Here is a 72,089-nt window from a genome sequence, read left to right on the forward strand (position 1 = left end):
GGTTGATCATGAAGGTAAGGTAGTGGTTGAACCTGTTGCAGTCTTGGATGAGTGCAGATCTCTCAATCACTCATCCAGTAGACCAACTCTTCCAGGGAGGATGCTACTTGGGAGGATACTTCTACTATTACTGCTCATTTTCCTGATTTTGATCCTTGAGGACAAGGATGTTTTCAAGGGAGGAGTATTGTCATGGACCTCAGTTAGATAGTATTATTCTTATTACCCTAGAACTAGTTTTTGTAACTAGGGTAGCCCGTATCCTATGTTATGTCTTCCTTGTAAATCTCTAGGCGCGTGAGTGGTTATTTTTGAGCGGACAGTAAGTCGCCATCTGGATAGTTCTGAGTGGTGAGAGGGAGTGTGTCTGATTAGGTATTAATTGTGTAAGAGAGCCTCTCCTCTCTCCAAGAATTATTTAATAAAACTTATCTTTTAGGCTGCTTTTGCAGATTTCTTCTTCTTCTCCATTTCTCTGAGCTGCTAATTGTACTGGGTTCAGTACAAGGTGCAGTTACAAAAGCAGGGCTAGCACGAGATGAGGAGCAAGCAGAAGCACTTGCAACTTTAGAGGCAATTAAAATGGCCAGGAGTGCTGCAGTTCAAAGCCTACATATAGAAGGAGATTGTCAGAATGTTGTGGATGCAATAAATGGGAAAGTTAGGTCTGACAGATGGACAAACAACAGTATTATAAGTGATTGTAGAGTCCTTTTATCGAGTTTTCAGTCTTGGAAATGCACTTTTGTGCATAGAGAGTATAATGAAGTTGCTAACTGTTTAGCAAAGAGAGCTAGGTCATCTAGTTTAAGTGAGTCTTGGTCTTTGATTTTCCCATTATGGTTAAAGTCTCTCATTAGAGAGGAACTTAATATGTTGATTTAATTAATCCATTAATAAAAATCTCTTTTTTATTAAAAAAAAAAGTTTTTCAATACACTATTTTGCACTTGTTTTTTGATAAGGGACACACATTAATTTCTTGGTAATTTGCTATATACGGAACGGATATGAGCCGGAATAACATTAAAGTCTATAACATTAACACCTAACCAAACTGACCTAGCATATGGACAATCAATGATTAAGTGCTCAGTGGTTTCTAGTGAGGCGTTACATAAACTACAACGTAGCTCGAAGTCATGCTTTATCTACCTAGTTGGTCCCTAGTAGAAACGACGTCTCTAAGGCATTTCCAGATGAAAAGTTTTCTTGTTCGCGGAAGTTTAGTTTTCAATAAAGGTGAAAATTCCATACACTATTTTGCACCTGTTTCTTGATAAGGGGCACACATTAATTTCGTGTCTTGGTAAATTACTGTATACGGAACGGATAGGAGCCCGAGTTGAGTCAACTACTTGTCTAAAACGGTCCTCTTATCACAATCTTTTCACGCCAGTCCGTGACCATATACAGTAAAATCAAACCCGTGAATATCGTATGCCCAAATCATGTCACCACACCACGTGTCTGATTGAATTGGGAGAGTGAAAATGAACTAGAACAGCATCAATCTCAAATGTCAGCAACATTTTGCTCATTCGGAGGAGCACATGTGATGAACATATGAAGTGTTGTTGAGATTATAGTGGTGGAAATTGTTGATCACCTTAAAAAGAGAACAAGACTTATAAATCAATCACTATAACCTGAAGACCACCACTAATGAACTCTTCTTCACGTTCAAAGTTTAAAGCTTGAATGAATTACAACTCCACATCTCACAATTACAACCTTAAAAATTACCACCCATACATTGTTGGCCATCTGAGGTCTAAGCTCGAAATTGCCCGATCCAATAATGCAAAACCCACTGTGCATACTCCGGAATCGACATGATAAGGTGGTTAAGTGGCCCAAACATAATATTGAGAAATCTTTCAAGTATATAATTGTGATTGTGATGCAGTTCCTTTTGTTTGGTCATGGCCAGGACATAACATGAACTATTTGTCTGTCTAGGTTAGGGCAGCAACAAAAGTTTGGAATCCTTCCACCCGTGACTGCTTTAATATATTGTGCATTGCTGCTATTTGTATTCATGTCTCTCTATCTCTACCATGCATTCATCACTACCAACCTCTCTCTCATTCTATATATGTCAACAAAATGAGGAACTAAAATACATGAATGAGTCACGAGAACCAAAATCCTTTCAAATCAAACCACATCCACAAGTCCCCTCCCTATTTTCATTTTTCATCACCCTCTATGATATCCTCCTCCTCCTCCTTCACACCACGCCTAAACAACATAATGCAGCATCTTTAACTTAAGACTCATAAAACCAGAACAACACTATTTATGTTGCAAGTATATCCGTCGAACCGACGTTCGAGTACTTGTTTGTATGTATGTATCGACATACGTATATTAAACTATAAAAAATGTGCATGATTAATTATACAAGATGTTGCAATCACAATACCAACAAAATACTTCCATACACATCGATATCACTTAAGCTTATTAAATATCTAATAATTACTCAAAGATCTTAAAGGTGGTATCAGGCTATGACCCTAGTTTAGTTACTGACCCTGTGCCACCGGTAAAAATGGTGAGAGTAAGTTTTGACAATCCTTCTTGGGATCATTCACACAGTTTCTTGGTAGTAACATGTAAAGTTTCATTAAAGTGAATCACAAGTTGTTCAGTTCACTTTCGAACAAAAAAGAGTAAATGCACGAGAGAAATCATGAGGAACATCTCTCTGAAGTTTGAACCACAAATCCAAACAAACAAACATCAAATGCAATAAAGGAACACTGAAACATTTGAAGCTGCAGCGAGAGAGACTTCCAAAACTTGATGACAAGGTTCTTCTAGTAATTCTTTTGTGGACAATGATTTGTAGATCAACCAAAATGTGACAAGTGTTTACTCTTTGTATCAGAAAGAAACTTTTTCAATAACTATAAATATACTTCACTTTCAATTGGTTATACTTAACTTAAAACAATAGAATTACAAAGTTAACCCCTTCCTGTCTCTATACTTACTGCCTTTTCTTTGTTTTCCTTTGCTCTCCTCTGTTGGTTATCATTTTCAACAGCATTGAGAAGCTGCATTTGGAGTTTTTCTTCTGCTTAAAAGACTAGTAATAAGTGTTTTGAGTGTGGGTTTAGTGCCAAATATCATTACATTTTCTTCAACATTGCCAATTTCTTGAGCTTATAAGTTCTTCTTCTCGATGGAAATACATAACAGGTTGTTGTTCTTCATTTGGATTATCATACTTTTTATATCAATCAGCTGTTTGGGTTATAATGTGGAAGGAAGATATCATTATCATAAGAAGCACAAAAATGTTCAAGACGTGGACATTGAAATTGGTGTGTTTCCGTCCCCTGCTGACGCTCCTACTAGTCCTGAAGAGCCTAGCCCCGACGACCCTGGTGATAACTCGAGCAATTCCTCTTCGGATCCTTGTATTTTCAATGTAATGTCTTATGGAGCTGTAGGAGACGGAACAACAAACGACCGGGACGCATTCGTGGCGGCATGGAAAGATGCTTGTGATGTTGAATCCGGTGTTGTTTTGGTTCCTAGTGGTTACGTCTTTTCAATCACATCCACAATATTTTCAGGCCCTTGCAAACCTGGATTTGTCTTCCAAGTAAGCTCAAACCATGTCTCCAAGCTCCGGAAAGCAAATCATGTTTGTTTAGTTTTCATGTTACTTAAAATGTTTAACTTTGTTTGGGTTGGTTAGGTGGATGGAGTTCTTATGCCACCAGATGGACCTGATTGCTGGCCGAAATCCGACAGTGCGAGGCAATGGCTTGTGTTCTATAGAGTAGATGGAATGACTTTTACAGGAAGTGGAACCGTTGAAGGGAATGGACAACAATGGTGGGAGCTTCCCTGCAAACCACACAGGGTAATTTCAAGAACCCTCAGTCATTTTTTCTGTAACCTTTTCTTGAACTTCCGATTTTTTAATGTTACTTATATTTCTTACATTAAATTGAATTACAGGGTCCTAACGGAACGACACTGCCCGGTCCTTGCGACAGCCCAGCTGTAAGTGACAACCTAATAGAAGATTCGATCATCATAAAGAGTTCTTGTGTTTAATGTTGAATGATGCTAATTTTGCTCTTTTTTTGTTCTTCTCAGTTGATCAGGTTTTTCATGAGCTCTAATGTGATGGTCGGTGACCTAACAATTCAAAACAGTCCTCAGTTCCACATGATATTCCAAGGTTGCAATGGCGTACGAATTGAGAGACTGTCCATACTTTCACCCGCCCTTAGTCCTAATACAGATGGAATCCACGTTTCTGATTCAAATTCTGTCGGCATATACAATTCCCTCATTGCAAACGGTAAAAATTAAATTGATACAATTCCTTGTATTCATTTTCTCAATCTTAGCCTTGCAAAATGACTTCAATTTTGATTTTTGAACAGGTGATGATTGCATTTCCATCGGACCGGGTAGTACAGACATCGATATACAGAACGTCACTTGTGGACCTAGTCATGGAATCAGGTATCTACAAGCCATCAATCTTCGTTAAGCTTGTTATATGCAGCTTTTCTGAAACTAATCAGCTGAAGTTTTCATTTTTCTTGCAGCATTGGAAGTCTAGGGGTACACAATTCGCAAGCCTGCGTTTCGAACATAACAGTAAGAGATTCAGTAATAAGAAACTCGGACAACGGAGTAAGAATCAAGACATGGCAAGGCGGAATGGGTTCAGTAACCAATATAAACTTTGAAAACATTGAAATGGAGAATGTAAGAAACTGCATTATCATAGACCAATACTACTGTTTCACCAAAGGTTGTCACAATCAGACTTCGGCCGTATTCGTAAACGGCGTTTCATACAGAAACATAAAGGGAACGTACGATGTTAGAAGCCCACCTATACATTTTGCGTGCAGCGACTCTGTCGCGTGTACGAATATAACACTTTCTGAAGTCGAACTCTTTCCTTCATTGGGTGAAATGGTGGATGAACCATTTTGCTGGAATGCTTATGGAAATTTAGAAACTCTCACGATTCCTCCTATTGGGTGTTTGCAAGAAGGAGAACCACAATCGATCTCCGAAAGTATGACTACCGGATGTTCATAAGAATTTACCAGTTCCCTCAAATAAAGATACGGGTATTATGTGTACGGAGGAGCACCTGTCGTGATACATCATTGTTCATTTCAAGCTCCCTAGATTGTTTGTTTGTTTGTTATGTGGTTAGGCATCATCCCTTTTTGGGTTCTATTTTTAATTTCCCTCTTAGTGTGATGTATTTTGGAAAAGATTGGCCTAATGTTGCATCGTCAAAATAATAATAATAATACCTTCATTTGTGAAGCTTGTAACTTTGTTGTGGATTTTATTTGTACCATTTGTGAAATCTTTTATGTTATTGTGGATTTTTCTCTGCATTCTCATACTTGTACCTTGTAACACATTGTGAAACAACCTTATTACAGGGGCAGCATGGTTTATTAGAAGGAGACATTCTAATATGATAAAAAGGGTCATTACATGATCATTCAAGGTGTCCCTTATCAAAAAAGAACTCGAAATGACAATTAACCCCCCATAATTGATAATCTAATTTAGTGTTAATGATTAACTTCACTTATATTAACTCAAAATCAAAATCAGATTTTTAGATTTATAAAACAAAAAAAGTTTAGAGGAGAAGAAAAAGAAAAACTTATGTGATATTTGTGAAATCCTAGATTTTGATTCATTCAACCAAAATGAGTGATTCTAGTTGCAAATTTGAGGTGGGTGAATCTCTATATGATAGAGAAAACAAGTACTACATACCTCTTGATGGAGATCCTGATATGGAGTATTTGTTAGATGGTGTAGATGTTTTAACCCAAAGTGAAGGTCAATCTAAACCAATTGAAGAAATTAACCAACAAAGTGAAGAACCCACCACTGAAAATGACCAGGTATACTTCTAAACTAGTTCCCATTAACTTTTTTTGCTCAAAATTCTCTAAAGTACGTAAAAATCAAATTTTTTAAAATTTCAGAAGAACATACGGTTGGAATTGAGTTCGGGACCAACCTATGTTACCGTGCGTAATGTATCAATTACCAACTGTAACTGGTTCAATTTTGGGGAAAACCCAGAAATAATACCAATTACGATTGGCATAATTTGTTCCATTACGAACCGTAGAATGCTTACGGTTGATGGTGTCGTGCAGTAGTTACCAACCGTAACTCATTGTGTGCATGAGAGTATTTACTGCACTTTCTACGGTTCATAAGATGTAAACCGATATCAACCGTAATTTTGCTACGGTGTGTTATTGACTTTTCGTGTCCAGCCATAAGTTACACTGTGTGTTTTAGTTTTCTTTTGATGAACTTACGGTTTGTTAGGAGATGACAGTTACCAACCGTAGCTCTCCTACGGTTACTATAGGATTAAAGTTACAAATCTTAACTCTCTTCCGGTTTGTATATACTCCTTCGTTACCAACCGTACCTTTGTATATGTTTTCGTTTTGTTGCCTTGTTTAGACTAATGTTGGTATATTTTGTTCCAGGTCGTTGATGTACCTCCCATAATGGATGAACAACCTTTAGCAAATGAAATTTTCACCCAAGATTCTAGCTTTCACTATTTATCTGAGGAGACATGGAAGGAGAAATATGATGCAAAGAAGTGGGTTAGAGAACGAGGCAAGTTTATTAAGTGTATCATAATTTGTAATGGTACCACTAGTGATATTGCCTTTCAAATGGTTTGCGAGTGTAGTGGACAACATAGAAGTCACGCAAAAAAAGGTACCATGCATGAAGCAAAGACAAAGAGGAAGATGACTACTTTCTCTAAGAAGACCCGATGCCCATTTAAGCTTCAATTTAAAAAGAACGCGGCAAAAAAGTGGTTTTTGGAGAAAGTTGTATGCGGTTGTCATAACCACCCTATACCGGATAGTTTGCTAACACACTCTTATGCTGGACGCCTTACTGAAGAAGAACAGAAGATCGTAGAGTCATCGACAGAAATTCATATGAAGCCCTTGATATCCTTGCTCACTTAAGGAAAGAAACCCACAAAATGCTTCTACTTTGCCTAACATCTACAACGCAAGAAAAAAATTGAAGAATTAGAAATGGGGACAAAGGAACGAAATGCAACAATTAAGGCATTTGGGGGAGGCGCACAATTACTCGATTTTTCACGGTGAAGATGAGAAAAGACGAATAAAACATCTTTTATTGGCTCATCCCGATTGTAAAGTTGGCACGGTGCTCTCATCAAGTGCTTCTAATGGATTGCACATACAAAACCAACAAGTTTGAGATGCCGTTGTTTAACATTGTCGGGCAAACTTCTACAAATGCCCCTTTTAGTGTTGGTTTTTTCTTCTTGAAAAATGAGCTCGAAAAGAGCTATGTGTGGGCATTAAACCAAGTGAAGCTATTCTACGTAGAGGGATACACTCCAAAGGTGATTATTACCGACAAGGAATAATCTTTGTTGAATGCAATAAATAGGGTTTTCCCGGAAGCTCATAACTTTCTTTGCACGTTCCACTTGTGGAATAATATTGAAACTAAGTACATGCACATTGTCCGTCCAACCAAAAAAAGTGAAATGGATAGAATAAAGAAACTACCGTTACATGAGCAAGAGGAAGCCAAGGAGAAATATAAGAAGGATGACAAGTTGGTGGAACTAAAATGGGATAGTTTCAAAATGGAGTGGAGAGCCTTGATACATTCTATCCGGATAGAGCTCGTATGTTAGTGCCTCATTGGAAAAGAAGTTATCCAAGTGTTGTGAAGTATTTGGTGGATAATTGGTTGGATCCGCACAAAAAGAAGTTTGTAGCGGCATTCACTAACCAATATATGCACTTTGACAACTAAGCTACAAGCACGACGGAGTCATCTCACAACCGGTTGAAGAAGAAACTTCATAGTTGTAATGGTGGGTTAGTTACGTTATTAGAAGCCATGAATGATTATTTTCTCCGTGATCACGGTAGAGTTACAAAGTCTTTTGAAAAAAGCAAAAATAAACTACACACCAAATGGTTAGACAATTCGTGGCTAAGGGGAATTACATTTCAAGTTTCGCACCACGCAATTGATAAGATAATGTATGAAGTACAACATTTTAAATTGGGGGATTATGAAGAAGAGTGTGTTTGTCCAAACATGACAAGTTTTGGACTCCCATGTCGGCATGTTATAGCCACATACCAAGACAAACTGATCCCGATTCAAGATGTTGATCCCTTTTGGCAACAATTTTCATTCCGTGAAACAATAATTGATCGAGATTTTGGAGGAACGTTTGGTGATACCGAGATTGGAAGAGCTCTAGCCGAGAAATATGCTACACTAAGCCGGGGCCAAATAAAAATATGGTTGAGTAACTTGGGAGATTTTGTATGTCCACAATTTAGGTTTGATATCAAGGAAACACCAAAGGGAAAGAGTAAGGGTAGGCCTCCTACCAAAAAAAAGGGTTACGTACGAAATAAAACCGCACCAAAGCATCTATTTCCTCCCTCCTTTGAATAAGCTTCTCTTATTTGTTCCTCTTTTGTCTACCAATGAACATAAACTTCTTTCATGTAGGTCCATGATCATTTTCTCCACATTCAGTAGGAGGTCCCAGGCTCGGAAAGTGGTCATACACCCATGCCTAGAAAAATATAAAACAATTTAACCAATTGAGACATGACTACAGAAGATAAATATAACAAGCAATCATAAAATAAAAAATGATAAAATATAACCGAACTTACCATTAGAAGCGCAACATTCCCAGCAATTTCAGTAGCTCCAACCCTCGAGGCCTTTCTTAGACTTTCAATTAGTATGCAAGCGTGGCGGTGCCCCACGAATACTCTCTGGTCTTCTTCAAATCCTTCAACAACTGTAGGTAATGAACATTCACCCTATTTCCCGAGTTATCAGCCATGAATACGGTTCCAATGGAATACAACAAATACGCTGTGGCGGTACGCCTAGGTCTTGTATCATCTATCACCTCACCTGCCTCTTTCTTTTTGAGGGTGTCTCCAAACTTCGCCTTCAAATTATTCAACAACAGCTTTTTTACCTTGAAAACCTTGTTTGGTTTCGAGGAGTCATAACCACTAGCCAACATAAACTCCATCTCGGTCTCGTCTTTACCCCATCCAAGTGTTTCTTCAACAAGGCTGTAAAGATCAGCCCAAGACATGTTGTTATCGAAATCTTCATACACAGATTTTCCTTCAACTTCCAAGTTAAGAATTTGCTTCACATCGTCCGGTATTATTGTTATCTCTCCAAATGGGAGATGAAACGTATCGGTTTCTGGACAATATCGTTCCCTAAAGGCAGAGACTATAACACTATCATACTCCTATTGGGTATGCTGAACTCCAGGCCCTAATCCTGAAATTGATACTAGAGTACAACATCACCACATTCTTCACCTATTGGCCAATAACTAGCCCTTTGACGCTTGAGAAATTTGTTCGCCCTTGCATGATCCTTAAAAAAAATACAAACATATTTTGTTAAACTAAGATTAATGAAATATACATAAATAAAAACAAAAAAAAATCGAAACAAATTATAACAATGTGTTAAGAGAAACATACCCTAGTCTGACAGACTTTTGCGCCTTAGGAATTGGTATAACCAAATAAGATTGAGAACTTATCGGGTGCCTCGCCCCAGGGACATTTATTCTTCTTCTATGGCAACAACAACTCTTTTCCTGTAGGAATATGCAACCCTTTTGGTGTGGGTTCTTTTCTCTGCTTCTTTTCTTTAACTGTTTAGATGGAGGTGGAGTTGTAGCTACAACAATTTTTTTCCCCTTGTTTTGTACTCCCTCTTCCTCTTCCTCCTCTTCATCATTTCCTTCATCTTCCTCCTTTTCATGATTTCCTTCTTCTTCCTCCTCTTCCTCGTCATTGGATTCATCAGGAAATTACTTCCTCTTCCTCATCATCAACTTCTTCACGGTTCTTTTCAACTACCACCTCTTCAATTTCTTTATGAGGTTCAACTCCTTCTAAATTAACCCCAGAGTTACCTACAGATGGTTCTCTCAACCTAATCTCAAATAGATTCGTCTTCTTCTTGGGGGCACCTCTATGATGTACCCCTAAATGCTTGTCACCGCGAGGGGTGGGTGTATGATCAATCAGAGTTAAGTTATTCCCTCTCTTATTCTTCACCCTATCAGGATTCCTACACAACCAATACATTTGTATGATTTCTTAAAGGTTGAACAAACAAGATACAAAGAAATAAACCCAAAATATACCAAAACAACTTACGGTTTGTAATGTGATTCTCAACACAAACCGTAGACAAGTTACGGTACATAACTTTTCCCTAATTACAAACCGTAGCCAATTACGGTTGCTAACTTAAGTTTCGTCTTCAACCGTATGATAACTTGAAAATTGGTTCAGGGACACAAGATAATTTTCGGTTGGAGACGAAATGAACATTACAAGCCGTAGAAAACATACGGTTCATAATTGAGAAACTCTTATGAACCGTACAATAAATTGGTTTTGAGCCACAACGTATTCTACGGTTGGTAATTAGCTAACACTTACATACCGTAAGTGACATACGGTTCGTAAGAAACACTCAAATACGCACCGACTGGAAATTTTTTAACATGCAGGAAGGAATACGGTTCGTAATAGGGTGTACCATACCAACTGTAACTGAACAAAAAACTCAAACCCAAGAACATATGTTTGGTATTTTTGATGATTTCAATTGTTACGAACCGTAGAAGTATCAAATAGTTCAGATACGGTTGGTAATTGAAACAATATCAACCGTAGAAACACCATTTCCAGAATTCAAATTCTTATTTTTAACCTAAAACCCTAATTTTTGATGGAGCATACACTTAAATTGAACAAAATAAAGAAATACTAACTGGGTTTTTTATTACATACCTCATATAAGTCATTAATCCTTATTTCTCCACTTGAGGGGTTTGGAATTTGGGTTCTTCACCGGTTGAGGGATTTTGTTGATTGGAGGCGGTTGAATCTTCGTCAACTTTCTTCATCTTCTTCATCTCTATCATACACTTTGATCAACGATTAGTACTGTTGGGAATCGCCGATTAATCGAAAAAAATTCATTGAAGTTTTAATGGTGGAAGCTTCTCTTACGGTTACAATGGAGGAGTAGAGAAGATGAAAGAAAAAAAACTGATTTTGATTTTTCTCTAACCAGTTATAATTAGGTTTAAATATGGATGGAGGATAATTTTGTCTTTTCAATTTAAAAAGGAGGGACAAATTAGTCCATTTAAAGAAAAAGGGGTAATCTAGTCAATTTACATCCCCTTTTGGACATCCCCTAACCAACTAGAGGGACATTACTATCACACTTCCGCCCCTCTGATAAACCATGTCGCCCCTATAATAAGCTTGTTGTGAAAAGAAGTACTACTAAATTTGGATATTTTCTTTGCCACTGGATTATGAGTCTATGAGCATGACCGGTCATAGATTAAAGAGGGGTTAGCAAATTCCGCCTTATTGAAGGGTCACTTTTTCTTGGTACTACCCCCTACCGGGTCACTTTTGCCTGGTACTACCCCTTGGTACTAATCATCTAGGAATACTCATGCTTCAAAATAAAAAAAATAAAAAAATACTCGAGAGATCACGAGTTCAACAAGGAAGAGCAGGCTCTTTCACAATAGCTACCCCTGAAGAAGCGGAAGCCTTAGGAATGCTGCAAGGAGCAAATTGGGAACTGGAAAATGGATGGTCCAATTTCAGTGTAGAAGGAGATTGCAAGAACCTGTTTGACTACTTGAATGGGAAATCTACACAAATGGAATGGCAGAACCAAGCAATTATGGGTGAAGTAAAGAGTATTTTCAACAATTGCAACAACTTTTTGGGTTTTTTTTATATTCCTAGACTAGCAAATCAAGTAGCCGATACTCTTTCTAAGGAAGCAAAAACTTTCGATAACTTTGTAAATTGGGTTAAAATCCCACCTTCTTGTATTTTGCAAAACTTAGAAGTAGATAATTCTAATGTTAAGGATAAGCAACACTATTCAACATTAGAAAACTCTACTGGTAAAGATGTAAGGGTTCCTAACTCCCTAAGTTAGTTTCTTTAATTGCACTTAACTTTCAAAAAAAAAAAAAAAGATCACGAGTTCAACATGCCACTCTCAACATGCAACAAAAAAACCTCCGGCAAATTTGATACCTAGTAGAGAAAGATTGAGGAAAGAGACAGGAGAATATTATTAATCATAATAGAGCGGGATACAACTTATATAGTCATAGTTACAAGAGGTGATGACGACATTTACAAATAAAATGAAACGGAAATAGAAGACCGTACAGTCTGTTACAGTTAACAAAACTGACAAAAAATGATTAACACATACATAAACATGATCATAACACCCTAAGAGATATCACAGATAATAACGCTGCTTACTATCCCCCCTCAAGTTGAGTTGTGGGTAACACTCTCAACTTGTGACGTAAAAAATCAAACCTGGCAGCTCCTAAACCCTTAGTAAAAACATCTGTTACAAGAGCATCAGTACAAACATATTAGATCGTCAAAACTTTAGATTGAATGAGTTCTGTGATGAAGTGCAAATCAATTGCCACATGTTTCATCCTGATGTGCATGACTGGATTAGAGGCTAAAGAAGTAGAACCCTTGTTGTCACATCCCAGTTTAGGACAGTAGGGAAGAAAAACATGCAGATCTTTGAGTAGCTGACAAACCCATAAGACCTCAGTTGTTGTATGTGCTAAAGCTCTATACTCTGCCTCAGTAGAGCTCCTGACAACAGTTGGCTGTGTCTTGCATGACCAAGAAATGATATTTGAACCAAAAAACACACAATAATCGTTGGTGGACCTCCTATCATCTGGATATCCAGCCCAATCAGAATCAGAGAATGATAAAATGGTCGTAAGTCCTTTTTTAAGAACAACGCATGGTCAATGTTGTGCTTTAAATACCTAAGTATTCTCTTGGGAATAGTTATATGAATATCTGTTGGTGAACTCATATGTTGACAAACCTGATTTGCAGCATAGTATATTTCTGATCTTGTCCAAGTAATATAGTTTAAAGCACCAACGAATGATCTATACTCGATGGCATCTGGTAATGGATTTCGATCAATTTTACTTATTTTAGTACCAGCTATAGCAGGTGTGGTGCAAGGTTTGGCATCAATTATATTACAGTCTTCTTTAGTAAATCCATTATATATTTGGTTTGAGACAATTGCATAACAAATTCATTCCTCTTAATCCTCGGGCCCAAGAAATAGTAAATTGCTCCTAAATCCTTGACAGGAAAAGAAGAGAAGAGTTTGGATATTATCTCATTGCAGAAAAGAGAAGAAGAATCAGTTATGATAATATCATCAACATACACTATGGCAATTCCAAGAACTGAACCAGAAAAATAGATGAATAAAAAGGTATCGGCAGATGAAGCTTTGAAGTCCATAGCTAAGAGAGCATCCATGAGTGTCTCATACTAGGCCCTTGGGGCCTGTTTCAAGCCATTAATTGACTTGTGAAGCTCACAGACAAAGTGTGGTTTATCCTTATCTTCAAACCCAGGAGGTTGAGTAATGTACACATTTTCTTGAAGATCTCCATGTAGAAAGGCATTACTACTATCAAGTTGTTTAACTTCTCAGTCATTATGTATAGCTAAACATAGAATGAGTCTTATTGTTGTAGGCTTTGTAACTGGACGGAAAGTTTCAATATAGTTCAATCCTTCTCGCTGGTGAAAACCCTTTGCAAATAATATAGATTTGTACCTTTCTACACTCCCATCATAATTATGTTTAATTTTGAAAACCTATTTGCATCCAACTAGGTTAGTTTCTTGTGATTGAGCCAACTAATTTCAGTGCAATGTTTTCATTGTGCATAAAGTTCAACCATTTTGCAGATTTCATAGCTTGTTTGTAAGAAGTAGGAGCACATTCTGCAATTTTGGATATAAGAGTTGTAGACAGAGGATATATGGTGCTGGAAAATGCTATGTTTTTGAGGATTCCACGCTTACCTCTAGTTTGTTTTGGTGTTATAACTGGAGAAACTGTTATAGAAGTATTAGGCACAAGTGTAGAAGTATATGGAGAAGCAACTATAGAAGGAGCATATACATTAATTAACTCAGGTGCTGGCAATAAAGAAGCAGGTGAAGTAGAGTCAGCTAAAGTATCACTATCTGGTGAAGATGTAATAAGAAAATTGTTATCTGAATGAAGTAGAGATTTGAGAATCAAGATTCGAAACTTCAAACATCTTACAGTCTAAAGGAGGAAAGTGACTTTCATCAAATGTAACATGTCTGGATATGTAGACTCTTTTAGAACAAGGTTCGAAACATCTGTAACCTTTTTGAAAAGAAGAATATCCTAAAAAGATGCAGATTTTGCTTATTTCCTGTAACTTTGAGCGAGTATAAGGTTTCAACAAAGGATCAGGAACATCCAAAGACTCTTAACTATGTACAATTGGGTACTGCTCCATATAGTTTCTCATAAGGGTATATAAAAGATAAAGAAGCAGCAGGTAATCAGTTGACCAAGTAGTTACATGTCTTGATTGCAGCAACCCAGAATGAGTCAGTAAGATTTGATTGAAGTAATAAAGTTCTACATAAACCAACTAAGTGTTTGTGTTTAGATTCCGACACTCCATTCTGCTCTGTTGTGTAGTCACAAGTGTACTGATGAATAGTACCAAAGTCAGATAATAATGATCCAGTTCTATATTTATGAATTCTTCTCCTCCATATATTCTAATAACTTTGATATGAAGGTCAAAATAATTCTCAACTTTTGACTTAAATCCTCAAAAGTTGAAACAAAGTCTGATTTTCTCATTAAAAGAAAAATCCAACAGTACTTGTTGTAATCATCAATTATATTATAATAGTATGTATAACCACTATTTGATGCTACATGACTTGACCCCCATAAATCCATGTGCAAAAATTGCAATTGTTTATTTGGCGTAGAAGTAGATAATGAAAAATGTAACTTGTGACATCTACCTAAATGACAATCACTACAGAATAGAGGTTCTCTAGACAACTCAATAGATAAAGTGTGACAGATTCTCTGTAAAGACTGAAAAAAGGATGTCCTAATCTTTTACGAAGTAAATGGCTTGAAAATTTCTCAGCAGACAAAGCAACATGTCCAGAAGCAACATCACTAGTGAAAAATGAGTTTTTTTAGTCTGCTTGGGCCTTATAAAAACGTCTTGCGATGCCTTTCTTAATAGATTGGGCTTCCAAAGGTAGACGTTTCGCAAGGAAAAGTAAATCGAGCTTTTGCGGAAGACGTAATTTTAATCTAGGAATTACTAGGTAGTCCAGGAAACCCAGTACTGGTTACTCTCTAATCCACCCCTAGAATAAAATTATCCGCTGGTCCAAAAACATGTTTTTGGACCAGAATATTTATTCCCTAGTCCAAAACGTGCGAGTCACACAAGACAAGTTTTTGAAAAGTACCAAAAATACCCTTTCTGCAACTCCACGAACAAATCAAAATCAGTTTCTTTCTCTCTTTTTTTTCATCTCAGATTGTTTTCTCTTTTGGTTTTCTCTGCGTTTTGGTTCATCACAGTATTTTATCTCGTTAATCACAGCTATTATCTCGTAAATCATCTGTGCTTCGAAATCAGATTCGAACAAGGTATTTATCTCGTAAATCATCTTCCTCTGCTGTTGTTCTTGGAATGTTGATGAATAATTAGGTTTATTCTGATCCGATTTCTATCAGAATAGTTGTCTACGATGTACATTGTTATCTTTCTTTTATGATTTCAGTTTTGTGATGATTTATATTGTTCAATTCAGTTTCCGTTCGATTTACATTGTGATTTTTGTGTGTTTCAATTAGGTATCTTAAAATCGAATTAGGTTAATCTCAGATTCGAACAATGTATGTTACAATAATCACCTTTTCTCTGCTGCTGTTCTGTTTTAGTTTCTTTGTAATCTGATATAGGTTTGTTTTACTGTATTTTTTGATATAGGTTTGTTTTGTTAGATAGATCGTGTAGTAATTTTGTATTCTCTTTTTGATATAGCTGCAGTTCTTCTATTTATAGAAGATGAAACTCAAAACATATTGATATGTTGTAAAATATATTCTACATGTTACTCAAAACATATTGATATTAGTTATTCTACATGTTACATACCAATACGTACTACATATAGCCTGCGCTTTTTAGTATGTATCGTGCAATACAGTAGATGCCAACACATATCAATATGTATAACTTATATCCATTCAGAGACTTAGTTAATTTTTGGATCATTTACAGGGTTAACATGTCTGACGTTGGTCCAAAACCAGACTTCTCCATATATTCTCATGTATACCATAAGCAATATCATTTTGCATATGAGGTTACATCGTTTTCAACTTTAGAGGATTTGAAATTTTGCATCTGTAATATGTGGAGCTGGTTGACTCCATCGACTATTCTGGTTAACTATTTCCAGAATCAAGCGATAGTTCTTATTCTTGCTGATGTAACACTCCAGGGCATCTCTGCATTACATTCTTCAAAGCAATCAGCTTTCTTTGATTTGCACGTGGATGTAATTTCAAATGGCGCGTCTAGGCGTATGGAAGTTGACAGTAATGCAGACTTAGTTGTCAGTGCAAAGAATAGTTATTTGAAAGAAGGTAAAGAAGCCCCAAGATTGTTTTTTTCAGATGGTTGGGATAAGATTTTTGATGATACAGATCAATTATTCTATGGTGGTGTTGATGCCGTACGTATAGCATGCCAAAAATACTGCATGAGAACTGGATATGAGGTAATTAAGAAGAAGAATGACCTTGAGAGATTCACCGCCGTATGTAGTGTGAACGGTTGTTCATGGAAGCTTCACGCAACTGCCATTGGTAGTTCTATTGATGTTTTTAAGATAAAGGAATATGTGGGAAGGCACACCTGTGGTGGTGGTTATATGTTGAAGAATCCAAGAGTTACAAAAAAACTCATGAACAGTCTAATTCATGAGATGGTCAGGCACAACCCTCGCATAACACCAGCAGAGATCATAGATTATCTTAAAGTTAGTGGTGGAATTGAAATCCAGTATCACCACGCATATCATGCAATTGAGTTGTCGCATAAACAGATTTTTGGTAATGATGTTAAGTCGTACACTGATCTTGCTTGGTGGGTGAATGCTGTTAGGGAAACAAACCCTGGGTCATTTATTGATTTCGATTTCAATGATGCTACAAAAAGATTCAATAGACTTTTTGTTTGCTTTAGAGCTTGTATAGAGGGATATAAACTATGTCGTCCCATGATTTTCTGTGACTGTACATTTCTCACTGGAACTTTTAAAGGAGGTCTCATGGCAGCAACATGTCTTAATGGTAATCAAGGTAACTGGTTCTTTTTTTTTTTGATATGTAGTGTCTGGTAGTTAGATCACTCATATTGATCTTACTTCACTATCTGACAATGAGTATTGACCATACTACATACTACATATTCACCTTACTGAGTATGAGATAAACCATACTGCATGTGAAAATGTAGTGTCAATCAGTTGCTTAACATGTTATTATGTAGTGTCAGGTTTTCACATATCAACAAAGAGGTAAACCAACTGCATGTCAATATGTAGTGTCAATATTAGTTGCTTAACATAACTAGTAATTCCTTTTTGCAGGATTTTATCCGCTTGCGTTTGCTTTAGTACCTGGTGAAGACAATATCAGCTGGGAATGGTTTTTCAAGAAACTGAAGGAGGCTTTGAATGATGATCGCCCAATCACTTTTATGACTGACCGAGGTGAAGGGTTGGTTAAATATATTCCCAAAGAGTTCCCTGATTCTCATCAAAGATATTGTTACTTCCATTTGGACAAAAACTTACCTATCGCAAAGTCTGACGAAAAGTATAAGGAAGTGACTGATGCTTTCCGAAAGGCGACATATGCTCTTTCTCCTGCAACATACGAGGAAGGTCTTCAAGAAATGGTTAATTTGGGAAGGCCTTGGGTTGCTGACTACTGCCGCCGCAACATTCCAAAAGAAAAGTGGTCCAATGCTTTCTTCAAGGGTTGTAGTTATGGTTACACTTCATCTAGCGTTGCTGAATCGTTCAATAGCTGGATTAACAAAGAGAAGAAATTACCTGCGTGTGCGTTCGTTGACTCGATCAGGTTTGTATCAGTTTCCTTAGTCACAGTACAAGCTTATATTAGTTTTCTTTTTGTAACAGTATTAGCATATATGTTCTGTTAATCTACGTATATTTTTAGTATAACAGACTTTGCTATCCCCTTGTCGTGTAGGATACGTATGATGGAAATGATGTCAGAACGTCGTGAAGAGAGTCTCTTGATGGACCCAGAACTGCTAACCCCTACGTATCAAGCCTTGCTTGAACTACACATCCAAATTGGCCGTCCCTGGAAAGTTAGCCAGTCAGATGCTAATCGTTATGAAGTGCATTCTCCAAGGTTAGCGTTTACCCCTAATCTCTATCATCTGAATGTTATTTACTTTCTCTTTCTTTTTTTTAAGTACCATGTTTCTGTGAGAACATATAAATATGTACTGTGTATATTAGGTGTACTGAAAAATAACACATGAATATGTACTGTGCAGATCTCATATGGTAGATCTAGAGAGAAAAACTTGTACTTGCCAACGATGGCGCGTTTATGGTTTTCCATGCTCGCACGCTACTCGCAGCTATTACTAGATCTGGAGGAAGATTCTTGATTACGTTGAAGATTATTTCAAAGTTACCACTTTTCGTAAGCTATATTCAATAGCTATTAGACCCGTTCCTAACCACGACAGGTATGTGTCTTTAATCAGTACATTTTGCATAACAATATGTAATGGTAGATACCACTTACACATGTAATAGCAATTGAAACTATCAACATAAACCTACTTACATATGGATGTTACATACTGATATGTAATGTTAGATACCACTACATTTTTTTATATTTGTTTTTCAGGAACAATATACCGTGTACATATTCATATGTAGTTGTGGTTCATTCCATTTATATGATACTGTTTTTTTCTCACAGGCCCGATGAGTATCACGTAGATGATATCGTTCTCCCAGCAGAAGTAATTAGGTCTCCACCAGGCAGGAAAAAGGGGAAACGTTTTAAGTCTGCTGCATTTGAGACTAGTAGAAAATCTGTCAAGTGTTCAAACTGTAATTTGAAGACTCATCACAACAAGGCAACATGCAATCTTATCCGACAATATGAACTTTCTGAAGAATGATTTTGTGTCAGGTATGTATTTCAGTCAGATACATATTAATGTCTTAATTAAGTAAGTTTGATACAATACAATGTACTTTTAAGCAAGTAGTGTTCTGATTTCTCTTTTTCTTTTATCACAGGCTTGAACGTGCAGCAGAATGTTATATCGATGATGTTGCCAGATTCCTTTTCCACAATTCTTTCCTCTAGCCCTTGTTCTATTCTACCGTTTTTCTTTTTGATTTTGTCAGTACCAACTGAATTTGGTTAATAAGTGTTTCATTTACAGTACATACATTACAAGTGTACTGAAAATACTGTTTTTGTTGTTTCTTAGAACATCTTTTGGTTTTTGAAACATTATAAGTCTATCAAAATGTAGTTATTGTAGTTATTTTCGAATAATGAAATATGTTTTTAAGTCTATCAAAATGTCATTATCTATCAGCAGTAGTGAAGTATTTACATACTGAAATTACATGTCAGTATTGTAGTGTTAGTATCTACCACTACATACTGATATGTAGTGGTTGTAGTGTAACCATACTAGATGTTTGTAACAAGAAAACAATTAAATATGTACTGGTTTGTGGTTTAACCATCTTCCACTAAGATTATTTAGAACATCTTTTGGTTTTCCAGCTGATTCACCATCTTCACGGGGGTCGAGGGGGCAGCGCCCCCTCGTATCAACAACACAAAATCATGTTTAAGTAACACAATTGAAATATCACTACATTAAAGTTAAACCCAAATTCAAATTAAAAATCACTACATATTAGATATATGTTTTTGAACATTCTTGAACTCATGAAATGAAATGAAACCAAGAATAAAAAGAAAAGAAAATAGTTAAATAGTGATATGTACTGTCAGATTACTTTTAGCAAGTAAGACTATTTTTATGTCATCTGCCAACTGATTTCCGGTGGAGATGCTTTCAGCAATTTGCATGCTAACGGGACCCTTTTGTTACGAATCTTCGCTTGCACTTCTTCATCATCTCCCAAAGGCACTCCCACATATTTTCTTTTTGACATCATCTTCATAAAATGCATCACAAACAGTAGACAGTCTGGCGAACCCCCTTGTTGAGGTGCTTCACATTCATTCACTATTACATTCTTCATTGTTACTTTGTCCTTCTCCATCAAGTACACGTTGATAGGTACGTACATGTAATCTGCCATTTTGCAGGCGTGTGGATAACAAATACCTCCCCATTCAGCCTTAGAAGAATTGTAGTGGTTGAACACCATTTTTTCGCAGTCATACTCAAGTAGCGTCCAATGAAGATTGTGGTGGCACATTGGTACAAGAATCTTCTTGATACTTTCATCCATCGCCAATATTGGTTTGTAAACAGAATCATGTGCAGCTCCTTTGAGGTTATCCGGGAACTCGACATTGTACTGAAAACATGGATGTACTTGAAATAGTTTATATCTAATTTTGTTTTATGCAATATTGATATGTAGTATACCTACCCCTACATACTTTTTTAATTTTTGAATATGTGTTGTAGTAAATATGCGTGTAAGATAACAACTTACCCAAGCGGATGGATCCAGATGCAACACAGGCAAGTATTTCCTGTATACTTCGTGCATCGGTTGCTCATTCTGAAATTTGGTGTTAAGCTTGTATTGTGCGTAGTTGAGAAGATCTTGTTCTAATAAATCGTTCTGCACCAAGTCATCAACTGTAGTTCCACTTACACAAAGACCACCTTCTCCCACTCTCCAAGCAATTGAGCTAGAAAATAAACGACGTAAAGGTTAGTATTCTTTGTGTAACAGTACATACTGATATGTCTTTCTCAGTATTTTTTATACAAATATGTATGTATATCAAAAGTACATACACAAACTAATAGTACATATCAATATAAAAGTGTCAACTGAGAACTCACCTAAGATTTTTTGCATTATTGATGTATGTGGAAAGAGTACTCTTTTGTTCATCGTTCATGTCATTATAGAATGGTGATTTAGTCAGTTTCCGGAAATACTTGCGCAATTTAAGCTTTCTCTTTTTGTTTAGTGGTAGTGCTTCTGCAGCTGCAGCTTTCGGTCCTTTATATGATGGTGAGAAATTACTTCCACTCTCATATATATCATCTACCTTCTTTGCAGGATGGGAACGAGTAACAGGTCTGGTGGGTGTTGTTACCTGCTGCTTTTCGGGCTTTGTAGCACGCTTTTTGTTCACTTTTACCATTTTTTGTTTCTGGATTCTTGTGCTAAACTGTTCCTGCATTTTTAATCAATATAAAAAAATATGTAAATATATATTGCATAAAACATAGTTACATCACCTAATCATTTTTGAAAGCATGTAGTGGTATAGTGATTTCTAGTGCTATCATACTGATTTACATATCAGTATGTAGTGATTTGTAGTGTAATATTAACTACACAAAATGAGATTTTTAGTACATATCATTCACCTGTGATGGAACCTCCAAAATATCTTGCGAGGGGACATCCAGAACATCTTGTGATGAAACATCCAGAACATCTTGTGATGAAACATCCAAAGGATCTTGTGATGCAACCTCCAAATGACTTTTTGAACTGGTTGTAGGTATGTATTCTTGTTGCTTACCTGTAACTTCACCTGCATCTTTCGGTTCAATGGGTTCTTGTTGCTCAGTTGTTTCTTGTGGAATTTGTAAAGGCCGCAAATCTCTTCCAAACAGATTATCAAATTGTTCTCGTAAGTTAATACCAAAAAGACCTTCGTTGTTATCTGGAAGGAGGTCTGCAAACTCTTCGACATAAACACCAATGCCAGAGTTTGCCATTTCTATAAAGTCTGGCATAGACAGCTTTTCAATGTGTTCCAAACTCGACATCATAGTAAACAAAGGTACATCCAGCAAATGAAACTCTTCCGCCGCCAATCCGGCGTTATACTCTGGAAATTTCTGCGAATTAACTACAACTGAAGACTTCGTTTCTAGCATAGTTGTAAGCAACTCTTTGCTGCTTCCTGCCTAACTTCAAGTTGATCAACCTGCAAAAATCAATTGAAACTGTCAACAAAAACCTACTTAGCTTGAGTTTTTTCTATGTATACCACCACAAGAATGTACTGTTACATATAAATATGTTCCACTACAAGAATGTACTGTTACATATCAATATGTAATGGTAGATACCACTACATATTGATAAGTAACAGATAGATATTGATATGTAACAGATAGATAGTGGTATACAAGAATGTACTGTTAGATATCAATATGTAATGGTAGATACCACTACATATTGATATGTCACAGATAGATATTAATATGCTACTTACCTGTGTGTTTTCTTTTCCCTTTTTCTCTTGTATCTCTTTGACTTTTTCTCCAAATTAGATTTAGCCCAATTTTTAACCTCAGAACGCGGAACTTCAACATCATGGAACTTCAATACTGAAGTTGTTGACAATTCAACCTCAGAGGTGGCATTAACATGAGTTTGATCTTTCGGTGTTGACAAACCAACTTCAGGAATGTTGACATTAGCATCTGTTTGATCTTCCGGAGAACCTTGCATTTCGTTCTCAACTATTTGGTCCACATTCAACTCTTCATTGGGGTTTCTTGGAGTAGGTGTACATCCCAAGCTAACATAATCTTCCTGGCTGGCTTCTCTCTGCAAAGGGAAAGCTTTCCGGTAAATATCATGCAACATGAACTCAAGCTTTGAAGCGTCAACCGGTTCGCCCTCTTGCTGCATTGTGTTGAATTCACTCCATTTGGAAGATATTGTATTCCTCAAATCATCGTATTTAATCTTCCAATCTTCTCCCCCCAATACTGAGTCCTCTTCTTCTTTCTCTTCTTCCTTCTCTTCTTCCTTCTTCTTTCTCTTCTTCCGATTCGGAATTCTCATCTAAACAAAACATCATCATTTGCTTCCTGTTGAATCCTTCTTGAAATACGATTAAGGATTTGTCTTTCTTCGTGTGTTATCTCATCTTTGAAATCAACATGGAACTGGTACAAATCAAATAAATGTAAAGAAGCAACTACATATTAGATATTACCAGGGAGAACTACATATTGATATGCTAATAACTACATATCAATATGTATCACCACAAATTGATATGCTAATAACTAATAATCTATGTATCTCTCAGAGATTACATTCTTATCTGAGTAAAAAAAATCATGGGTTTTCTTATAAGCATGATTTAGGTAGAGCGAACTTGATGTAGTTTTGGTTTTCTTTTTTCTAGGAGCCATTTCTATGTAGTATGATGAAGATGAATAGTAAATGTAAAATGAAAACAGATAATATGATCAAAACAGAGCAAATTTAATTGTTTGTATTTAGAAGATTACCTGGATGGCTAGATTAAGATCAGTCGTATGAGGAAACACATATGGAGAAGAGAAGAAAAGGAACTAGGGTTTGTGAGAAGAAAGTAGAAGCCCTAGTTGATCATGATTCATGAAATTGAAATGAAGAAAAGAAATGGGAAATTGAAGTTTCTACACTGTACCTAAGCAGCATTGATATGCTAATAACTACTACATATTGATATGCTAATTATTACATATCAATATGTCGAACTACGTGTACTTATCAATATATATTTTTATTATGACAAAATATGTAAGGCAAGTTTACCTGATACTCAGAAAGATCAATATCCTTTAGGAACTCACACATATCTTTGTATGATTCCACCTAGACACTCTTGGCACATACATTCCTGCAGGTTCTGTCACTATATCCTCGGGCGCCACCAAATGGGTATGCTCCGCAAACCATGGCTGCAAAATATTGATATGCAGTATTAGATATACTATCAAAATGTAGAAAACACATAAAACAAAAACATTTTGAAGTAGAATAAACAAATAAATAGATTCTTACCAACAAATAAATAGCACAACCATTTGTGCGTTCTACGGATTCCACGTTTTCATTCAGCTCTTTCTCTAAATGAGAATGGATGAGGTCAGGCCATGAAATATTCTTAGCCTTCTCAAGATCAAGAACGAAACCAATATTTTTCAGTAAAGCGTTTGCATCACTTGTAGCGAAAAATAATGAAGTGCACATATACAAGCAGATAAGCCTAACAAGATCTTCGGCATCTTCCTCGTCTTCCTCGTCTTCTTCAGAATCTTCATTTGATTGATCACCCACGCTTTGCAGAGACTCTTCATCAGACTTCTTCATTTTCAGATTAATTGGTGTTCGTTTAAGGATATTCAAGATGGCCTTCACAATCATTGGCCTAGTCACTTTATCACCAGCTTTCATATCAGTAGGAAAAGTCCTTTTGAAAAATTCTGTTTCACGCCATCCACTCTTTTTATTGACTTGGGTAAGCCTATAATCAAGATATTCCCTATTTGGAATTCTCGGCATCCCATAAATAAGTGCCATTTCTTCTGGTGTGGATACTAGCTCATTCGGTTGGCCATGCCTTTTAAAGACAAATCTAAGCTTGTTTGGATCTTGACCCCTAACGTAACAGCGTAACATTTTCGTCATTGCATCTTCAATCTTCAACCAATGTTCCAACTCAAATCTTGTGTACCAGAACATTAGGAACAGGTTACCGAATGATGCTTCAGAAATCATCTTCAGCTGCAACTCACTCAACTCAAGGTTTTCAGTGGACTTCGCAATAGCCTTCTTAGTGGTCCTAATAGTCTTCGCAAGCCCCCACAAGCCCCTGAAACCGCCACGGTATAAACTTCGTGGTTTTCCAGCTCCTTTCTTACGCTTATTAGCACCTACACAATAAAAAGAACCAAAAACTAATACAGTACATATCAATATGGTATATCAAATATGTAGTTACATCATCAATATGTAGTTGTAATATCTACCAAGTATTGAAACTACATATTATTAGCAGTACATACGAGAATATAAGTATCTACCTCTACATATTTATATGTAATATGTTATGAGAGTATAAGTATTTACCTCTACATATTAATAAGTAATATATTATGAGAGTACAAGTATTTACCTCTACATATTGATATATAATAGTAGATACCACTACGTATTATTTTAACTATATATCGATTTGTAATAGTACGTATGGCATATGTATCTGCTTTGAAACAATAAAAATGTAAAAACACTTAATACCAAAAACAAGCACAACAATGCATCATTACATACTCATAAACATATGTTATTAAGGATACATATTATTCATACGCTTTTGTTCTTATATGTAGTTGTACTACATACCTTCTACATTTGCTTTCCCCCCTTTTGCTTTTGGTGAAGGAGTAGCAGCTCTGAAGGCAACTGCTTTCTTCCCCTTCTCTTCCCCTACACCATATCAAATATGTAGTTAATGTATCTACCATGAACATGAAACAACTACATATCAAATACCACAACATACTGGTAATTTTATAACTACATACTGATAACTACATATGAACCACAATTTTATAACTACATACTGGTAATTTTAAGATTGAATTATCTTCAGTTTTAACATTACAAACCTTCTTTCAGGAGCGCTTTTGCTTTCCCTCTTTTTTCTTTTCCCTTTCCTTTTGGAGAAGGAGTAGCAGCTCTCAGGACAAGTGCTTTGTTCCCCTTTGCTGGTGGTGAAGGAGTAGCATCCTTTGTCGTTGTTTTTCCTTTTGCTTTAATAGTTGCCGCTGCTGTTTTTCTTTTGCTTTTTGCTTCAGGAGCAGCAGCTGCTTTCTTTCCTTTGGTTTTTGTTGTTTTTGTAAACCAAAATTTTTGTACACATTACATATTACAGGCAGATAATAATATGTAGCACACATATCAATTTGAATCATTACATATCAATAACTACAAATTGCAGACAACATATTGATATGTAGTACATATATAAAACATATGAATCACACACTGCGTGTCAATATGTTGTGTCAAATTACATACACAACAGATGAAAAACATGTAAAACATATGACTCACAGAGATGTTGTGTTTCTATTGAACAAAAAACATATGAATCACACACTGCATGTCAATATGTTGTGTCAAATTACATACACAACAGATGAAAAACATGTAAAACATATGACTCACAGAGATGTTGTGTTTATATTGAACAAAAAACATATGAATCACACACTGCATGTCAATATGTTGTCTCAAAATACATATACAACATATGAAAATATGTATATCAGACACTACATACAAATATCTAGTGATTCCATTGAGCATAGAAATGAAAAAGAAAAACGACAACAACTTACCTATTTTCTGATCGATATGTTTCTTCCTCTTTGTTGGTGAAGGAGTAACAACTTTACTCCTACTTCTTGTTATTGGTGAAGGAGTAACATCATGGGGTGTTTCTTCGGGGTTTGTTGTTGGTGAGTCATCATCGTTTTTTCTTCTTCTTTTTGCTGGAGAAGTGTTTTCTTCTGTAATTTCTTCTGTAATTGTCCTCTTAATTTTTCTATTCAATACCATTTCTCTCTTCAATTGAATGAAATGAAAATTATGTCTGAAAATTAGGTTTTCTGTAACTGTTGTTGATAGATTTTCGATTTCAAATTTCGTTAATTGTTGTTGATGACCTTTATCGATTTCGTTTTCCTGTAATTGATTTCAAATTTCGGTAACTGAATTTGAAAGAAGGGAGAGAACTGAGAGAGAAGAAACTGAAAACTGAGAAGAAGAAAAAAGAAAAAGGAACTGAAATAATCCCGTGTTATGGGTATAAAGGTAATTGCCACTGTTTTTAAACATTTTTGGACCGGTGGATAATTTGTTTATCCCGTTGGACTACACAGTAATCCCGGGTCGGGTTCTAGGACTAAACAGAAAATTTCTCAATTTTAATAGTATTTTAATAAAAAAAAAGTATATCTCCCTTTACATCCCAAGATTCTCTCTTCGTTCATTTACATCTACGCCTCTCTCCCCAAACAATCTCTTGCATCTCTATCTCTCTCAATCTATCTGAGATCTCTTCTTTTATTTAATTCGTGCTATGAAACCATTAATCCAATTTCTTCTCTCGGCAAGATGAATCGAGAAGATCAAAAGAAACCCAATGTTTCGGCAGAAATCGAAAACTCTACCTCAAAATCAAAACCCATGTATCAGAAATCAATGGCAAAAATTGTAACCCAAGATCTACTTGCTTTTCTCCTGAAATCATCAAGGTAATTTCAATCTTACTCTTCTTTCATAAATTTGATGGACTTGTAGTATTATTAATGATTTTAATTTTTCTATTTTCTCTCATTTTTGCAGTAAGGTGTTCCCTTTTTTATTTTTCCCTTCAAGAGAACTCCTCAATCGGGTAGTAGATCTCTTCTCCTCCTAATGTAAGAAAGAAAACCCCTAAATCTCATTTTGAACATAACTATAATTTTATTTTGATCTTTAACCCTAACTGATGTTTTTTTTTTTTTTTTTTTTTTCGAGTCTCTTAGGTCATCTGCAAGTTCATAAAGAAGGGTTTAACCGCATCATGATTGGTATTAGTTTCATGATTCTCATGGTATTTCCAAGTTTGTATTCTCTTGGTTTTTTTTCTGTTTTTTTTCCTAGTTGATTTGTTTGTGTTTAATGTACAACCATTACCTAACTTTGCTGGGATTTTGTTGTAGGATCTCATGAGAATATTTACCAATTTGCAAAGAAGGGTTTAACCCACCTGAAATTTTATCAATAAACTACTGAGCAAAGAAATGGGCAAGAGCCGGGAGTGGATTTTTTATGGTTGAGGAATGGGTAATTGCAAATGGCTAATGGTACTCTAGTTTGACGTGAATGGGTATCATTTGGATTTAGGTAATTTAAACCCATTACATATAGGAATCTGACGAGTAATTTCAATGATTTATTGAATGCATACAAAATGTTTGATAAAAAAAAAATTGTGATAAATTGGTCGTTTAGATTCATTAGACTGCACTTTTGACCCACTTAGTGTTCCAATTAGCTCTGGAATATTTTTGAAGACTTTTGTAACCGTTTACTGTCTTTATTTGATTGGGGTGTTAAAATTTGGATTTTTACCAACTGTGTGTGCTCAAAATAAAAATCAATGTTATCTCTAGTTTAGTGTTTAACTACATAGGATAGTTGACGATGATCTTTTTTTTTTCCTTTGAAGCATTCATTTGGGTTATATCTGGTGTAATGTTTAACTGTATCTTACCACAGGAAAATAGGCAACCTGGGTGCGATCTTCCCTCCCAAATTCCTGCTCAAGTTTAGCCCTGAAGATGTTCTTCGGCAGGTAACATAACTTTCTTGAAAATTTGCTAGTATTAATATGCATATACAGTAATTTCTTCTTGCACGGTATGTTTATTATGGGAAATTATTGATAATTTCTTGCACATGTCCTGTATTGAAAGTTCAAGCATCAAGTATTATTGGTTATACAAGTCTTTCCTTATGGCTATTTGTATCTACTAGTTAGATCCCTTTGGTAGTTATTATGGAGTGATTGGTCTCCACATAAAGTTAATGGGCATTGTTCCTAAACTTTAGTGATTTCTAACTAAACATATTTCATCTTTTCACGATTTTAAGTTCTAGTAATTTTTTAAGTCGTGACCGTTTATAAGTTACTTCTAAAGTTGAAATGCTACATGTGGCAAGTCATTGAAATTTTTTTGTTGACTTATTTTATTCGGGCCTGCAATAGATCGTATACACTAAACTACTTGTGGTACAAAGGTTTCGTTACTTGAAAAAAGAAAATCGTAACTTTCAAAAATTGAAGATGACATGAGAAAATTTCATTTCTCTTCTCTTCCCAGAGGAGAGTCCGTATAGAAAATATTTTTGACAACTGGTTCTTTTATCTTAATTAACATTAATTTTTTTATATGGAAAGCAGGTAGTCTTTCGTTTTTACGTATTTATTCTTGTTTGATCAGAGATGAATTCAAAGTAATTTCATATTAGTAACTAAGGATATCATTGCCAATGTCTGTATTTCAACCTTTTTTTTTTTCGTTTTTTAGAGAAAGAATATTTAATACTTCGAGTGTTAAATCATCAGTGTTTGCAATAGGTTTGAATCATCAATTTTTTTTGATATCTCTACATTACAACACAACTATCATGGTTACTGGACACGTCGGGTTGTTTTTAACGAAGGGATCTTTAAGTGGAAGCTGAGACTACAAAGAGATTGGGTTACTGAATTTCGATCTCCTGTAAGTGGATATAGATTCCCCTGGTCTTTGTATACCTGTACATGATATTTCTAGTATTGCATCTTGTATTTTGAATGAAATCATGTACTTTCGTAGTTACCAATTACAACAATCAGACATACTTACGAGCTAGTAGTATGGCTTACATAGTACATGAGCCTACAATATGGTTTTTAGTTGACTAGATTTCTGAAACTCATGTTTGGCATAATTAGATAAGGCTCTTAAGTGTTACCAGTTGCATTTACTAATGTGTGCTCTATTTGATACAGGGTAGGTTCCAGCGGAATCATACAGTTTGGATGTGAATCTTACTATGAAATGAGATACAGTAACAAGATGCGCTTGGGTGTTTGTTTTATTCTTGTCCTAACAATTTTAAATATGTCGCCGAGGTAATCTTTGTTGTCGATGCCCTTGAAAGGTACACCCATATTTCCAGCCATCCCGTTCACAACATTAACAAACCTGGCATTTTGTTCGTTGGTATACATCCATCCAAGGTACAATTATACGCTTCCCTAGTGCCATGGTCTTACGATTGCAGTAATAACTCTGTTTTTGGACCTTAACTAATGTCTTGTACGTGTGTCTGTAATTTGAACCACATTATGCAATAACATCATTACTCTGTTACATCTCAGTCGGGGTTACGGTTCATATTATTAATTTTATTCATTAATTTAAGCGTTAACCAATGTAGGATAACTCTTTAGGCATCGACTGTAATTTTTTCTCAGTTTGTGCTCTTGCTTGTCTGCCATAGTCGTTCTACACTTTTTTTTTCTCTTGATATTTGAATCTCATAGATTGTCTTCTTTTCTTCGCAGGATGGCTCTCTTGCTCGTTTCACTCTCATTCACCACTGATTTTTGAAGTGTAATAAAGGATTGGTTATTGTTATCAGGAAAGGCTTGATGCTTGCTGAGATAATAAACTATTTGGCACTAATCTAGCTAACTCTTTGTAAATCTTCACTGGATTTATGACTTGCTTTGTGCTTTCAGTGATCTTAAAATGCAATAACAAGCTCATTGACCTATCAGTTTCTGACTTAAAACCAAGTGTAACAACCTCATATTTCAAGTGTTGCAGATTCTTTTTCTTCAAAGACACCACCTGACAAGGACCGGACTATGGAGAAGCATTCTGGTTATGTGAATCGTCAATCATGTTTCCTTGGTAATTTTCTAGAGTGATTTGCTTTTTAGATTTCTGTATGTTACGTAAATTATTTTCAGATTTAGAACTGATTGTAGTTTGTTATTGTACAATGAAATCCACGTGTTTAATGATTTTTTCACAGATTTGGAACTTGAGTGATTATAGTTTGTTGGGGTTGTACAATGAATTTTAATTCAATTTCAGTTTCTTATTTTGTTTCAATCATATTTTATTTAAGCTAAAGATTCAATTGAACTAATTTTTGTTTTGTTTTATAAATTAATGAAACGTCTGCTTCCACCAGTACCCATTTATGGGCTGTTCAAGGAAGTCTATTTTGAAAGAATCAAAGGATCTCAAAAGCAGACGTTTTGAGAAATAAAACTACAATCTTAGGGCTCCCAAAAGCAGTTTTTTTAGAGGTTTTAAGTGTTGTTCTGGCAGACTTTTTTTTTTGCATTTTCCACTAGTGCATCAAAGCAGGTGTGTCCAGAAAATGCATTGGATAAAGTCCATTGCTACTCAGCCCTAGGAAAATTCTCCTTCGAGATTGAAGATCCTTCACATAGAACTTGTCACTTTCAAATGTAGCAATCACTTTCAAATGTGATGTTACATTTATTATCTTTAGTAAACTTATGAACTGAAAGTAGTTTATGTGAAAAAGAAGGAACATGAAGTAAACTAACTTGATTATTGAAAGTTTATGTGAAAAAGAAGGAACATGAAGTAAACTAACTTGATTATTGAACAAAAATCTAGTAGAATTACCAATAACAGAAATAGGCATACCTTCACTACTGGCATCTGTTCATTACCATTGTAAAATTGATAATCATTTAAATCTGAAACATCAGTTGTAATATGATTAGTGGCACCTGAATCAACATACCCTGGATTTTCTCTTAGCGTATGTGTAGTAGTTAGCATGGCATGAAGATTCGGTGGAATCAACATACCCTGTGATTTCAATCAATTGCAAAGTGACCACATTTAAAACATATCTAACAAGTTGGTCTTGTAGGTCCATAATAGTTAGAATCAGTTGAAGTTGATCTACTTGCTTGAGATGTGGGAGGTGTGTTAGATGGACCAACAACAAAAGGATTAGTAGCAACAATTTTTGTAGGAAATGAGTGTGCGGAAGAAACATGATGAAATGAGTGTTGTGGTTGATATTGTGGTCTGAATGAGTATGATGATGAAGGTCAAAATCTATAAGATGAATTGAAAGAACTAGGTCTTATAGAAGGATTAAAGAAGGATCTATTGTTGGATCTAAAAGCAGTAAATACTTTAGTTTCATCAGAATGAATAATAGATTTAGATCTTTAAGTGAAGGAAATTTCCTCACTCAGTAAAAGATTATGTAGTTCTCCTAAAATTACTGGTGAATTTTGAACTCTAACTGAAGTAGATAAAGAATTAAATGTTGAATTTAGACCATTAAGAACATAGACAAGCACTTCAGCCTCATTGATAGGGAACCAATAACAGAAAGAGACTCTGAAATCTTCTTGATTTCATCAAAAAAAAAAAAAGAACAGGGAAATTACCTTGTTTGATTGAAGAATGTTTTGTGTGTAATTGATGCAGACGAGCGCGTCATAGCCTATGGAGGCAAAAGACCAAAATGTTGTTGTGAAACAGCTCAGTGGGTGTCTATTTTGATGGAAAACGTCCCAATAATCATGACAATGGGTTTATGACCGCTTTGGTCTTCTAAATTTAGCCATATTCCATTGTCAAGAGCATCTAAGACCCCATTTTTGCCGTTTTAGGAAAGTTTCATTTTGCCAATAACTTCTTCGTTAGTAGTCCGTCTGAGTCGTCATTTGTTGCCCGTAGTTTGTTTTGATAAGTACTTTCATTATTTTAGGAAAATCTCAAATTTGTCAAAATAATAAATTTCGAGTTTGAGTCGGTTTTGGGTTATTTTCATCCTCTCTTGTCGCACAAGTTAGTATTTTTTTCCCAAGTCTATTTAAGACTCTTCTAGTTATTGTTTTAGATAGTAATTGATTAATAAAAATTTATTTTTTATTGAAATTGTTCAAGTTTAATTCTGATTCTTACTTATAGTCGGGAAACGAGGTCTAAATAATTACCTTTGTTCATAGTCATTGTTCCTAGGAATAATTCGAGGTCTGAACAAACTTTTTTTTTTCTTGTCAATAATATCCGTCGCACTAGTAATTGAATGATATGAGTAGCAGATGCAGCCGCAGATCTTTCTTCAATAGCTTTCCATAAATCAAAAGATGTTTCTGGACCAACAACATAAGAGATCACACTTTTAGAGATTGAAGATCGAATCCACATGATAAGAGTTTGAACTTCTTCATTCCATCGAATCCACTCAGGATTGATAGTTTCTTCATGATATGTATTTCTTGGTGCATAAACAAACTTGTTTGGACAAGGTTTAGTTCCATCAATGTAACCAAAAACATTGTATCATTTGGAAAAAAGGAAGAAGAAGAGATTTCCAGGTGTTATGATCTTGAAGTTTTGAAGGAACAATATTAGCTATGGTGTTTAGAGGAACTTTGATTGTGGTAGGTTTCATATTTAATTTCTAAAAAAAATCAAGAAAATTCGCAAGTTTAATGGTGGAAGCAAAAAAAGTGATTAGGCCCGGATCGGGTCTGACACCATAGAGTAAGGTTGAGGAAAGAGAAAAAAGAATCTTATTAATCACAAGGAAAGCATCATACAGCTTATATAATTGTCAAAGTTAAAGAAGGTGATGCGGACATTTACAAATAACAAGAAATGGAAATAGAAGACATAACAGTCTCTTGCTGTTTACAGAACTGACAAGAAATGATTAACACATACATAAAAAGGATCATAGCACCCTAAGAGCTACCACGGATAATAACACTGCTTACTAACTAGGACTGTTACAAAGTACGTATCGGTAATCTTGTATCGGTCTGTTTTGTAATGCACCGTGTGTAAAATGATAACAGATTTCTTCGGCTCAGGCTCAGCTGCTTAACTCGTAGACAGAAAGAGAGAGAGAGGAGAAGAAAGGAAGAGAAATGCCATTACCGAAGTATTACTGTGATTATTGCGACAAACAATTCCAGTATACAACCTTTGCTAGAAAACGTCATTGCGAGGGTTTACAGCATCAACGAGCCAAAGCTTTTTATTACGACTCCTTGAAAGGTTCTCACTTTTATTTATCACTCTCTAGAATTTTGCTCAATTTGTTAGTAATATATTTGATGTTTCCTTAGATCCAAATCGAATACAAGGAGAAAGCTTTGGAAAAGGGATTTGCAACCACTTCATTCGAACGGTACTCATCTAATGAATTTGCTTAGTATTTCAATTTGCAATCTGTAATAGAAGTTTTGTTTTGGTTTATCAAAATTTTCGAGCTTATAAATTTTGTTTGTGTGTTTGTTTGCTAATGCTGCGTAGGGATTCTGTCAGTATGGGGATTCATGTAAATATTTTCATCCAAAGCCAAATCTTCAAAGCCCTAGCGTTCCAGGAGCTATGGGTATGTTACTATGTTTGTCTTTTATTTGTCCTACATGTACAATGTCTAGTCTTAAATATGTTTTGTTGATCAATTTGTAACCGGCGTTTGCTTGATTGTACACGACTGTGCCTGATTTGACCTAGTGAATTGAATCAAAATTAGTTTGTAGGGGCAATTGTGTTTCACATAACTAGATTAAGTTTAATTAAAAATGTTAGCTTCGACTGTAGAGAATTAGTGCTATTATCACTGGTTTAACACATGATGAATGAGTAAGTTCTCTACCCTTCTTCTTGCCAGAGCTAATACTTTTAAAAAGATTCAGTCGTCACTGTTAGTAGCCTCTTATGATGTATTAACTTAGACGGGAGCCATTCTGCTGATGCTTAATGGTTGTCGATCCTGGTAGTAACTTTCTTGTGGATCAGATCTTCAAGTTTAGGTTAATATAACCATAAAGTTGTTCTTTATCAATTTGCATTCTCTCTCAAGACAATCCATATATTATTCAGCTTCTCCTCGTTGAAACTCTTTATAAGCTCTTCAGTATTGCCTTCAAAGCTTATAGGCTAAGGCTTGTAGATTTTTCAAATTAAGAATCGGAATTGTTTTACTAGTGTTGGCCTTCAGGGTTAGCTTAAGTTGCAACCGAGGATAATCCTGCATTCTTAAACCTAATAAGAGAGCAGTCTTTCAGTACCAATTCCTTGAGCATGCTTCACTATGCATTTTGTTTGTTTCTTCTAATCCTAATCTCCACCACTTTCAGTAACAAATTTTGCTGAGACAGTCCAGCCACCAATTGCTGTCGGGAATCAAATTGCAGGAAGAGGAGGCACAGTTCCGAGTAAGTTTGTGTCCCTAGTTAGACCTCAATTACCATGTCCAGATATCATATTTCAAATATTCAATACAGCACCTTACTCATTGGGTTTGGTTGATCAGTGGCATGTATTAGCCACACTTAGGCAATACCAGAATATAACTTTGATCCCAATTGACAATTCCTTGGGGAAACACATCCCATGAGTTGTAATCTGCATAGAGTCTTTGCTGTTGTTACTTTTAACACGTTTTCCCCCTAAAATTCGTATTTTCATATGCAGTGGATTTGATTCAAGGTGGCATGGGAGTTTCATTGGGGAACTTGCCTCCATCACTAAGGCCACCTCCTGAAGGCGGATATCCTACTCTTCCCTTCGTTGACTGGGGATAAGTCATGCAATTCTCGTTGACTTCCACTCCTATATGATGATGGTAATGTAGATTCCTACATCTAGCTTCCATACAACAACGTCTCTTTCTTCACTATGAGCTAGTGTGTACCAGCAGCAACAGAGGTTGTTGAGATGTTCAACCAAGCACCATCCGGAACATATGGTTGGCTGTGTTTAATATATAAACCACGCTACATAATGAGACCTTACTGTTACCATGCTGACACACCTCTGCTCTTTGATGGTTTCCCTAGTTATAGAGAATTCTCAATTTCTGATACTTTCTCTTGATGGACATAGTCATGTATTCACATTCTGTATATACTGCTAGCACACCTGTTTAATACAAATCATTAACTGGTAATGAATTACTACACTGTGTATAACATGAATTTTATTTCAAATGTTACATGGATGTGGTATGTTTAAATATGTTCTTCCTGTTTTGTGTTTGTAATATGAATCAGTGAATCACAATCACAAAAGCATAAGCAACCAAACATGCGGATTTTTCTAATTTATTACTGTCTGAGTGATTCTGTTTATCTCATACCTGTGACATGTTTGGTGGTCATATACTGTTTCTTGTTGTTTCTACCATGGCTTGTTGGTACTAGATAATAGTTTCTTATTAAGATTTCTCTGGTTCAAGCTAGAAAGAGTTTTATTCCTATTTCTGTAAATTAGTTCTGTTTCATCACTTTCATGCTTGTATACAGTTTCTTTGTCGTAACGAATTTCACAAAAAAGAATATTCTTGTATACTAGTCAGACCACACCAGCTAAATTCTGATAGCAAACCCATATCGAATTTTCTAGATTATCCTTCAAAATCCAGCTTAAGCATAGTGAAATTTGAATGAGTACTTCTAACATATACCACCTAGTTAAGGACCACAGTTAATCCAAAGTGTAGGTCTTTTAGCTTTTATTGGGTTCATGATAGTTTGGCGGTGACAATTCAACTAGGGAAAAAAATGTGTTTTCCCACATGACAAATAATCCCAGGCCGAGAGCTTGATTTTGTATATTCATGCATTAAATGAATAGCCTCTACTCTCTGATACCTTCTTCTCCTAGGTGGTTTCTATCTGACTTTCACCGTGGATGTGACGATCTCACCTAATAACCTAATAACGATGCAGTTCTAAAGCTACCAGTTACGGTTCTGACTCAGATCATTAATAACCAGTCTTCTTCTGAAACCTTAATTTTTTGTCCTTAAAAAAGTAGTGTTGTTATTAAAACTAGTTGTGATTTCTGAGTGCCTCTTTCTAAATGACGTCAAGCTAACAATCCCCCTCACTTTTATGTGATTTGAAAACCTAATTAAGGAGACATTATTAGGGGTTTATTATGAGTCTTTGATGATTATCCCCTTTCAAATAGAAAAGCCTAATATTAGAAACGTTTATTTACTTTTGTTTGATTAGGTGAACCTTTATTTGAAATAAACCAAACCTTAAATCCAAAACTAAAGCCTCTTTTCAGAAGTGTGAGAATATTAAAGTGGGCCATCCATGAATATTGTGCATGCTTGTTGCCAAATCAATGTGATATATCACTTTAGCAGCAGCAGTTCAAATAGGGGTCAAAAATTCACAATTTGAAAACCCAAATTAGACCAATCTTTATGAAAGACATTTGCACTTTTATCTATATCATGTTGGGAAAGAAATAAAACAGAAAGAAAAAAAGAGAAGGATGAGTGAGTTCAAAGGAATGAACTAACAATACTATAAGGAGAAAAATGAAAAGAGAAATGGATTGATGTTTAAGTTGGTTTGGTTTGTATAATAAAAATAAACACGTGAGATTATCACTGATAAGTTAACAACTGTGGTTTAGGCAATGTAAGTTGATAGAAAAATAATTAAGTTTGCATTAGTTGCATTGTAGGTAAATGATTCTTCTAGGATCTAGGATATGATTCTTCATAACATCTTTGTCATCCAATTGCAGTCTTGTTTTTGGGTTTTACTCAAAAAGTTTTTAAGTAGGAGAAGAAAAAAGATTCGAACGAAATAAATCTCTAGCTTTAGCTCTCTCAACACTAGAATGTGTCTGTGAAGTTAGTCTCTATTATAACTGTGGTGAATTAACTAGATTTGGGACCATAAAAAAAAAAAAGTGAAAAAGTTGTTTTTCCAAGTTATGGGAGGAACATGGGAATGGGGTGGAAATTCATCAACACCTCACATACTAGGGCTACTTCTAAAACTACTTCTAGTTCAATCTCATGCATTATCTCTTCATTAGCTAAGTCTCTTATTATTATTCCTTCCCATACACTTTTCCTTGAACAGTCATATGCAGACTCCACCATTCTTGAAAAAGATATCTTTCTAATGGAATTGGTCGGTCTCGAGTTACAAATAAATAAATAAAGGAAAGAAAGAAAGAAAATCTAAGGTGCAGAGATGAATACCCACAAAAGTGAAATGCCCACTAACGGCAGAGTTCATGGGTATAAATCTCAGTCTTTAGCACTTGCAACATTCACTCTTCTGTGCAATATAGCAGTCTGTCTAAGAACTTGTTTGTTTGCAGCTGACTCGGCGTCTGAATCTGAGTCAACCCCTGACTCGGACCGAGTCAGCAGTCAGACCGTTTGTTTTCCATTTTGAGTCAGATCTGACTCGACCTCTGACTCAGACATAACCCCTGACTCGGACTCATTTGAGTCAGGTAACAAAATACCCCTGACTCATGGGACCAAACCACTGACTCACTTATTTCCGAGTCAGATGAGTCAGATCTGACTCAAAACAAACATATCGACTCAGATCCAGATGAGTCAGGTGATTTCACTCAGATCCAGATGATTCAGATCCAGACGACTCAGATGAATCAGGAGTAAACAAACATGGTGTAAGTCTTTACACAAACTAACTAAAGACTGACAACATCCACCAGTTGTTGAGTTCAAGTCATTCTCTGTTAGTTCATTCTCTCTTTCTAGCTAGTTAGCAACTTGCTATCTCTTAACTAGTTGTTGTGTTCATTGGTGGTCACATGATCTTCTAGTTGTGTACAAAAGAAGTCTTTAACTTGGTTATTTCGGCTTCCCAAAACGTGGGGTTTGTTGTTCTAGTTGGAAAGAGTGCCCTGTCAAAATCCAAGTTGTTTTGTTTGAATTTTGAACACATGATCTTGATCAATACTCCATTGAAATTTAGTCCAATCTAGCTATATATCTAGCTAGCTAGTTCTAGGATAGTGAGAGATTTTCTGGTTCTATATAAGCAGTTGAACTCTCCCAATCTCATTTTATACTTGTATCTGAATCTTTAAGTGCAGAAGCAGTTTAAGTAGTTCACCATGAAAAAACTATCTCTGCTGTCATTCTTATTCTCATTCTGCTTCTTTGTCAGTCTCTTTTTAGTATCTGTCCAAGGAAGAGTTCATAAACACAAGGATAAACGTAGTCGTCATCCGCCAACTTCTCACATTTCAGCACCTCCTCTTCCTTCACCTTCATTTCCCCCCGAGTCTTCTCCTATTCCTGTTATTAAGCCAAGTAATATTTTCAATGTACTATCTTATGGAGCTGTTGGAGACGGTTTAACTGATGAAACCGCTGCTATCAAATCGGCGTGGGATTCAGCTTGTCAATTTGACTCTGGACCATCAGCCACTCTCCTTATTCCTCAAGGTCATACCTTCATGATGCAATCTGCAATATTCAATGGCCCTTGTCAAAACAAAGTCATTTTTCAGGTAATGCAGGAAACCAAACAAGCTCATATTTTCCTCAGTCTGGTTAAAAATGAGTAGCATGACTCGAGCTGATGATTTTGGACTAGTTATGTAATTTTAATTTTGTTGATGTCATTGTAGGTTGATGGTATCCTAATGGCACCTGATGGACCTGAGTCCTGGTTAAAAAGTAACAGTAAAATTCAATGGTTGGTCTTCTATAGAATGAACGGGTTTACAATCCAAGGAAGTGGTGTTATCGATGGAAGAGGCCAAAAATGGTGGGATCTTCCCTGTAAACCTCACAAGGTATGTTCATGAAGGAATGGAGCTTCATTTTCCAGAAACCATTATTACTTCATAAGATTTTTAACCACCCCTTGCTGACTAAGTTATATGTAAATTCGACAGGGAGTAAATGGAACCACATTGCCAGGACCCTGCGATAGCCCAATTGTAAGCAGCCACAAATTGGATTAAAAAAAATAAAATTTATCTCTGCTTTTAGTAAATTTTAATTTTACTGAACTCATTCTTCTTTTCGTTTCAGGCCATAAGGATCTTCATGTGTACTGATGTAGCTCTAAAAGGACTCAAGATTCTAAACAGTCCCCAATTCAACGTCAAATTCGACAATTGCCATGGTGTTCATATAGATTCATTAAAAATTACAGCACCTGGTAGAAGCCCCAACACCGATGGAATTCACATATCCACTACTGATAATGTCGAAATTTTCAACTCGGTTGTTGCAACTGGTAATTAGTCTCCTAAGTTTTTCACTTTTCCGGTAAATTTTCTTGGAATTTTTTACCTGCTCCATTGAATGTTCTCTGATGTTTGAATGTTGTACTGTGCAGGAGATGATTGTGTATCAATTTCAACTGGTTGTCATAATGTAGACATAAGGAATATTACATGTGGACCTAGTCATGGAATCAGGTACTCGTACCTTCCTCTTCTTTTTTATTTCCATTTGTGGTCATGCACAAAAGAACTTTACATCATGCTTCTGGAATTTTAACTAAAGATTCTGACTTTTTTTTCTTCTTCTTCTTCTTAATCAGCATTGGAAGTTTAGGAAACCATAATTCGCGTGCATGTGTTTCGAATATATCAGTGACTGATTCAGTGATCAAGTATTCAGACAACGGTGTGAGAATTAAGACATATCAAGGTGGATTTGGGTCAGTGTCAGGCATAACTTTCAACAACATTCATATGGATACCGTGAGAAACCCACTCATAATCGATCAGTACTATTGCGAAGCTCATGGCTGCAGTAACCAAACAGCGGCTGTTTTTGTATCCGATATATCGTACACAAACATTAAAGGAACGTATGACTATCGGTTTCCACCAATGCATTTCGGTTGCAGTGATTCAGTTCCTTGTATGAATCTCACATTGTCAGACATCGAACTTCTTCCATCAGAAGGAGAGTTTGTTAGAGACCCTTTCTGCTGGAACGCTTATGGAGCTTCACAGACACTGACAATTCCTCCTGTTTTCTGTTTACAAGAGGGTGTACCACGGTCTATCCTAGAGAACGACCTGCTTGGCCAGTGCTAATCTATACCTGTGTGATTAATTAAGTTAATTAACTGCATTAGATTAGATTAGATGATTAATGTAAGTAAATTAATGAATTAAGAAGTTTTTACATATGAGTGGACATAGAATAGATATATATATATATATCCATAAGAAAAGCTTTGCGTTTGTGTTTGGTTATGTATTAGAGAGCACCAGTGTTTTTGAACTGGAAATAAGTGAGAATTGATCAAGAGTGGTGTAAGGCTACTTCATATTGTATGTGCCCCTTGGGAATTCATATATCAATATATATAGTTGACAAAAATGATGGGTTGTTTGTGATTCAGTATTATTTACATTATCTTCTCTCAAACTCTCATTTTTTTCGTTTTGTTTATGTACCCAGAAAATGGGAATAAATGGACCACAGAATTTATCCTGCTGAGAAATGAAAATATGACCAAGGTGGTTTTCACTTTCAGCTGTGGTCTCTCCAAAATTGGTTAAAATGTGTGGGGGAAACTTTGAAGCTCGAACAACCCAATTTTGTGTAAAGAGAGAAATATGTTTGGTGTGCTCTGTTTCTTAGTAACTCCAATTTTTTTTATAGTAGATGATGAAGTGGTGAGACCCATAAGGGAGTTGGAGAATATTCTGACATCATGGGTGTGGGGGGGACCCTGCCTTATTAGGCTGATAAGAACCCAACATATATAACTCTCTTTAGCTATGTCTTATGATCAATGTGGTGGTGGTAGTAGACACTTGTGGAGGAGGTGGTGGTGGAAGTGGTGGTGTGGATAAAGTATATATATATATATATGTATATATATGCTGCTGCATCATGCATGTGTAAGTAATATATTGCTTTGCATTTTGGTTTACCTTATTTGGGTATTTCTCTAACCTTAAAGACCCAGCAATATATGGAAAAGGAAATCATCATTGCACACTAAAGAAAAAAAACAACTACTCGGATACGCATATCAGAGTGAGTGATTGCATTTTCCTTAGGTTCTAGCCTATAGCTAGCTAGCTGGCTAATAGATTAAAGATGAGTAGTTAATACGGTGAAATTGACTAAATAAATTTATTTTACTGCCGTATATCTTAATTAGAAACACGTGCAATCAAAATTAAGAAATAATGCATGCACGAAGAAGGTAATGAAATTACCGGAAAACTCTATATCTCTGACAACTGACATGGATTAGATCTGGAATAATCAATCCTGACCTTTAATCATTCCCATCTTCACCCGCTACCAATTCCCAATGCTAAAATCATTTTCCTCTTCACTACTATAATTGTGACACGTCATGTCCGGAATCTGAACTAGCCGCTGCTGTCCCAGCTGTAGCTAGGTGAAATTAACACACAGACTGCATCATGCAGAAAGGTACCGACCCCCGGTTACACCAGTAGATAAACAACATCCCGGGTTTCTAATTAATATTTTGTTAGGAAGAGTTTAGTGAAGGCTATGGTCCTATGGTTGTATGAATAGTTGCCGATAATAATAAAGAATAGATATGATAAGTATGTAGTAGATAATACTGAGACAGTGACTTCGAAATGGGTGGATATTGGTAGTGGAAGAAAGGAGTAAACATTAAGAGTTGCCAAATAAAATGGGGCGGTCATTTGTTGGTGCTCTCTATCTATCTCTCTCCTTCAACTTTTCTTTCCCTCCTCGCATGCGCGTAATTAAACGGTGTCTAGCTATATAACCCCTTCTTTCCCTCCTTCCTCTTGGATAGTTGTGGGGGGTCGGTGTACTTTGCCAACCTTCAAATACCATGCCTACCCAATTCTCTAGAAACACTCTCTACCTAGCACTCTAACAGACATCTTTTTCGTTATTGAAATAATTCTAGCAGACTATCTTTCTTCTCCCTCTTTTTGATCATTCAACAGTGCTGTGAAATTGAAGTTGCATGTTATTGCGTGGAAGATACAGCTCGTGTACTAACTTTGGACTCAAGATTTTCCTTAGAGGAAATGTGATCTTAAATTAGTCGGCAAATAACACAGGTAAATCTTATACATTATTTTTGTAGACACGAATGCTTCACAAAATAAAAGAAAAAAAGTAACATAGATGATGAATTCTCAAATAAAGAAATATATATGGCGAAGTGTATTGTCATTTCTATGCTGAGAAAATATCATAGAGGAAATAGGGTAATTTTGTGAGATTTGAAGGCGGTTTTTATTGTTTGAAAAGAGAGTTTACTGGAAAAATGGAAGAGTTATACAGTACAATTACGAAATTTAGGGACATTTCACATCCATTCTCCTGAGGTTCTACACCTTCTACTAAACTTAGCTGTTTGATCAAGCAAAATAATATGGTTTTTACGAACTCGACGAAATCAAAACTAGACATAATTATTTTACAGTCATCTAAGACTGTTCTATTATACCAAACTAGTTGCTTATTATTGAGATTAAAAGAAACAATAACTGTTTTAGCATCACTAACAAAGCACACTTTCTCAAGACCTTTTTCCTTTTCCCATGTTACTGCATCCAATAAGGCGAGACTTTTAGCTTCCTCCGCATTCCTCACGGTCTCTGCTTTGATTTTGCATCTAATGAAAGTACCTGTAGTATCATTCATAACCAATCCGATTCTCGACAAGTTAGAGTTCTTGTCAAAAGCTGCATCACTGAAAATGATAAAGCAATCGTCTGGTAAAGAACTTATAACTGAAGTGAGTGTGAATACCAATATTCCGCGGAGCACGTGTCACGATCTTAGTAGTCGCGTACAGGATAATTGTGCAGCCCTCGCTATACATAGAAACCCGAGTAGTAGAGGATACCTCCGCAGATTTACTTTATCTTGTCCCAAGAAGGGATACCTCGACGATCAAGATGAGAAAAGTAAAGCCTAGTCTAGAGAGAGGAAACTGGCGAAGGGACATAGGTAGATGACATATCTGATCAGCATTAAATGCACAAATCTCTTATCTACACGCATAACCAAAGCACGTGAAGAGAGATGATGTGGCAGAACCTGAATGGCAAAGAATAACGGTGAACGAAGGTACAATCTGTACTAGGGCTGGGGAGTTCCCGAAGGAATGTGGGTCAGCTGAGGTGGAAGAGTCTGACTGGAGAAAGCACGCGGTGAACGAAGGTACCATTTGTACGAAAGGTATATCAGAGAACGATGGGTCCAAAGACATCAAAGATATACCTGGAGCAGAACGAGCTATAAATATCAAGCTTCACCAACAAACTAAATGCATTCAATATCTAGGAGAGAAGATCTAGTCTTAAGCTTATACCTCTTTAATGTTTAGAACTTAAGTATTTACTTCAACTTGAGTTCTCTCTATTACTTTGGGGAGCATTTAAGATCGTTGTAACCACCACAACTTAATACAAACAATCACTCATTACCCCGTGGATGTAGACGAAAGTCGAACCACGTAATCTCTTGTGTCTCATGGTAACTTAGTAGCATTTACGTTAAATTTGTGTTCTTCGTTATTATTGTGATCTTGAGTATCTTTTACTACTTAGCATTATCAGCTCAATAGAGGCATCAATACTACTTAGTATCCGATTCTCTGAGCTGTATACATTACGTAGACTATGGGAAAATTAGTAGTCACAGTGATATTTTTTCTTCTTCTACAGAATATGAATTAATTGCTTCCTAAGTGTCTACATTGCTCAAATATAGCTCTGTATGCTAGTCTAGCAGTAGAATGATGATTTAAAGATTTGCCCTGAAAAATACAAGAGCATATGTCTTTCCATATGCTCCAGGCAATTGAAAAGACATCACCAGCCTTATCTTTCAAGTTGTTGTCAGTAATCCACTTATATCCAATCTTGAAGACTGATATTTGAATCACTATCTTTCTCAATTAGATCTGCATAAGGAATTAAAGACCAAATCGACATGTCAAACAAGCAGTGAAGAATAATATGTTCAGGTGTTTCAAGAAGACCTGAGTTTCACATACTGCATGAGGAATCATGACCATTTACAAACCTAGAAAGAACATATTTGGCAGGGAGAATGTTCTCGTGACACTTTCAAGTAAAGAGTTGAACTTTAGGCAGAATGGGTAGTCTCCATAAAGACTTGTAAAATGGATTACTTCTTTGGGGATTATTCATGTAAGAAATTTGACCAGAAATGAGTTTGTAAGCTGACTTAACTAAGAACATGCTATTCTTTGAATGTGGCCAAATAAGTCTATCACTCTCTGAAAGAGGTATCCTAGATTCAAGAATATTCTTAGCATTTTTGGGTGTGAAATAAGCTCTAACAAGGTCTGGTAAAGCAGAAATAGTAAGATTCAGATTAGGATTAGCTACAAACATAGGTTCACAAGCATTTGGTATCCACTTGTCTCTAAAAGAAGATATGTTCTTACCATCCCTAACTTCCCAAATGAATTTGTGCAATATGAAGTCAAGACCACGACATATGCTCCTCCAAGCCCAAGAACAATCAACCTTCTTGGGATAATGAAGGGCATGACAATTTTTAAAATACTTATATCTAAGAATAACCACCCAGAGATCATTAGGATTATGAATCAAATTCCATGCAGTTTTAAATAAAAGAGACAAGTTGGCATATTTAAGGTTCCGAAAGCCCAAACCTCCCTGATATTTGTGAAGGGATTGGGTAGTCCGGAACAAAAAGAGTGATGTAACCCTATGTGTATAGTAATAATAAGGCTTCGGCCAAGATTAAAACTAGTTCTGTTGGTGCATTTGTCCCTTTGTTTTCGCTTAATGTTTTATGCATCAAACGGAGTGTGTATTGATTTTTTTGGCTTGAAAAGATTGTGAACGGAACCTCTGTTTAGTAAGGACTGAATAGAGTTTCGGCCAAGAATTAAAGAAATTGGCCAAGTGTAAGTTTGATGAACTGTGTTGTGGTGTGGAGCATAGTGCCATCAAGATTGGCTGTTGCATTTGGGTTGTGCGAACATGTAACAGTAGCCATGTTAATTAATTGGATTAGAGCAAAAGTGAAATTATCCGGAGAAAGAAAAAACAGTAGACACCACGACATATTACCGACCAGTTTATTTGTGCTTCATTATGGCTCGAAGCCAGAACTGGGCCATACACATGGTAGCACAGTAGCAGACTAGCACGGACGTGGTGGTCATTATATTGACAACATGTTGTTGATATCTCGGAGTTGGTTCGACTACGACCCTTAATATCTAGGTTCAACTAGGGACCCTTGACAACGTACTATCAATAACCAGTTCTACTAGGACCCTTAGTTTGCGAAGACATGCGCAATACCATAGAACGAAACTGCCACGACACTGGTGGAAATTTGGTCGAAGCAGGAAGATGAACAATAAAGACAAAAAATTATTGTATTATCAATTTCAGAGATTTTAACAATCATAAGTATTTTACCGAAAATTGCATTCGCTGGAGAGGTCTGTTGATCTCCAACGAACACTCAGGCTGTCTGATGAAATTGTGACTGTTAATAAGTAAGAGTTTCAACTTTCAACAGACGCGTACCGTTTTGAGCAAGGGGCGCTGCGCTGCAGCCCCTTAACGCATTTGAAAATATTGATCAAAAACTGCAGTAGGATAGTTCATAAACTCTACCCCTTAACTGCAATAGTTTAATAAACTCTATATACGTCGGCAATTGGCATATGAATGTAGGGTATTCAGCTAAACGGCAAAGGTTTTTGTCATGATAGAAGCAACGAACCATTTTCTCCTTGACTGTACTTGTTTGTTTATACTGTGTAAATTCCATAATTCCATCAGAAAATTCTATCAAAAAGAAGTTGTAGGACTACCAAAAATGACTCTCTCGGCTTTTAGCTCGTGCAATCTCTTTTGTTCCCTTTTGTCTTATGTTTCCTTCTCTTTTTACTTATTCGAGTTTTGTTTTTTCAATTATGCAGCGCTGTAGCAGTAGCAATCGGATGACTGTTGATATTTGGCGAGATGTTTAACAATTTTTTTTGTTTTTTTTTTTGGAAAACGCACAGTAATTTATTTTTGGTCAACGAAAAACCATTATTCACAGAAGAATTTTTCTTTTCTTTTTGGAATTTTTCCCCGCGAAATCATTGAATGTTCACTCCATTTCTGTGAAACACTTGGTGATTACATATTTCTAATGAGTAATCATTGGTCGGAGTTAGTTTTCCTTGTAAATCTCATGAATGAGTGCCATAAAACCGTCGCCTCTCTGGTCGACCTCCCGTGCTCTGCATACAATGCATTTTAGGCAACAGTAAAAGTAAGATGCATGTTCTTATATGCTACAGAAAGCTTTTATAAATGATTGAAGTTGTGGTGGTCCTTGGATATCAACCCGAAAACTCCTTTAACTAATTTGATTTCTATTGTTTGTCATTTGTATTTGTTTTTCTAATGAGTGCAAAATGAATAGGATCATATCAATTCCATTACACTGTCGATCTCCAAGATTATTATGAACATGTAAAAGTCATTGGCGGAGACTAGAGAGAAAATGGGCCGAGTTCTGGTTACAGTTTGGTTTGGTTTAAACTTTGAAGTTAGGTTTAGAAACTCTTTATGACTGCATGCCACAAAAACTAAGTCTGCTCAAATCCAGAATTTACGGGGGGAAGAAAAAGAGAATCTCGTCACTACAACTGCAAAACCCTCTGGAAGAAGTCAGGAAAATGAAGCGGAGTCTGCGGAGAAGTTTCTTACTATGATCAGAAGCATTAAAAAGAAGAAGTTTCTGTTGGATTAACTTCAACATAGAAGTCACTAACAAGTTGGTTAGGACAAGATTAGGAAATTGATGTAATCCTAAGGGAATTAGAAGTCATCTAGTTTCAAGAAAAGGAAAGACATGTAATAAGGTAATAGGACTAGGAAAAGGAATTCATAGTTCTATATATATATATATGATCACCAAAGTTGTGGTTGATCATATGAGCAAGATTAGAGCTTGTGTTTAGTTTTGAGAGATTTTCTAAACATCAATAAAGAGAGTCGTCTTTATATAAGCTAAGTTTCATCTTGCAGTTGCCATTAATTGGTATCAGAGCTTGTTTTCTGAGCCATGGAAAACGAAACCACCATTGTGGGTGCAAAACAGTTCACACCACCATCAATACAAGTTCCAATCCTCAACGCCACAAACTACACAGTATGGGCCATGAGAATGAAGGTACTGATGAAAATCTACAAAGTTTGGGAAACAATTGATCCTGGTACATTGGACCCAGACAAAAACAATGTTGCCATTGGATTACTCTTTCAAGCAATATCAGAATGTCTTGTTCTACAAGTTGGTGAACAGGAAACTTCAAAGAAAATTTGGGATGCAATAAAGGCACGTAATCTCGGAGCTGATCGAGTTAAAGAAGCCCGTCTGCAAACCTTAATGTCTGAATTTGAAAGAGTGAAGATGAAAGACACTGATACTATTGATAGCTTTGCAGGAAAGCTATCAGAGATAGCCTCAAAAGCTGCGTCACTTGGACAATCCATTGATGAAGATAAACTGGTAAAGAAGTTTCTCAATAGTTTACCAAGATCCAAGTATATTCATATCATAGCTTCTCTCGAACAAGTCTTAGATTTAAAGAAGACTAGCTATGAAGATATAATTGGAAGATTGAAAGCATATGAAGAGAATCCTTGATGAAGAAAACAATGGAGAAACTCAAGGAAAACTCTTGTACACAAACTCTTACCAACAAAACTCTGCGACAAGAGGAAGAGGTCGTGGAAGAGGTGGTAGAGGAAACAGAGGCCGAGGAAGGGGAGGAAGGTTTAACTCACAAGATAGAACAACAAGTCAGAATGATCAAAACCAAGGGAAAGAAAAGAAGGATAGATCAAACATTATTTGTTACAGATGTGATAAACCAGGACACTTCTCCTCTGTATGCCCTGAAAGAATACAAAAGATGGAAGAAACAAACAAGAATGAAACAAGGGAAGCAGATACAGCTCTTTTCATGCACGAAGTTGTATTCTTAAACGAAGGGAAACTAATACCAAAGAACTACGAATCAAAGGATGGAGAAGAAGGAATCTGGTATTTAGATAATGGAGCCAGCAATCACATGACTGGTAAGAGACACTACTTTTCTGAACTCAATGAGAAAATCAAAGGACAAGTGAAGTTTGGGGATGGATCTTCTGTAGAAATTGAAGGGAAAGGATCAATTCTATTTCAGAGCAAGACCGGAGAACAGAAGCTTGTCACAAACATCTACTTCATCCCAAACTTACAAAGCAACATTCTAAGTTTAGGACAAGCTACAGAAGTTGGATGTGATGTTAGAATGCGACAAGATTATCTAACAGTTCATGACCCAAGTGGAAGACTTTTAGTTAGAGTCACGCTCACAGAATAGACTCTACAAGATAAGTCTCATGATTGGAAGGCCATTGTGTCTGAATATGAGACTGGAAGATCAGACATGGAAGTGGCACGCAAGGTTAGGACACATAAGCTTTAGAACTTTAAAGGCAATGTCTCAGAACAAGATGGTTCGAGGATACCACAGATAAATGATGAAGCAAAAATCTGTGAATCATGTTTAGTTGGGAAACTCGTCAAGGTTTCCAAAAGCAACAACATTCAGAGCCTCAAAGCCATTAGAGCTTCTTCATGCTGATTTATGTGGTCCTATTACACCACAAACCCTTGCAAATAACAAATACATATTTGTTATTATAGATGACTTCTCAAGATATATGTGGTCTATTCTTATGAAAGAAAAGAGTGAAGCATTTGACAGATTCAAAGCTTTCAGAAATCTGATAGAAAAAGAGTTAAAAGGAGTCAAAATGCTTAGAACTGATAGAGGAGGAGAGTTCACTTCCTTAGAGTTCAACAAGTTCTGTGAGTCAAATGGAATCAAAAGGCAACTCACAACACCATATACACCACAAAAACGGAGTGGTGGAGAGGAGAAACAGACTCTAATGGAGATGACAAGAAGTTCTTTAAAGGCTATGCAGGTACCTAATTATCTATGGGGAGAAGCTGTACGACACTCCACATACCTAATAAACAGGATACCTACGAAAGCTCTGAAACATGACTCCATATGAAAGTTTGCGAAAGAGAAAACCAAACATAGATCATTTAAGAGTGTTTGGTTGCAAAGCATACGCAAAAGTTGATTCTGCAACTCTTAAGAAACTGGATGATCGATCTCAGACTCTTGTGAATCTAGGAATTGAGCCTGGATCCAAAGCTTACAGATTATTCAATCCAACAACGAAAAGAGTGATAGTGAGTCGAGATGTGGTATTCGATGAAAAAGCAAACTGGAACTGGAAAGAAACTAATGATGGACCAAGTAGGGATCCAGGAATGTTTCACATGAGATGGGGTCAAGTAATTGATGAAGGCGAAGGACCCATAATCATCAATACCAATGGAAACAATGATGTTAATCAAGAAGAAGAAGAGAATAATGAAAACACTGAGAATAACGAAGAAGTAGTAGAAGAAGAAGAAGAAGAAGAAGAAGAAGAGATCGATGAAATAACTCAACCCATTCCACTGCGAAAATCAACAAGACAGATAAAAAATCCACAATACCTGGAGGATTATGTTCTTCAAGCTGCAGAAGAATGTGAGATTATGCTACTTTTTGTTAATGATGAACCAAGGAATTTTCATGAAGCAAAGGTCTCGACTAAATGGACACAAGCATGTAGAGAAGAAATTATTTCAATCAACAGAAACAAGACTTGGTTTCTAGTTGCTAAGCCAGGTGGGGTAAAAGTGATTGGTCTTAAGTGGATTTTCAAAATAAAACGGAATGTTGATGGTACTGTCAACAAATATAAGGCAAGACTTGTAGCTAAGGGATACGTTCAAGAATCAGGCATAGACTTTGATGAAGTTTTCGCACCAGTTGCTAGACTAGAGACAATTCGTCTCTTAATAGCAGAAGCAGCATCAAACTCATGGGAAATTCACCACTTAGACGTTAAGACAGCATTCTTACATGGTGAATTGCGAGAAGATGTGTATGTTGAACAACCAGAAGGTTTTGAAGTAAAAGGACAAGAGCATAAGGTTTATAAGTTATCAAAAGCTCTATATGATCTAAGACAAGCTCCTCGAGCCTGGAATACAAAGTTAGATCAAATCTAAAAAGAGAAATCAGATTTGTTAATGCTCTAAAGAAACATCATTATACAGAAGAGAAGAAAAGGGAACGCTTCTTGTGATTGCATTCTATGTAGATGATGTATTTTTGACTGGAAACTCCCTTAAGGTGATCAATGAGTTCAAGAGAGAAATTTCATCAAAGTTTGAGATTTCAGACCTCGGAAAACTCACTTATTACCTTGGCATAGAAGTCCATCAAGGAGTAGATGGGATTCAGATTAAACAAGAATCTTATGCAAGGAGAATTCTGAAAGAAGAAGGACTTGAAACTTGTAATCCAACTAAGATACCAATGGAGTTTGGACTTAAAGTTTCAAAGGCACAAGAAGAAGCAGAGATTGGTCCAACGAGTTATAGAAGAAATGTTGGATGCCTTAGATACTTGTTACACACAAGACCAGACTTGGCTTTCTCTGTGGGAGTAGCAAGACGTTATATGCAAAGTCCACGCAAGTCTCATGGTGATGTAATAAAGCAGATATTGAGATATCTAAGAGGAACAATCAGCTGTGGATTGAAGTATGGTCGAGGAGGATCAAAAGGAATTGTTGGGTATAGTGACAGCAGTCATAATATTGACCAAGATGATGGAAAAAGTACAACTGGTCATATATTTTATCTAGGAGAAGCACCTATTACATGGTGTTCACAGAAGCAAGACACTGTAGCCCTCTCATCCTGTGAAGCTGAGTTTATGGCTGCAACAGAAGCAACTAAACAATCAATATGGCTTCAAGAACTGTTGGGTGGAATCAAAGGAAGAGAACCTGAAAAGGTTCTCATCAAGATTGATAATAAGTCTGCAATTGCACTCACTAAAAATCCAGTGTTTCATGGGAAGAAGAAACACATTCACAAAAGGTATCATTTCATACGAGAATGTATCGAGAAGGAGATCATCAACGTTGAACACATACCAGGAACTGAGCAGAAAGCAGATATATTGACAAAGGCATTAGCTCGGATCAAGTTTGAAGAAATGAGACAATTGATTGGAGTAGAAGATATGTCACGGGTAAGGTTGAAGCTTAACGGGGAGAATGTTGGATTAACTTCAACATAGAAGTCACTAACAAGTTGGTTAGGACAAGATTAGGAAATTGATGTAATCCTAAGGGAATTAGAAGTCATCTAGTTCTAAGAAAAGGAAAGACATGTAATAAGGTAATAGAACTAGGAAAATGAATTCATAGTTATATATATATATATGATCACCAAAGTTGTGGTTGATCATATGAGCAAGATTAGAGCTTGTGTTTAGTTTTGAGAGATTTTCTAAACATCAATAAAGAGAGTTGTCTTTATATAAGCTAAGTTTCAACTTGCAGTTGCCATTAGTTTCTTGCTCTTGCAGAAAAGCATGTCACAAAGTAAGAAAAAAAGAAATGACAGACAGGGTAAAAATTAAAGTAAGAAAAAAAAAAGGGAAGGCGTAAACTTTTTACTTGAAAATCACATTTTGCAGCAGCAAAAAGGCTGAAAGACTCTTTCAGTTAGTGGAGTATATATTTCTGTCGATCCCATAGCATGAATCGGGTCATTCTAGTGTGTCTAACCTAGTTATAACAAAAACAAAAAAAAATCACAGCAAAATCTTGCAGTGGGTAAATAACAAATTCTTTTACTCAGCTTTCTACTCCTTTTAAGTTGAATCAGTACATATTGTCATATACCCCAATACCATCATGATAACGTGTCACCAAATTGTCCGCGTGACTCATTTGCAATAAATTCTTCAAAAAAGAAAAGAAACTATGTACGAATTAAGAGTAGATTATAAAATTGGTTCGAAACTGAAGCTCTTCCGCTAACCTAAGGTGAGGCGTTTTGGAATGGAATATTACTACCGGCTCGTCGTTGATGGTAACAAGTGCGAACCGGAGGTGGACATGTAAAATGGATAGGATGATGGTGAAATAATGTAATCCAATTATCTGGTTTAACAAGGATGTGATCCCATGTGTTGCTTATTTACAAATAATAATAGATTTAGGGTAACTAGGGAAATGTACAATCCATTTGCAACTAAATCAAAAGCTGAGGTCTTAACTGTCAACAAGTTCATCAAAAATTTAGAATTTCAACGGAGAAAAAGATCATCAAATTTCCAGATGATGGGCCAAGAGAGTGAGGTGTCAAGAACACACATTATACATCACAACTAATGAAGTCGAACACTGTTATAATCAGTCTTTCAATGAAGAAATATTTGTGATCGACAACAATTGATAAAATAAAAGCATTCATCATTAGGGATGCAAGCATAAAATCAGGATTCAGGACGACTTTTTTACGAAATTGGATCATTGAATTTCTTTTTTCTTCTTCTTTTTCTGCTGATCTGCTAGGAAAAGAGTTTCAAACAATTCTAGTCTTTTGTAAGGTTATATCGATCCGGAAGTGAGGGGTTTAGATTCATACACCTAGCTCATCAGACTTGTGACTTTCAAGTTAAGAATGTATTTGGATGGTCAACAACAAGCCAAAACAGTATGAACAAATTAACAATCAGTTAAGAAGTGTTTCTAATTGAGGTCAATATTGGTTCATTCTTTGTTAGCAATGAGAAATGTTCCAACTCGAAAAGGAACCATAACAAACAGCATCACCATGAACAATCACATGTTTATTAGCACATAAAAGTAAAAGTTTTTCACCATCAATAACACACAGGTACAACAAATAATTAAAACCTCTGGTTTGAGCTATGCTTGCAATATACATGAACTGCCTTTCATTTTCAGAGCACCACATAACCACTGTGTGTCATCGGGTAACAGGCCATTCAGATGTTGTACAACAGTATTCCATGAGAATAGTTTTTTCTTCTTCATTTTTCAAATTGGAAACTAAAATGATAATCGGGTCTTTAATATAAGGATGCAAGTATTTCCAATAAAGATGCAGCAAATTGCATTTGGGTCTCCTCATCGATAGTCAAGAAAAGAGGAACATGTACAAACAAAGATTTAATCCCATATTGCTCGGCAAACTTAAGAGAATGATAGTACACGTAATTGCATACAAACCGACCTGCGTCATTGGAGGTTATCACGTCATAGCCCATCTTTGCCAATGCTTTGGTAATCTCCTCAGCTGGAAGTGTCGTCTGTGTTATCAACAGGGAATTGTCATACAAAATATTTATGGTTGTTATCTAACAGTTTCCATTAACCAAATATATAAAAATTGCGTAAACTCAAATAATTTTCTGGACAATCTTCGAATGCACATGATAGAATATTAAACTAGAGAAATTTTACTTTAGTGTTTCTCGAAATTTTACTTTAAGTGTTTCTCAAATGTGGATGAGGTTCAAGAAGTCTAGTTTAATAATTCAAGTCAAATTATCCAAGTGAGAAGTCCAAAAGGGGATATAATTATTTTATTTACAGCCAAGCTTGGTGAAAGGAGCTGATCTCCATACACTATTTTTTTTCTTGAACTGGCATAGAGGAATCCTTAAGTGCTTGGATTGGAAACACTAGTATTCCAAAGGCTAGTGATGAGAAGAAATGCTCCCCCATTCAGTGGTTATTGTTCTGACTTTGGACGAGTTTCTCAATTTGGAATGTCTCAAAGTTTGCAATTAGGCTCATCACCTCGATTTCGGAGGTTAAAAACAAAGGTGCCTTAATAATTGATAATACCAGTTCAAAAGAAGCTTAATTTTAATTTGTAATACTTGAGAACATGACCCCTAAATCAACTATCACTTGTGAAGAAAAAATCTTTTAACCTTAGCAAGTAGATTATGCAACACTTTATGATAGAGATGCATTCATGTACCTCTCTTGTTCGTGAAAGAGCTCCATCAACAGGAAAGATTGGGAGTTTCTGCGAGTACAACACTCGAACAAACTCAATAAAATCACAAAATGGTATGCAACTTTAGTCAAAAAAAATACATCCATATGGAATTCCTCATAACTTACCTGAGGTTTCCATCCAAGCTCATCAGGGCAGCGGAAATGAGCTTCATTGACTGCTTGACGCTCAATGGCAAACCTTGATGCACCACTGTTAACACCAAAATGAACCTGTGGAACAAGTTTTAGAAAGCACTGCAATGGTTAACTACTACAGTATATATAACTCCAAACTGGCGACAAATTGAGTTAAGTACAAGATCTGTAGTTTTATTTACCAAAAAGAAAATCCAAACTGGCGACAAGAAAAGGTTACAATATCAATAGTTTAAAGCTGAAAAGCTCTTGTAGAATTAGATGAATCTAACCTCTTCACTCATACCAAGATTTTTAATTTCGAAAAAGGAAAACTGTTAAACTATGTAAAGCCACCTAGCTGATTAGCTACAGAGTCAACGAACAGTGATTGGGTATTGTTCAAAACTTCAAATAGATTCTCTACATATCATGTGAACTCTCAATGGCAGTTCAGGTGTGAAATTGCGAGGTGGAAACAGAAGTAGTCTTATTCAAGAGTTCTACAGACACTTTCAAATTAAGTACAATTTAAACTCGCTAATTCATCCCGTAATTTAGATGATTTTCATTCATCTTGGAATTGATACCATCTATCTCTACGTAATCGAGCTTATAGTAATAAAAACTTAGAATGCTCTTACCCAGATAACTTGCCCTGAGTTGGAAGATTCAGAATTCGGCTTAATCAGTGCTGAATTCAGTGTCTCATAGAGGGGAAGAAGAGCCCCATTCCCTGCAGTCTCAAGAACATTGCAACTCCCGAGAACAAGGCCTTTCGGCATACCCTTCTTGTTCACAAACTCTTTTAAGTTGCTCACTATTGTCTCAGTTGGATTTTCTGCAACTCCATGAAATTTCTTAAATCCTGTCACGTGGACTGTTACGCCCGAAGGAGCTTCTGAACCCATTCGCGAACAAAGGTGAAAACTACAAAAGGTCACACAGATTAGTATCTTATCAGCTGCAAAGAGAACATGAGATACTATACATTTAAAAACTTGGCGAAACACATAATTTCATAATTCTAGTCCATTGACTTCTAGGAAAATCCTTCTTAAACCAATACATACAGAATATATATAGAATTTTTTATGTCCATACAAACAAATGATCAAAAACCTTACCCTAAAGTTTCACTATGGATGCAATCCCCAATAAATCATAAACAATCAATACATCTAGGGCAAATGGAAACAACAAAATAAGAAACAAAACCTGCATAATTCGTGTCAATCGAAGAAAATTAACACAAGAATATGAACAGATCAAGAATTTTAAGAAAAATGATCATAACTCAAAAAACCCGCATCTCAGATAGACTAAAACACTTGATCAAAAGTACATATATTATCTAAACATATTCAAAACATAGAAGGGTTTCATAAAAACACTTGCCTAAATCAGAACAAATTCGGAAATGAATTAAAGACGGATATGTAGTAAATTCTTACCTGCAAGTCTAATATATCTTCCCTTCCTTCCCTCTATGCAAGGATCATAAAAATAGCATGTAAGAGAAAGTAACAAAGGGGGAATCGGTTTGATCTCTTGTGTTTAATTCTAGGTACACCACCCAACAAAATTAAAGAACCTTCTTTGTCTTTTAATATGCTTTGGCAGAGGCACAGAAAATACTAGTACTAAAGTAAAAATTTTATTATCATGATATATGATATGATCTTTAAACAAAGTTAGCCAGAAGATTCTCTTTTTCTTTAGGAGTATTATTGTTGTTATTATTATTTTACAAGAGTGATGCAACCTTGATTGTTTTAAAAAGACGGGGGCGTCACATCTTAATAGAGGGTTTCACTTTGAATTTCTAGTGACCAAAAAATTAATTACCAGGTATTCTTAATTCAATATCAAATGTCTAAAATAACCTTGAACTAAAATCAGAACCTAAAAACTAAAACTAAAATCAAAACTTAATTCTCATTCAAAGATCTGCTGCTCCTCCTCCTCCTCCTCCTCTTCTTCTTCTTCTTCTTCTTTTTCTTCTTAACTTCCTCTCCTTCATCAACCATAAATCATTCCCTTTTTTTTTCAATCAAAATCATTTCACCATCTTCGATCAATCGATGGTTCGAAAGACTTATGATCATCTCTATTAAAAGGATGGAAGAAGCATATTGATAGAATTGATGGTAATCAACAAACCAATTGCATCTGAAATGGTTAGATTGATTGAAACCATAAAAAAAACTTAGGTTTCAGAACCAGTTACGGTTGGGTTTTCCTCAAAAAAACCCAACCATAACTGTTTTACAGTTGGGTTCGTCCAAAAAAACCCTAGTTGTAATTGATTTACAGTTAGGTTCAATCACAAAAAACCCAGCCGTAACTGTTTTACAGTTGGGTTCGACAAAAAAGAACCAGCCGTAACTGATTAAGTTGGGCTTTGACCAAAAAAACCCATCTGTAATTGTTTTACAGTTGGGTTCGACAAAAGAAAACTCAGCCGTAATTGACTTACAGTTGGGTTTTGACCAAAAAAAACCAGCCGTAACTGGTTTAAAATTGGATTTTTCTAATTTTACCTAGTTAAGGTTAGGATTTCATCGTCACCTAACCGTAAATTTGTCTTACGGTTGGCTACGAAGAAAAAACCCAACCGTAAACCGCTCTGAAATGCTAAAATTTTCAATTTTTTTACTTACTTTCATCAATTTTGAGAAATAAAAAGAACATTGGTTTGGTGATTTAAAATCTAGGGTTTTAGTTAGAAAAAAATCTCCAAAGTTTCTCATTTTTTTCATCTTTTTCTTCACACCAAAATCACTTAATATGATTTTTAATCACTAATTATATAAAAATCTTATCAATCTAATTATTAGTTAGTTAAGATTATTAGCACTAACCACATAAGGGTTGTTTAGTCATTATAAAATTATTTTAGATAAGGGATTTTTTAAATTACTTATGGGTGACTCGTTTTTATCCTATTAGGTGAAGCCCCTCTATTGGAATGTGACGCCCCAATAATAGGCTTCTTTAAAAATACATGAAATATTATTGTTGGGTACAAGTGGATATTTGGGAGAGGGTCGGGGTGCAAGTTCTATGATCACCGATTGCGTATGTTTCAAACTGATTGCGACGTATGACGTATTTTATTAAAACTCTAGATTTTCACAAAAGAATGAGCACAAAGCGTGATATCAAATCTCAACATGTATAGATTTTAATTTTGACAGTTAATTTTCGACGATTAATTTTCAAAGTGGTAGATGGTGGTGTTACACGTTTCAGATTATGTTCATTTTCTGTAGGATTATCGAGTTTCATAAAAAGAATGTATCACCAAAATAGTAGCTTCAAACTCATTGTCGTTTAGACTCTAAAGAATAATTGGGTCAAATGTTATAAGATATTACCCATATAAGATTGTCTATCAATCCTTGTTTTTCTTTTAAAAAAAAGGTTTAGTTTTGGCACACATTGTTTCGTATTAAGTTAATTCGAACTTCAAAAAACGAAGAAAATCGAGTTGGCGCTTTCACCCGTCAAGAACATACAAGTTCGGAATCATTATGACAAAAGTACTGGGTAAGTTTTACTAAAAGTTAAAATATACCTTTTAAGGCCAACATATAGCTTATTTATAGAGAAATTCAACTACTATATATGGTCTTCCATGTCGCTTAAATGTAGCGATGTCCCGTAGCTACACTTTAAAGTTGATCATATCCGATGCGCCTTCTAACTAAGCCAAATTGCACGGAAACTGAATTTCCCTTGGATTTTTTACTTTACTGAGTTTTCGTTTTTCAGTTGAAGCGGATATTGAGTATCCCTTAAATTTTATTTGTTTGACCTTTTTTTTTGTTACACTCCTCCCACACTTGATCTTAACCATCAATCGTTCTCAACGATTTTATTTTCTCCACCGTCGGATCCCAATAAATATTTTTTTCAAAAAATCTTTATGTTTCCTCTATATTAGGGAACTCTAATTCTCAATTCAATCTTATCCCAATCAGTTGAGTTTATTGATTTCTTATCTCTCTTCTACTACTTTGATTTTTTCGTATCCTTCTATTACTCAAGTTCTTATATTTTAGTTTGATTCAAAATGGTAAATAATTTTGTTCAATATGAAGAAATTGATCTTACTGCTACATACATTTATGTGGGTTGTGATGAAATTGTTGGTGCGCAACAAAAAATCTTGCTTTTTTGGAAATGCATTCATGAAATCTTCGTCGATCAGAACGACAATCCTAAAGGAAGTGATCTCAGTGCCTTAAAAACAAAGATGAAAGCAATCAAAAAAGATGTGAGAGAGTTTGTGTCAATTCTTAATGATATATATCGGCAAACTAAAACCGGTGCTTTACACGAAGCTTTGGAAAGTTTTGATTTTATTAGGTTTTTCCGGTTGGTGATAATAGTAATTAACTTTTTTTAATATAAAATTTCAGACACGAGAGGCTCGAGAGCATTTTCAATATCAAACAGGAAAATTATTCAAGTATGATGCTTGTTATGAAATTTTGAGAGAGAAAGTCCCTGGTTTTGATTATCTGCTCACTATCGCACAAAATAGTGCCTTGTTTGACAACCATAATAACTTCGTACCAGTCGAAGATGGGATAGAAATACTACCTAGTGGAGAGACTCGATGGAACTAAAAGTATCAGGCGAGGCCCACAGGGACTAAAAAATACAAACATGAAGCTAGGTTGAAGAAGGATTGCGAGCAAGGTATATTAAGAAAGATGATGAGGGGAGTTCTTCGATTAAGATTGAAAACACGAGGGTACCCAAATACACCACAATCTTTTTGTTTCAACCTATAAGTCCTATACCGAATGTGACTATGGAGAGAGTCGAGGCAATACGACGATTCGGTTCACACTTCGTGTGATTGTCTATTGATACGAGATCGAGATAATACAACAACAAGATAACTTGTGTGAATGACTATGGATACAAGATCGACACAATACAACAACAAAGTATGTTACTTGATAATAAGTTCAGCAATAACCAAAATCTATAGGATCACTATCAAGTATTACAGAGTTAATGTATATGTGTATTTTACTTTATTATAATAAACAATTATAATGCGAAAATCAAAGTAAAAGACATAGCAAGATTTTGTTAACAAGGAAACGCAAATGCAGAAAAACCCCGGGACCTAGTCCAGTTTTGAATACTCCCAGAATTAAGCCGTTATACAAAATCTAATACCAACTTCGTATAGTTGAGACCAAGCATACTACCCCTAGATACTTAGTTCCCTTAGTATATCTGCGCCTTCGACTTCTAGAGCCACGCACGTGAATAGAAAGTCCTTTGGATCGTATTCCAAACAGCAGTGAAACAATCTGTTTGGTAACCACTCAAATCAATCTTGCTACAAGATTTAGATGGGTCGTTGACAAAGTATCTTCCGTGTAATCTAATAAATTTCTTTGTCTGGTTAGATCAATTTAACTTTAACTACCGAAATAATCAAATATAGATTCGCACTCAATCAATATAAATCTCAAAGAGAAATATAGAGAATGCCGATATCACACAACTGATCAATCATATTTATCAAAGATAAACTGATTCTAGTTGGATCCCAGCCGATCAAGGTTTATGCACACAGTTCACAAGATATGCAAACTAATAAGAAATCTTCTTCTTTTATCTTTAAAACCTGCACAACACCACTTGAATCTCTTGTGATCTATCACGCACAGAATGGAGTCTATTAACAATGGATTATCACAAGATGTCTTTAGATCTAACAATAGTTCTAAAGATCTCGTCGATACTCTAATCTAGTTTGAGTAAATCTTATATCGAAGATTCTCAAGCATAAACAAACTAGGTGCAATCAAAGTTTTAACAATTGTTAGTCAATCAAACCAATTGAAAACTAATAACACTGCAATTATCTAGTTTCCCACCAACGGTACTCGTAAAGCTTCTTGATCCCACAGAAGTCTTTAAACGAGCGGTCGTAAGAGATTTCACCTAATTAGGATACTTTTCTCTCTGAATAGACGGCTCCACCAGAAACAACAAGAAATGAAGTTTTCCTGGCTCTTAGAATAGTTTGCTAGAAATGCAAACTTAGGTATTTATAGACCAAGGATGTTTGGACACCAAGGAATTTCCAAAACCGAAAGTATTCTCAAGATATCCAATGAATGGAAAAATTCGGTTTTCCTAATTCCAATAAATGCTTTTTCAATATTTCCAAAATCTCCAATTAGTAAATGCACATTAGTAATTTTTATTCTCTAGAGATATGCATTAATTGCTGGTAATTAAATCATGTAAAACCAAAAACCTTAATTAAAAGATTCTTAATTTATTTCGGCACATGATCACCTTGAGTACCAATCTTTGAACGATAAATGATAATAGTTACTGCTTGAGTTCAAAGTATATTGACATCTTTTCATTGCAGATCCTTATTTCATATTTGCATGGATTTGCATTCTTGGAATCGGTTATACCACACTTCCAAACAAGTTTAGAATTGGTTTGCCTGTATTCGAAGACTACTATGTGATTGATCATCAAATCACATACATGGGTTCAATCATTTGTACCAATCACTAGGATCTATTATACCTAAATATGGAATTACTTGTGATCGGTCACACCACTCACTAGGATCGGTTACACCACTTACAAGGATCGGTTCTATCTTCACATGGTATTACTTGTGATCGGCTACACCAATTATCAAAACCAGTCATACCAAATCATAAGTCTAGACATTGTGATTAGTTATACGAAGATGCATAACCTGAGTTAAGATCGGTTCTACTAACTCACACATATTAGTCATCCAAAGATTTGCAATGAATAGCCCTATTGATTTCCCTTTCGATTCACGAAACAAGTTCATGAATGTATTTCCTTTAAAAAAATATAAAACATTGTTTCCTATGATGAAATCTTCACCATAACCCATCCACATAATCATAACACTATATATAAGATTATGTCGATGTCATATCTACGAAGTTCAAAAGATAAGCGTTATACCTCGTACTCTAATTTATTAATACTATGGTCATGTACATCACTACAGTATTATACAATATGTACCGTATTTACAGATTCACAGTTATGTTTTCAATATAGTACGACTTGAAAGACGCGTTAGGAATGAAACAGCTCAAGTTAATATTACTATCCTAAATAGGAAGGATGATGTCGTCGTTGTAGTTCGTACTTCTTCACATTCTTTAGATCTTCGCAGTAATACTTGTATGTCTCAACATTCCGAGACTTTCTAGTCTAACCTAAACGAAGTTGACTCTAGTATTTAATCAAGCCACTCTATATGAGTTTTGATACTAAAATATGACAACCAAACTTGACATACCAACGCTTGGTGAGTTCAACCGATCTATGCTCTAACAATCTCCCTCTTTGTAAATTTTAATGACAAAACTCTTATTACATACGGAGCTAAACGAATTACAAAATAACCCATTCTTCATACGCTTGATTCCAAGTTTCAACAACACAATAACCTGCATATATTCAATCAATAAATACCGTTGTGACATTTAACAAAAGCTTTTACTCCCCCTAAAGGAAAGCTAGGTAAATATTCAATCCGAACATCTTTGTTATTCCCCCTTTGTAGTAAGAATTACTACACAACAATATGATATGTTTATCCCCCTTAGTCAATGCTTTACTCTTTCGTTAGACATAACGTTTAAGCACAATTGTCCTTTCTTAGTGATTAAAAATCACTTGTTTATTCCATATATTTCTCCCCTTTTTTGTCACAAAATGCCAAAGTTTCATCCAAATAAAGGACAAACCGTAAGGATCTTACAAATCTAATAGACTTGTAAACGACTTAAAAGAGTTAAGCACGAAGGTTTCACATACCACTTTAGATAAACAATATTAAAACCGAAACTACAAGTAATTTAGTTTCAATATGTTAGCAAGGAAACAATTGCCCGAAACAATTTTCCCTAATAGTTCAACAGTTCGACTAAGATACTCAATTCCCTAGTTGAACCGATTATGTATGCCCAACCGCTTATTTCGGTAAGACCAAAATAAAGATCAGAATTAACTTTATTCTATCATCATGTTAGAGCACTGCTCGGTCGAACTCGCAAGCGTTGCTATCTCAAGCTTGTTGTCAAGTTTAGTTACCAAAACTGTGAGTCTTGTTTTCTAGCCTACTTATAGCTAAGTCTCGGATTAGGATAGAAAGTGTAGTTGAGCATTAGACTTCACGACATCATAGATCAAAGACGAAGAACTACTAAGGGGAGCTTGTGGAACTTCATTAACAAAAGGTATGTGGAGACTTGAACTCATCTATCACTCAAAAGTATATCTACTCTATCTCCTATTTGAGACAAAAGTCGTATAGCTATATAGACTTCAATTATACACATTTGATATTTCGAGATGAGTTTAACTCGCTTACATATTTTTCGAAATATGTGCTAGTAAGATTTCGCTTTAACCAAGTTCATCTTATATTAATTCTTGACGAAAGTCAAAATATGATCATGTGAAAATCGCCTTGTAACATCTTACATGATTTGTGTGAGACAGTCATTTGATGTAGACTCGAAATGTTTCGTATTGATCATTCGATCACTTGAAAAATTGCTTCCAAGCTAATAGTTTGTGTGAGACATCTATTGTCGTCTTCTAAGAATATTTCAGTGATTGAAATGGGAATTTAGAACACTTGACCATAATTGGATTATGAGCACAATATGCATACTTGCATATGTGTTGATCCAAGACCGGAATGTAGTATGCATACCCGTATGCGTACTGGCGAGGTCAGGTAAAGTCCGGGAGATAGAGTATGCGTACCTGTACGCGTACGGGAGAAGTCAGTTGAAGTCCAGGTACTATAGTATGTGTACATGTACGCGTACTGGATTCAACTGAAGCTTGGAAGTGTACGACAGTATGCGTACCCGTTTGTGATTTGCTCGAGATTTAATCTTCAATAGGAAAGATAAAAAGTAGTCACAAACATCTTTGTCTCATCGTTTGTGATTCCACAATATCTTGTTTCGCTACCATACGATTAAGATTATTGTGAGGTGATTGATATTTCTAGGTTGTTTTTCGGGAATATAAGTCCGGTAAATCAATTGGTTCCTGTTCACCTTGATTTATCAAAAGACGGAACAAAACTCATAGGTATATATCTGGGAGACAGATTTATCTATTCAATAGACTTTTCTGTGTGAGACAGATTGGTTTATCAAGTCTTCGACTTTGGGTCGTAGAAACTCTTAGTTGTGGGTGAGATTAACTAAGGGAATCAAATGCGCAGAATCCGACGTGGTTCTAGAGGCGTAAGGAACGCGACTGTACCTTGATCAGTGTGAGATTGGTTAGGGCTCAACTACATTCCAGTCCGAAGTTAGCTTGAAGTAGGCTAGTGTCTGTAGCGGCTTAGTACAGTGTGGTGTTCAAATATGGACTAGGTCCCGAGGTTTTTCTGTATTTGTGGTTTCCTCGTTAACAAAATTTCTGGTGTCTGTGTTATTTCTTTTCCGCATTATATTTTCTATATAATTGAAATATCACAGGTTGTGCGTAAGTTCAGTCAATTGTGAATCCAACCTTTGGTTGTTGATTAAGTTTGTTGACACTTGGATATTGGTTTTTGATACCGTCCAAGTTATTTATTATATTCAATCGGGCTCGCAAATTCCTATTTGTTTGATTGCAGATTGAATTGAGAAATTAAGATATAAATCTTTGATATACTTTTCTTAAGATTGAGTCAGACTGTCTAGTTAATTCTCTTAAAAGTATATTGGAGTTAGTCCATGCAGATTGCTAAGCGAAATATTGGGTGTGGTTGTCAGACCCTAGCCTTTTCAATTGGAATCAGAGCAGGCAAACATGTTTAAGACCTCATAAGTATGTGTTTGTAGCGATATGACTCTATGTACAAAAGTGTTATCTCTATAAATGTACCACCAGTCTTCGATGGCTCGAATTACTTATGGTGGAAAATTACTATGCGTGCCTTTCTTCAAGCGCGTGATTTTCAATCATGGGTTTATGTTATTAATGGCTATTATCCTCCGGTTGTTACAACGGGCTGTAACTGTTCCAAAGGATATTGGTGATTATGATGTTGTCGAGATTCTTGCCGCAAAGCAAATTCTGATGGATTGAACGCAATCATCCATACCATTACCCCAGATCTTCAGCACAGTGTGACTACGTGCACTCGGTCTAAAGATGCGTGGGATATCTTAGAAACTGTATTTGAAGGGAATACCTGTGAAAAAGAAGATAGACTTCAAAACCTAAATTTTGATTTGGAAAACCTTTGTATGGTTGATGAAGATTCATTTGATGAGTTTAATCACAAATTGCCTGAAATTATTAATGCATCTTTTGCGTTGGGTAAGGCTATTCCTTAAAAGGAAATCGTGATGAAAATTCTCAGATCATTGCCATCTAGATATGATTCTAAGAAAAATGCCATCGTAGAAGGAAATAACCTTGAAACTCTTTTCAGAAATACTCTATATGGTTGGTAAGTTAAAGATCTTTGATCATGGGCATGCATCCAAATCTGGGAAGGATATTACCTTCAAAGCACAAAAGAACACTAAACTACTTGATAAAAGTAAAAGCGTTGGCATCTCTGAAGATGATCCTTCTAAGACTGATTCATCAGATGAAGATCTTGACAAGTCAGTCTCTTTGATCACAGGACAGTTTAGAGATCTTCTTTTGAAGAGAAGTAAACGGTTCCAACAACATCTCGCGATATTTTGGAGATATTTCTACTGAAAACTTCTTCGGCCAAGACAAACAAAATTGGAGATAATGGATCCCCTTATCTTAAACCCCTTCCAACTCCAAAGAATCTATTAGGACCCCCATTAATAAGCACAAATATTTTGGCAGATTCAAAGATTTTCCTTAACCAGCTGATGCTTATTTCTGAGAAACCAAATCTTCTAAGTACTTCAAAAAGAAATTGCCATCTCAAGGAGTCCTAAGCTTGAGTGATATCAATCTTGAAGTAATAATTCCTGAAAGTTTTTATAGATTTGCATGGGATGTTGTTGGAATTGAACTAGTGGAAGCTATTCAGTACTGTTGGAGATCTAGGTTCATACCAAAAGGTTGGAATTCTAATTTCTTATTCTTACTTCCTAAGATTCAAGGTACAAAAAAAGATGATCATTTCAGACCCATTAGATTGGCTAATTTTAATTTCAAGATTATTACAAGAATTATTACTTCAAGAATCAGTTATATGCTTTGGAAGATGATATCTGAGCAACAAGGGGCTTTCATAAAAGGAAGAAACATCCATGAGAAGGTGGTTCTTGCTTCAGAATTATTAAATGAATTAAACATTAAAAGAAAGGGTGGAAATGTAGGTCTCAAGATTTATATCACTTAAGCTTATGAATCCTTGAGCTGACAATTTATTTTTGAAGTACTTAGAAGATTTGGTTTCTCAGAAATAGGCATCAGCTGGTTAAGGAAAATCTTTGAATGTGCCAAAATATCTGTCATTATTAATGGGGTCCTAATGGATTCTTTGGAGTTGGAAGGGGTTTAAGACAAGGGGATCCATTATCTCCAATTTTGTTTGTCTTGGCAGAAGAAGTTTTGAGTAGAAATATCTCCAAAATGTTGCAAGATGGAAGTATCAAAGCTATGGTCAATAGAGGAGGCTGTCAACCAACTCATTTGATGTTTGCAGATGATATTTTTATCTTCTGTAATGGACATAAAAATACTTTAACAAATTTAATGGCATTACTCTTGAAATATCAACTTTCATCTGGTCAAGAAGTTAACAAGGCTAAACGCAAGTGCTTTGTGGGTGGATTTTCTGACACAAGGAGAAAACAGATTGCAGAACATGTTCAAATTGGATTATCATAATTCCCAGATAAGTATTTAGGTGTGATTCTTAACCCTGGTATAGTGAAAACATCTCAAGTTAGGGGGATTGTTGAATTGATGCAGAGGATGCTTGCTGGCTGGATGGGTAAATTACTAGCATTCTCAGCAAGATTGACTCTTGTTAAATTTGTTTTAAGAAGCATGCCTATCTATATTATGTCAGTTTATAAATGACCCAAAACAGTAATCTTGGAGCGTGAAAGAATAATAAGAAATTTTTTGTGGCCTTGTGACCCTATCATAAAGAAACTGATCACCATAAAGTGGGATGCAATAAATTCTCTTGTGAAAGAAGGTGGTCTGGGTTTAAGAAGGTTGGAAGTAATGAATAAGTCATTGTTAATGAAATTGATATGGAAGATAGAAACTGAAGATGTTGAGTGGAAAAAATTTATGAGATATAAGTACAAAAACAAAAAAGGAGAATGGAGCACATCATATAAGCAATCTTCTATTATGCCAGGAATAAAATAGGTAATGTCTGAGTTTAATGAAGGATGTAGATGGTTAGTGGGAGATGAAAAAAGAATTTCTGTTTGGAAGGATAAATGGATAAAAAATTATGCTTTAATTGAAAGACACTCAGAAGATGCCTATATTCTGCAGAATAGTGATATGAAAGTGGAAAGCTTAATCCAAGAAGGAAAATGGCACATTCCTGAGTGCATGTTCCAGTTTTTTGAAGCCACAGATCTTCCAATGCTAAGTAGAGGGCAAGATAGGAAAGTGTGGATTGAAGATCTTACTGGTAAATTCATTGTGGCTAACTCAACTCAGTTGGTGAGAACAAAGTATCCAGTTGTACCATGGGCAAGTAAGGTGTGGAATCCATGCATACATACATACACTTCTGCAAATTGATGGAAATCTGAGAGGGGCTTGTGCAACAGAAGAATCAGTAAGAAAAGAAGGATTTCAAACAGTATCCAAGTGCTATCTATGTGGGAATAATTAGGACACAATGAAACATATTTTATGGTATTGTCAGTTCAGTGAAAGGATATGGCATTGGTTGGGGGGGAGTCTTTAGATTTATTAATCCTTCATCCTTTTAATAAGTTATTAGTCTAGTCAAAGGAAAGAGTGCAACTGTGCAGGAAATATGGTACATCCGTGCTTTCAATGTAATGGTAGAACTGTGGCAGACTAGAAACAGAGTAATCTATGAGAAGGAAGTACCTGATCTGATAAAATTTCAACAAAAAATCAAAAGCTTCACCAAAGAATGTGGTATCAGAATAAAAGGGAAGATGTGGGGGAATGTTTATGAGCTACAGATTTTCTTATTCTTTGGTGTCACAGGAATCAAAGCTCAGAATACTGCAGTAAAACAATGTTTCTTTTCCTTACCAGCAAGACATCAAGTGCTCATTTGTTGTGATGGAGCCTCAAAAGGGAATCCAGGAAAGGCAGGTTTTGGTTTTGTGGCAAGAACTGATGATGGGAGTTGTGTTGGTGCTGCTTCAGGAGGTCTGGGAATAACAACCAATTATCTTGCTGAGGTAATGGCATTAATTGTTGCAGGTGAATGGGATGTGAGAAAGAAAATGATAGATGTGTGTTTTAGCCTGGATTCAAATGAAATGTTAGTGGCTTTTAACAGTGGTAAAATTCCCTGGATTGTGGTAAAAAGATGGAAGAACATAATACAATGCCTCACTTCAACCAACTTCAGGCACTCATACAGAGAAATTAATTTGTCTGCTGATACAATGGCAAAAAAAGGGATTATTGCTGGAAAGGGGTGAAGTACTATACTATGATACAAAACCGAATTTTCTTGGATGTTTGGAGAGGGAAGATGGTATATATTTCAGATTTTGTTGAATAGTTTTTCTGTAATAAGTAATAATTGGTAAACTTTATATTTACATTTTTGTTACTTCACAGCTGAGACTAAAAGCTCTGGATGTTAATCTTTTGTAATTTTCTGTTATTTCTTTAGTAATAAAAATTAAATGATTCAGAAAAAAAAGAAGAAGTCAAACCTCATAATCGTGTTCCTCCTAAAAACAGGGATACTAACGATACTGATGATGAGGATATGCCACAGTGCTTCAAGTGTAAAGGTTTTGGTCATTTTGCAAATGAGTGCCCGAACGTAGAAAATACACTGGAAACAAAGGTCTTGTTACAATTGTTGATGAAATGTCTGATCCCTATGATTCTAATGAAGACGAAAAATCAAGTGTTACACTCTTCTGTGAAAATGTTGATTTTGATAATTGTAGCAATACGTACATCAATCTCGATATTCTTCCGGGAGAAACTTCAACCACTTTGGAGGATAACATGTATTTTTCTTTGTCTACTGGAAATTCTATTTCTAATTTTTCAGGTTCTACCATTTGTCTAGCAGACTGCACAGTTATGACGTCCGAACCATTCTCCATATTGACATGTTCTTATTGTACTCTCAGCGGCCATGAACTCTCCAAATGTTTCAAGTACAAACATAAGATAAGATATGTCAACAAACTTCAACGAATAGCACTGCTCGGTCGAACTCACAAGCGTTGCTATCTCAAGCTTGTTGTCAATGTTAGAGCATTGCTCGGTCGAACTCGCATGTGTTTCTATCTCAAACATGTTTGTCAATATTAGTGATCAAAACTATATGTCTTGATTTCTAGTTTACTTATGACTAAGTCTAGGATAGTCAAGTGTAGTTGAAGCTCCAGACTCCATGGCGATCATCTTACGAAGACGAAGAACTACTCCAGAAACCGGTGGAACTTCATCCGACTAAAAGGTATGTGGAGACTTGAACTTATCTATCACTCAAAAGTCTATTCTATCTCCTACTCTTGAGACAAAGTCGTTTAAGTATGATAGTTTTCATACATACACATTTTCTATTTCGAGCCGAGTTTACTCGACTATCTTTTTCTTGAAATATGTGCTGGTAAGCTTTTGCTTTAACCATTTTCATCTTTACCCGTGACATAAGTCATGATGACGTTTCAATCTTGAAAATATCTTTGATGATGATAGTCGTGAATAACGATTGTTATAATATTATAAAATAATGTTTCAATGATTGAAATGTAGAGTTGAGATTACCATCTATGGATATAAGCATATATAGTGTGTTCGGACATTAGTGTATAAATCCATGTACCAGAAGCCAAGTGCGTGCATATGTGTGCATGCGGTATTGGTGAAGGAGAAAGTTGAGTACGCGTACCCACGAAAGTTTTCATACCGAAAATTTCTGCTGGAGTTTGTAAGTTTGCAAACTAGTAAACCAGTCACCTTAAGTACGCGTACCCGTATGCGTACCCACGGAAGTTTTCGAACCGAAAATGTATGTTGAGTTTATAAACTCAAATATGGTAGCTAAGGTACGTATACCCGTACGCGTACTCAAGCTGGTGATATCTCAAATCGGTGGTTCATGAACTTAAAACAATAAATTATAAGGAATGCAGTCTTTGCAAATCGTGGCTATATTGTTCATGAATTGATTCAAGTGGATCAAACCGATTTTGTTTCAGTTGTGTCTATGAATAAATACCTAAGCAATTGAACAACTCTTCAGCTAGTTCTTATGAGTCATTTGAACTAGTTATGAGAAAGATGAATACGATTAATATGAAAGTGCTCATATGGCTAACCATTGGTTAACTATTTGTGAACCAACTAAGTGTTCACGTTTAGGTACGGTTACTCAAACCTAAATGAATACATTTTATTTATGTGTATGACAAGCTAAGTTTCGATATAACGGTTGAAAGATTTAGCTTGGTTGAATCAAGTTTTTCATCTAACGGTGAATATTGAATGCTTTGTTACCAAGGTAACTTAGATTGCAAACCCTGATTTGAAAACTATATAAAGGAGACATCTAGCATTTGGAAAAACTAATCCCTACACCTCCTGTGTGATACTAGTTAGTTTTCTAGAGTCGATTCTCCTTTAACCTTAGGTTTCTTCTCGAGATCCTGTAGGTTAACGACTGAAAAACTTCATTGGAATTGTGAAGCCAGACGAAGCTACTTTTCTTGTAGTTGAGCGATCTGATCTTGCCATTTTCTATCGTACGAGTTCAATTGAATAATTGTCTTGAGATTATATCTCCGATAGGGCAAGATAAAAAGAAATCACAAACATCTTCGTCTCATCGTTTGTGATTCCACAATATCTAGTTTCGCTACCATACGATTTAGATTATTGTGAGGTGAACGATAATACTAGCCTGTTCTTCGAGAATATAAGACTTGTTTATCAATTAGTTCCTGTTCACCTTGATTTATCAAAAGACAGAACAAAAACTCTTGGGTATTTCTGTGGGAGATAGATTTATTCAATTCTATAGATTTTTCCGTGTGAGACAGATTTGTCTATCAAGTTTTCGACTTTGGGTCGTAGCAACTCTTAGTTGTGGGTGAGATCAGCTAAGGGAATCAAGTGCGTAGTATCCTGCTGGGATCAGAGAAGTAAGGAGCGCAATTGTACCTTGAATCAGTGTGAGATTGATAAGGGTTCAACTACAGTCCAGACCGAAGTTAGTTTGTAGTAGGCTAGTGTCTGTAATTGCTTAATACAGTGTGGTGTTCAATCTGGACTAGGTCACGGGGTTTTTCTACATTTGCGGTTTCCTCGTTAACAAAATTTCTGGTGTCTGTGTTATTTCTATTCCGCATTATATTTTGTTATATAATTGAAATATCACAGGTTGTGTGTTGTATCGATCAATTGTGAAATCCAACCTTTGGTTGTTGATTGGAAATTGATTGATCCTTTTGGTCCTTGGTACCATCCAAGTTTATATCTCTTGTATTTAATCAAGACTCGCAGATTTGCTTGAGTAAGAATTAAATCAAGAAATAGAGATATTAACTCCTCGATATACTTTTCTCTAGATTGAGTCTGACTGTCTAGTTGATTCTCTAGAAAGTATATTGGAGTTAGTCCATACATATTTCTAACCGAAATAGTGGGTGAGGTTGTTAGACCCCCACTTTTTCAATTGGTATTAGAGCAGGCAAACACGTTCAAGACCTCAAAAGTGTGTTCATAGCGATCGAACTCTATGGACAGAGGTGCTATCTCTATTAACGTACCACCAGTCTTCGACGGATCTAATTACTTATGGTGGAAAATTGCTATGTGATCTTTTCTTCAAGCGCGTGATTTTCAATCTTCGGTATATGTTGTCAATGGCTATGATGCTCCCGTTGTTGCAGTAGGTAACGTTAATGTTCCAAAAAATATTGGCGAATACGATGCTGCTGAGATACTTGCTGCAAAACAAAACTCCGACGGTTTGAATGCCATCACACATGCCATTACCCTAAATCTTCAGCACCATGTGTCAAATTGCACTAGGTCTACAGATGTGTGGGATATCTTAAAAACCGTATTCGAAGGTAATACCAGTGAAAAGGAAGCTAGGCTTCAAAACCTTAATTACGATTGGGAAAACCTTCGTATGGCAGATGAAGATTCATTTGATGAGTTTAATCACAAAGCGTCTGAAATTGTTAATGCATCTTTTGCATTGGGAAAGACTATTCCTGAAAAG

The 72,089-nt window shown here is 35.8% G+C and overlaps 4 protein-coding genes and 1 long non-coding RNA gene across 10 annotated transcripts; 4 read left to right on the forward strand and 1 right to left on the reverse strand.

Annotated features, from left to right (window-relative positions):
• Nucleotides 1-2,953: 2,953 nt before the first annotated feature.
• Nucleotides 2,954-5,333, forward strand: LOC113347010 (polygalacturonase At1g48100-like). The gene is made up of 6 exons (XM_026590580.1): nt 2,954-3,619; nt 3,716-3,883; nt 3,982-4,026; nt 4,123-4,330; nt 4,416-4,497; nt 4,584-5,333. The coding sequence occupies exons 1-6, from the start codon at nt 3,194-3,196 to the stop codon at nt 5,086-5,088; spliced, it is 1,434 nt and encodes a 477-aa protein (XP_026446365.1). The 5' UTR covers nt 2,954-3,193; the 3' UTR covers nt 5,089-5,333.
• Nucleotides 5,334-27,155: 21,822 nt separating this feature from the next.
• LOC113347011 lies at nt 27,156-30,818 on the forward strand. Of its 6 annotated transcripts, none has more exons than XR_003358691.1 (8): nt 27,156-27,427; nt 27,519-27,592; nt 27,701-27,768; nt 27,878-28,061; nt 28,437-28,512; nt 29,249-29,443; nt 29,716-29,946; nt 30,274-30,818. It is a non-coding gene; the product is annotated as an uncharacterized LOC113347011 (long non-coding RNA). The 6 variants fall into 6 exon arrangements; XR_003358692.1 differs by having other exon boundaries at nt 29,287-29,443; XR_003358690.1 differs by having other exon boundaries at nt 29,299-29,443.
• Nucleotides 30,819-33,600: 2,782 nt separating this feature from the next.
• On the forward strand, nt 33,601-35,755 carry LOC113352997 (zinc finger CCCH domain-containing protein 3-like). The gene is made up of 5 exons (XM_026596724.1): nt 33,601-33,784; nt 33,856-33,917; nt 34,043-34,124; nt 34,876-34,953; nt 35,213-35,755. The coding sequence occupies exons 1-5, from the start codon at nt 33,655-33,657 to the stop codon at nt 35,320-35,322; spliced, it is 462 nt and encodes a 153-aa protein (XP_026452509.1). The 5' UTR covers nt 33,601-33,654; the 3' UTR covers nt 35,323-35,755.
• A 2,443-nt stretch (nt 35,756-38,198) lies between these two features.
• LOC113347012 (polygalacturonase At1g48100-like) lies at nt 38,199-40,870 on the forward strand. The gene is made up of 6 exons (XM_026590582.1): nt 38,199-39,043; nt 39,164-39,331; nt 39,434-39,478; nt 39,573-39,780; nt 39,883-39,964; nt 40,090-40,870. The coding sequence occupies exons 1-6, from the start codon at nt 38,645-38,647 to the stop codon at nt 40,592-40,594; spliced, it is 1,407 nt and encodes a 468-aa protein (XP_026446367.1). The 5' UTR covers nt 38,199-38,644; the 3' UTR covers nt 40,595-40,870.
• A 12,437-nt stretch (nt 40,871-53,307) lies between these two features.
• LOC113347013 (pyrrolidone-carboxylate peptidase-like) lies at nt 53,308-56,382 on the reverse strand. The gene is made up of 5 exons (XM_026590583.1): nt 56,101-56,382; nt 55,291-55,576; nt 54,638-54,742; nt 54,492-54,539; nt 53,308-53,811 (listed from the first exon to the last, which is right to left on the reverse strand). Exons 2-5 carry the CDS (start codon nt 55,555-55,557, stop codon nt 53,572-53,574), a joined length of 660 nt encoding a protein of 219 aa, XP_026446368.1. The 5' UTR covers nt 55,558-55,576; nt 56,101-56,382; the 3' UTR covers nt 53,308-53,571.
• Between the last annotated feature and the right edge of the window lie 15,707 nt (nt 56,383-72,089).

This window comes from Papaver somniferum, chromosome 2 (genome assembly GCF_003573695.1).
Source record: "Papaver somniferum cultivar HN1 chromosome 2, ASM357369v1, whole genome shotgun sequence".
In the NCBI taxonomy this organism is placed as follows: domain Eukaryota; kingdom Viridiplantae; phylum Streptophyta; class Magnoliopsida; order Ranunculales; family Papaveraceae; genus Papaver; species Papaver somniferum.

Coding starts and splice junctions, on each gene's coding strand:
- LOC113352997 (XM_026596724.1), top strand. CDS start 33,655: ATGCCATTACCGAAGTATTACTGTGATTATTGCGACAAACAATTCCAG. Junction 33,918..34,042: donor GCAACCACTTCATTCGAACG/GTACTCATCTAA, acceptor AATGCTGCGTAG/GGATTCTGTCAGTATGGGGA. Junction 34,954..35,212: donor AAGAGGAGGCACAGTTCCGA/GTAAGTTTGTGT, acceptor TTTCATATGCAG/TGGATTTGATTCAAGGTGGC.
- LOC113347012 (XM_026590582.1), top strand. CDS start 38,645: ATGAAAAAACTATCTCTGCTGTCATTCTTATTCTCATTCTGCTTCTTT. Junction 39,044..39,163: donor AAAACAAAGTCATTTTTCAG/GTAATGCAGGAA, acceptor ATGTCATTGTAG/GTTGATGGTATCCTAATGGC. Junction 39,965..40,089: donor GGACCTAGTCATGGAATCAG/GTACTCGTACCT, acceptor CTTCTTAATCAG/CATTGGAAGTTTAGGAAACC.
- LOC113347013 (XM_026590583.1), bottom strand. CDS start 55,557: ATGGGTTCAGAAGCTCCTTCGGGCGTAACAGTCCACGTGACAGGATTT. Junction 54,743..55,290: donor ACTCAGGGCAAGTTATCTGG/GTAAGAGCATTC, acceptor CTTGTTCCACAG/GTTCATTTTGGTGTTAACAG. Junction 54,540..54,637: donor AGCTTGGATGGAAACCTCAG/GTAAGTTATGAG, acceptor TTGTACTCGCAG/AAACTCCCAATCTTTCCTGT.
- LOC113347010 (XM_026590580.1), top strand. CDS start 3,194: ATGGAAATACATAACAGGTTGTTGTTCTTCATTTGGATTATCATACTT. Junction 3,884..3,981: donor TTCCCTGCAAACCACACAGG/GTAATTTCAAGA, acceptor ATTGAATTACAG/GGTCCTAACGGAACGACACT. Junction 4,498..4,583: donor GGACCTAGTCATGGAATCAG/GTATCTACAAGC, acceptor TTTTTCTTGCAG/CATTGGAAGTCTAGGGGTAC.